This window comes from Apium graveolens, chromosome 5, assembly GCF_009905375.1.
Source record: "Apium graveolens cultivar Ventura chromosome 5, ASM990537v1, whole genome shotgun sequence".
Taxonomy (NCBI): domain Eukaryota; kingdom Viridiplantae; phylum Streptophyta; class Magnoliopsida; order Apiales; family Apiaceae; genus Apium; species Apium graveolens.
This window is the reverse complement of record NC_133651.1, coordinates 295,572,900-295,644,988: the sequence shown is the minus strand read 5'-3', so window position 1 is coordinate 295,644,988 and position 72,089 is coordinate 295,572,900. Positions and strand designations below refer to the sequence as shown.

Sequence of the window (72,089 nt, the reverse complement as noted above, 5' to 3'; positions counted from 1 at the left end):
CGTTCTCCGGCCACACTCCGGCGAAGTCGACGGCAACCTGTACAAATTGCAAACAGGTCCCTGAAGTTTAGAGAACGATACAGTTTAGTCCCCGAACTTTCCAGACTTTGCAAAAATATGATTCCTGTTTTAAAAATATTTAAAAATCATATTTTCTATTTATTTTAATTACAGAAATTATTTTTTAATTAATAAAAATTCTAAAAATTATTATTTTAATTCTAAAAATTAGTTTTAATTCAAAAATAAATCTGAATTAATTAGTTAATAATTTTAGTTAATAATTATTTAGTTAATTGGTCAATTAATTTAAAAATTAATTGATTAATTGATTTAATTAATTATTAATTGATTTTAATTAATTATTTAATTAGATTTAATTATTTATTTTGATTCATAAATTTCAAAAAATAGTTTCGAGCCTTAAAATATTATTTTAAATTATTTTTAAGGCTCGATAATTATTATAAAATTATTTTAAAGCCAGATTCAGCTAATTGAACCATGTTTATTGTTTTAAAATGATTCAACGGCCCGTTTAAATTCCGATAACTATTTAAAAATTCGTATTAAATATCCAAAAAATCATTTTAACATCAAATCTTCTCTGAAAAAGTATTCTCATCGAATATTTTATGTGTTATGTGTTATATGTGAACTGATTGATGTGCTATATGCGGTTGTATGTATTATTTGATTATTTTAATCGTAACTTTCAATCCGTAAATCGGATTTAGGTGAAACGAAGGGTAGATAGAAGCTTATATCGAATAGAATCAAGCGAGATAAGTATTGATAGATACTTGTGATATTTGAGCAGAAGAGGCAAGGCTTAGGAAAGGGAAGCAAGTAGTCAAAGAATAAGAGATAGTGATCGAAAACAAGTGAGGTGTTAACGAATAAAGACAAGGCAAGTGTTCTGAACCTTCTCAAGATATATTGCGAGTGATTGATAGTTCTGTTTTATATTGCAAATGCTTTGAAACGCTGAACCCTAAACCTTGATTCCAGTTATTGATCTTTGAGCCGTAAGCCTTATTCTTTCGGAACCATTGATTGTTAAATACCCAGATACGAACCACATATATACGATACTACCCCACAAATACATACAAACTAAATACCAATTACTGGACAGAAATTATTTAACGCTCAAACCCTTATACCTTATACATTGAAAGACCAAATCCTCATAACCACAAGACTTTGATTCTTTTGTTATCCAATTCTTGTATCGGCTGATAACCAGTCCTTGTATTTGTTATACTGTTCCCCTGTGAAGATTATAGATCATCTTATGCTTGAAAAGCCAATGTTGTTTATGATTTTGTTTATTGTATTACATTGTTTATTCTGTTATTATTATAGAATTGGATTGTTTTATAGAATTGTGGACCAGATTCGTGGTCAGACCAGATTGGTGGTCAAGTTAGGCCAATGTGTGCCTTGGATCCAGTAATTAGAGCAGAGTTGTGTGCCTTACTCGGGGTTAGTGCATGACTGATCAGCAGCCTAACCTTGGTTTTTAAAATGAAACCTTAATATCCAATTCTAATTCATTGCTTAACCATGAACTTGATAGCTTAAATCATTTCACTTGATCAATTTTTAATCTCAGTATTGTCAATGTGACTTGCTGAGCTAGTTAACTCATTTGTGCGATTCTGTTTATGTTCTTTTCCAGTCAAGAAGGAACCTGTCGATAGCGAGGATCCCCAATTCAGTGCGCGAGCTAGGATTCCAGGTTAAGAGGAATAAGCTAGCTGAAGAATTTTGGAATAGTTTAAGTTTAAGAAGTTATACGAATGTTTAATATTCAGTTGTAAGTTTGAATAGATGGGATTGGATGTTTATAATATAAGTATGTGTGTGGCTTGTGTGCATACTTTAATCTGTTGCGATCCGTGGAAGTTGGTAAGTAGGGTCACTGCATATTATTATCTTTATTATTGTTATAAGCAGGTTTATATATAAGGGGTGTGTGTGTGTGTGTGGACCCCAAATTTCTGACCAGGGTTTGGAGGGCGCCACATTAGCAATTCTTCTCTTTAGCACTGAGTCAGTTGGATCTTTGAAGAATGCAATGGACCTTGCCAACAGCTTCTTTTCATCTGGCCTTAGAGTCTCAAACATAAGATCCAAGGGATTCTTGTCAGATTACTTTGGATAATTTCTTTTGGGCTTAAAAACCAAGTTGGCTTTTAGAGACTTTAAACATGATGGTTGGCCCTTTTCCAAATTACCTAGTCTCATGTCATTCATAAAAATTTGCTTGGCTTGAGAAAAGTGATAAAATTTCTTGTTAGGTTTCTCAATTGGGCCAAATTTCTTTATGATTTCTTCATCAATCTTCCTCCATTTGTCATCCAATTCCTTCTCAACTGCTGCAACATCAAGCTTCTTGAAATTTATCTTTGAATCCAACTTAGCAGCTGCTATATGGATCAGATCAATGCTATCCAAGACTAGTATCTTAGGAAAAGTAATTTCTGGAACAATTACTTGACTGACTTGTATGTTTAGCACATCCCCCCCAATGATTGGCTCTCCTTGACTAACTGAGACAATTGAATATTTCTCCCCCTTTTTATTAGCATCAAGTTTGGTGGAGGTAGAAGTTTATGCAACCACTGACTTTTGAAGCAACTGAGTTTATTGAGCTTGATGTAAGTGAATTGCAGTGATGGAAGCTTCCAATGTCTTGAGTCTTGAGTCAATAGAATCCGCTTTGCTAGTTAGATCAGAATTTTTCCTGAGTTGTCTGTTAATGTCAAGCAAGGTTGTGTTGGGAAATTTAGCTTCTAGCCTGTCAGTAACATCCTTCTTGACTTGATCAATTTCTGTCTTCTGCTCAGTGACATTCATAGACTGTTTGAGAGACTGTATTTGATATAGTTGGATAGAATTGAGGTGTTCTTGTAGAAGTTTCTTTGTGCTGGCATTTGTGGTAGTTTGAAGAGCTGTCTGAGTTTGTTGATTTGAAGTGATGTTCATCACATTTCTTGGAAAATACCCAAGATGGCATGCTTAAGCTTGAGCTAGGACCTACTTCTCCCCCTATATCCATTAGCTCGTCCTTATCATTATCTTCATCTCCAAATAAGTCCTCAGAACCACCAGTTCCAATCAATGTCATTATCAGCTGTGGGAGGCATAACTGTGATGACATTCTTAGCCCTTTGCATTGAAGCAATAGTATGCACCAAGTTTAGTAGCTTCTCAGCCTCCTCATTGTCCTCTCCATCCAAAATTTGATATGCTGTAACATGATGAGTAAATGTCTCAGCATCCAAAGAGATGAAATCTATGACAGCTCGATATTTTTGCTGAAATAGTTTCTCTTTGTCTGCATCACTGACATTCATTGACTCACTAGAAATGGTTTCCATCCTTATCTCTCCTGTACCTGCTTTTCTCTCATTATTTCTTTATTTATGCATCAAGGGCTCCCCTTGGCTCACCACCCTCACACCCTCACCTTCACCTACTAAGGTGGAACCCCCCTCACTCACTTTTACCAGGATGGAAGAAATAGCCTACATATTTTCTCTCTTATCCTCTCCTTTTGCCCGAGTGCAACTCAGCCTCTCACTATGTTCACTCCCTTCCCTCAATCCCAGGAGTGATTGTACAACTACTAGCTTATCTACACTTGTAACAGTTGTTGAAAATTCAACTTGTGTAGTGAGTATCGACGGATGAGGAACATCCATCGGGGTAGTAGTTAGGATAACCGACGGATGACTGCTGTTAGGCACATCCATCGGGATACAATCACTAGCCGACGGATGAACAATATTCACCGGAATAGAGGAAATGATATAGTTTGGAGTTGAAACTATTGTGGACTCTGTGCAGATTGATGATAATTTAGGCATAGAAGTCTCAAAAGTTCCTGAAAGAATTGACAAGTGAGCCAACAAATAATCTAAAAGATGATGCTCACTTGCACTGAATTTCGGCTTCTTCAACAGAGTTAAAGAAGGAGAATCAGGGATTGATATGTGAAACATATCCATATCCAGAGAATTGATGGGAGAGTTTTGTGTGTTTGGTACTTCTATTATGGCTGTGGCTCCACATTTATTGGAGCCACATCAAACTGAATTTGAGAAGGTGCAGTGACTGAGTCTTTAGCTGCAGTTTGTACTGTGTGTGATCCCTATGCATCCCCAAGTTTTCTAGATTTTTTTCTTTCTTATATAAGTATGGGGTGAATCTGTGTCCCTAACCCTTTTGGCATGTGCTCCTAGTTGGGAGCTTTCTTCAATAGTAGCATCCTTTTGGGAGGATGAAACTAGAGATGTGCTAATTTCCTTATTAAGCACCACAGTTTGTTGGGAAACTGTAGTGTGGCTAAGTTTGGGTACACTCACTTCACCATCCTTATCCTTAGGGTTTCTTTTATATTCACCCTGTCCCTCACCAACCTTAGTACCCTTCACACTCCCCTCTTTGGTTTTGGTAGATTTTGAAATTGGCATCTTTTGGGAAACACCAGAGTGTGGTTTCTTTGATTTAGATTTTGAAATTTTGGATTTTGTGGCTTGGGTATGCATCTGTTGGGTCATTGACACAGATGCCATAGCCACAGTCAATGGCAAAGAAATTTGAGAGGTAGAAGGAGTAGAGACAGGTCTATTTACCTCACTTACCTGAGGACCCTCCATGATGGGAAAATAAACAAGGGGCACTTCCTTGTGATGATCAGCCCTGTTTAAATCTGCAATCACTCTTCTTTCTTGAACCCAACAATCAAGTTTGTTGGTTGGGTTCTCAATCACAAGATCCTCACAAATATGGTTAGCAATAATCATTAGAAATCTAGCATAATAAACATGCCTAGACCTCTTTTTAATCTCCCTTAACTTGAAACCCAACTCAAACATGATAGCATCACTAAAATTATAGTAATTATCAGTAAGCAACATGTAGAGCATGTCAAGCATAGCAGTATTGATAGAATCAAAGTTACTTATTTTACCAGAAAATACTTTGGTAACTACATCACACAGAAAACTCCACTCTTTTCTAAGACCTAATCTTTTAATCTCACTTAATTTAGTGGTGGGAAGAGCATATCCAATAGAATTAAGCAAGTTAACTAAATTAGCATATGTGTGTGGTTTAGTAGTAGTGTTATCAGGAATTTTAAAGCATGCTTGAATAATATCACTGTTAATGCAAAATTCCTTACCTTTAATGGAGAGGGTTATAGTTTTGTCAGTTGCTTGATACACAGCAATAGTCCACATCTCCTCCACAACTTCACAGTAGATTGTGGGTGATTCCAGCATGACATAACTAAGCTTGCATCCCTTCACAAGATCCATCATTTTGTGATAATCCTCATAGGCTGGAATTTATTTGTTCACAAGAGCTACGAAATTGTTCTTCTCATAAACGAATCCTGACTGAGACATGATCTTGACTACTGATGTCATTGTTAAAGCAATGAAATTTGCAGAAAGAAAAAGGATTTTGCTTTGAGGAAAAATAGAGCAGTTAATTGTAATTAAGAAAGATAAAAGCTAAAATGAGCTTGAAATAAGGCTTTTATGTATTCTCATATAAAATAAGTTAAAAATTAAAGGTAAAAATTTAAGACCCAATGAAAATTTCCCAAAATAGCCGTTTAAAAATAAAATAAACTGTCAAAATTCTGTCAATTATCTGTTGTGGTATACTTACAGACTGTAAGTATATCCGATGGATAATATTCAGAATTTTAACGGCTAAGATGTAGACAATTCGACGGATGAGAATAAAGCAATTATCCGTTGGGTAAAAAAATAATCCAGAAAAGTAATAGATTTTTACCAAGCTATTCTATTTCGACGGATGATCAAACTCGATGGATAATGAACATCCGTCGAGATGTAAATTTTGACTTAGCCAAAATTTCATCCAAGACAAAAAAATCAATTAGGTTTCTGGCTGCATTACAACTTGTAAAATTATCAAAAATAATTTAAGAATAATTAAGCATACCTAACTCACTTACCAACCTAGTAAAGGTGGATTCATCAAGTGGCTTGATAAAGATATATGCAAGCTGTTTCTCACTTGGAACAAAATGAAGTTCCACAGTACCATTCATCACATGTTCCCTAATGAAGTGATACTTGATGTCTATGTGCTTTGTTCTTGAATGTTGTACTGGATTTTCAGTGATGGCAATTGCACTTGTGTTATCACAGAAAATAGGAACTCTATCCACTTGCAGACCATAGTCCAACAATTGTTTTTTCATCCATAAAATATGTGCACATCAACTGCCAGCAACAATATATTCAATTTCGGCTGTAGAAGTAGAAACTGAATTTTGCTTTTTACTGAACCAAGATACTAGCTTGTTTCCTAGAAATTGACAGGTTCCTATAGTGCTTTTTCTATCAATTTTGCATCTTGCATAGTCTGCATCTGAATAACCAGTTAGATCAAAGCCAGAATCTCTAGGGTACCAAATGCCAAGTTTTGGTGTTCCCTTGAGATATCTGAAAATTCTCTTTATAGCCACTAAATGAGACTCTCTAGGGTCAGCCTAAAATTTAGCACAAAGACAAGTAGCAAATATTATATCTGGCCTACTAGCTGTTAAGTACAAAAGTGAGCCAACCATGCCTCTATAGCTTGAAATATCCACAGACTTTTCAGTAGTGTTTAATTCAAGTTTAGTTGCAGTGGCCATGGGAGTTTTTGCAGATGTGCAATCCATTAGGTCAAACTTCTTTAAAAGATCATAAATTTATTTGATTTGACTGATGAATATTCCATCACTAACTTGATTAACTTGTAAACCAAGAAAGTAAGTTAGTTCTCCCATCATGCTCATTTCATACTTACTTTGCATTAGTTTGGCAAACTTTTTGCAAAGCTTTTCATCTGTAGAGCCAAATATAATATCACCTACATAAATTTAAACAAGTATACTAAAGCCATTAACAATTCTAAAGAATAAAGTTTTATCAGCAGTACCTCTTGTGAAGTGATTTTCTAAGAGAAACTTTGACAAAGTATCATACCAGGCTCTAGGTGCTTTTTTCAATCCATAAAGTGCTTTCAAAAGATAGTAGACATATTCTGGAAAATTTGGATCTTCAAAACCAGGTGGTTGACTGACATATACTTCCTCCTCCAAATCTCCATTCAGAAAAGCACTTTTGACATCCATTTGATAGACTTTGAAATTGGCATGGGTTGCATAGGCTAAGAAAATTCTGATGGCTTCAAGTCTTGCAACATGAGCAAAAGTTTCATCAAAATCTATTCCTTCTTGTTGACAGTAGCCCTTAGCAATCAATCTAGCTTTGTTCCTGACAACTATGCCGTTTTCATCCATCTTGTTTCTGAATACCCACTTTGTGTCAATTTGATTATTTCCTATAGGATTGGGTACCAGCTTCCATACCTTGTTCCTTTCAAATTGGTTTAGCTCCTCCTGCATAGCTAGAACCCAATCAGGATCCAACAGAGCTTCTTCTACCTTCTTTGGTTCTTCCTTTGAGAAAAAGCTGCTATATAGATATTTTTCTTGATTTGCTTTCCTTGTTTGAACTCTAGAAGATACATCACCAATAATGAGCTCAAAAGGGTGATCTGTAATATCACACATCGATAAGAATACGAGTATTTATGTCCTTTATATATATAAGTCAACAACTAATGTGTACCAAATTTCTAGCTTTTTCGGACTGACCTGTGGTGGGTTGTTGGGTCCGGTACACATTCGGTTGTGGGCTTGAGTGTTATAAATGGTATCAGAGCTCTGTCCGGCCGGAAGTGCAGAGGCACTGCCTGGATTCCGTATGTGTGTTTGTGAGATTGACAAGGACGTCGATCCCATAAGAGGGGGTGTTTGTAACATCCCACATCGATAAGAATAAGAGTATTTGTGTCCTTTATAGATACAAGTCAACAACTAATGTGTATCAAATTGCTAGCTTTTTCGGACTGACCTGTGGTGGGTTGTTGGGTCCGGTACACATTCAGTTGTGGGCTTGGGTGTTATATGATCTCTAGTCCATTTTCTCTATTGTGGTAGATTAGCTCTAGATGAAGAGGCCTCATTGTTGTCTTGATGATTAGAAGAGTTTTGATGATTAGAAACTCCCCCCGAGTTTATGGATCTTTGACTTGAAGATGTGGTTCTTTCTGACTGTGATCTTATTTGACTTTCACCTCCTACTGAGGGATCGACAGATGTTGTTCTTTGCCTGTCGACGGATGATGCATATTATCTTTCGACGGATAAAGCACTTGGTCTTTCGACGGATGTTGAATTATGTGCTTCATTATTTGTAGACTTTTTTGCATTGTCCTTGGATATTGATTCTTGATCACTATCATCATCACTATCTTCACACGTTATCTCCACATTGTCAAATTTGAGGCTCTCATGGAAATCTTCATCTTGCAGTCCTTCAATCTTTTTATCATTAAACAAAACATGTACAGATTCCATAACAATGTTGATTCTTAGATTGTAGACTCTATATGCTTTTCCAACAACATATCCAACAAAAATCCCTTCATCTGCTTTGGCGTCACACTTCCCATGTTGATCAGTTTGATTCCTTAGAATTTAGTATTTGCATCCAAAGACATGAAGAAAATTTAGAGTTGGCTTCCTATTCTTGAATATCTGATAGGGAGTCATGCCTTTTGCTTGATTGATCAAGGAGATATTCTCAGTATAATATGTTGTGTTCACAGCTTCTGCCCAAAAGTAAGTTGGCAACCTTGATTCTTCAAGCATAGTTCTTGCAGTTTCAATGAGTGATCTATTCTTCCTTTCCACCACACCATTTTGTTGTGGAGTTCTTGCTGCAGAAAACTCATGCATGATTCCATACTCTTCACAAAACACTCTCATCCCAGAGTTGTTGAACTCAGTTCCATTGTCACTCTTGATTCTTCTAACCTTGAAGTTAGGATGATTGTTAACTTACCTCATGTGATATATGATGATTTCACTAGCTTCATCTTTGGATTTAAGAAAATATGTCCAAGAGAACTTTGAAAAAGCATCCACAATTACTAGGCAATATTTCTTATTTGAGATAGACAACACATTGACTGGTCCAAACAAATCCATGTGAAGTAATTGTAAAGGTTCTTCAATATATGATTCAAGCTTCTTTTTGAATGATGCTTTAATATGCTTTCCTTTCTGGCAAGTATCACGCAATCCATCCTTTGAAAACTCCACTTGAGGAATACCTCTAACCAATTCTTTCTTGACTAGCTCATTAATGGTATTGAAGTTTAGATAGTATAGCTTCTTGTGCCATAGCCAATTTTCATCTTGACTTGCTTTACTGAGAATACAAGTTACAGATTCTGCATTTGTTGAGTTGAAGTCAGCTAGATACACATTACCTTTTCTCACTCCAGTGAGAACCACTTTGTTGCTCTTCTTGTCAGTCACAACACAGGTTTCTGTATTGAAAGTAACTGAGTTGCCCCTATCACAAAGCTGGCTGATACTCAATAAATTATGCTTGAGACCATCCACTAGGGCAACTTCTTCAATGATGATATTATCCTTTGAAATCAAGCCATATCCCACAGTATAACCTTTGTTGTCATCTCCAAAAGTAATACTTGGGTCAGCTCTTTCTCTAAAATCAGTGAACAGGGTAGAATCTCCAGTCATGTGCCTTGAGCAACCACTATCCAGATACCAAAGATTCTTTCTGTTTCCTGCACACATCAAAATCAAATCAAGTTGATTTTGGTACCCAAATTTCCTTGGGTCCTGCCTTGTTAGCCTTTTTCTTTGGTTTCCTAGGTTTGATCTCATTTGACTTGGGTATTTCAGATTCATCCTTTGTCATTTGAGTTGGACCTATGAGACCATTCATTGAAGCAGAATTATCATGCACATTTTGATTAACATGAAAAAGCATGCTATGTACAAATATGTTATTCCAGTAGGACATACTAAATGGCATTTGAGGCATACTGAATGCAGCATAATAAGGATTAGGTGTAAATGGCATATTAGCAAATTGTGCATTCATATTCTGTGCAGGCAAAACATTCATAGGCATTGCAGGCATGATAGTCATGTTGGGAAAAGAAGAAGGTGCAGACGTGGGTGCAGGCTTAGTAAGTTTGTAATTAATAGAAAGATGATTAATATTACCACACTTAACACAGATTTTTCTAGGAGCATATTTATCAGGTGTGCAGTTGTTATGTTTGTTAATTCCTACCTTCCTATTTCTATTATTTTTCCTTTTTGATTCTGTTTTAACCTCAATCTTTTCTAATCTCTCATTCAATTGCTTGATAGACAGATGACCAACATTGACTCTCTTTTCTTTTCTCACCTGACTTGATTCTCCTGGAACAAAGTTTTTAGAAACTGATCCATATTTTTCATTTAACTTAGCTAGCTTGGCTTTGCTAACTGGCTTTTTCTCAGCCAATGGATGTGGTTCCTTGTCTTTCGACGGATAGTCCTTTTGGTCTTTCGACGGATAACACTCATCATCCGTTGAATCCACATCCGTTGACAGTCCTTCAATCAAATTGGAATCAAGTTTCTCCTTGCTCTTTTTCCAGGCTTCATCACAAAAAGATTCTGTACCTTGAACTTTAGTAATTTGAGCATGGACATCTCTAGATGATTTCCATGCTTTGATTACTTCCGGTTCGCATTCAAGCTGCTTCCTTAAAATCTATTCTTTCTTTCAATTCTCAATTTTTCAAATGCAATAAATTGAGACTCTAGCACATTATTCCTCTTACTTAAAAACAAATTGTTTTCTTTAATTTTAGCATTTTTCTTAGTGAGGGATTTAAGAGTTACACGTAAATGATACAATTCAGTAGACATGTCATTGATAGCATCATTGCACTCAGATTTAGTTAAATGTGCTTGGTTGGTGGTGATTACCTGATTGCTAGATGAACTAACTTCTGCTTCATCTTATTTGGCCATTAGGGTTAGGTTGACATAGTTTGTTTCTTCATCTTCATCCAATCCATCAACTACCCAATCATTTTTTTGAGTAATGAATGCCCTTTCCTTTTGTTTGAGTAGCTCAAAATATTTTTGCTTGTAATCAACAGACTCTAACTTCTTTTTACCAGAATCAGGCTTTTTACACTCACTTGCAAAATCACCTGTCAAGCCACACTTGAAACACCTGAATTTAGACTTATCAACCATGTTTCTGTTTGACTTAGATGCTCCAAAATTCTTCTTGAATTTGAGCTTGGAAAATCTCCTGGATAAGAATGCTAGATGCTCATCTATATCATCCATGTCATCTTGGCTCAATTGTTCTTCATTTTCAGTTACCAGCCATTTACCCTTGCTTTCACAAACCCTTGAGTTTGATGTAGATTCAACAACTTCAACCTTCATCTCCTTCTCATTTTCTTGCTCAGCAACTAGTGCAATGGATCCTCCTTTCTTCCTTCCTTTCTCCATCTTTTCATTTTGCTCTATTTCAAGGTCATAGGTTTTTAGAATTCCATACAGTCTTTCCAAGGTGAATTCCTTGTAAACTTGAGAGTTTCTTAAAGAGACTGTCATGGGCTTCCATTCCTTTGGTAGAGATCTAAGGAATTTAAGGTTTGAGTCTTTTGTTTGATACACCCTTCCATGCAACTTGAGAGCATTCAGTAGCTTTTGCAATCTACTAAATATGTCAGTGAGTGACTCACTTTCTTCACAGTGAAAATCCTCATATTGCTGAATTAAAAGCTTCATTTTGTTCTCTCTTACTTGCTCAGTTCCATCACATATAATTTGGATTGTGTCCCAAACCTTTTTGTTGTTTTGTAGTTAATAATGTTATTAAACATATCACCATCAACACCATTAAATAGTATGTTCATGGCCTTCTTATCTTTCCTGACATGTTCAATGTCTAGATCAGACCATTCATGTCTGGGCTTTGGAACTGATGGCTCATTTCCTGTAGCAGCTCTCATAGGAACATGAGGACCTCTCTCAATGCAGTCAACATAAGCTTCATCTTGAGAAAGAAAATTTAGGTGCATCTTCACCTTCCAGTGGTGATAATTATCTTTGTACAGAAATGGATTTTTCATTCCAACATCCTTTCTGATCATCTTGTTGATTGTGGTGATCTTTATACTTTTTGTACTTCAAGAGCTTGCTCTGATACTAATTGTTAATCCCAAATAATGCAACAACAATTACAGAAGGGGGTGGGGTGAATGGACCATCCCCCGAACAACAAAAGACTTTTTATTCTGGCTTCTTTTTCTGATTTTAAGAATGTTCTAACTTAATAAATAACTGTGTTTGATTTTGCAAGAAATGCGGAATGAAAGTAAAATAAAAATCAGAACACAAAGCAATAAGACGCAAGGCTTTAAAACTTTCTGGTGGATTTGAAATTATCCACCATATATATATAGATATATATGTATATATATATATAATGATGAGAACTCTGTGATGCTTGAATAGCACACAACTGCTTACAAGTTGAACAACAAGAACAACTGAGAAATTCTTTACAGAATTTGATTTTTCTATTTCTCTAGTTTTTCTTTCTGACTTAGATAATTTTCAACTTGCTACTCTTGGTTTATATATTACCAAGTTACATGATAATAAGACAAGACAATAAGACAAACTAAATCTAATCTAATTTCATGCTGCTACATTACTCTATCCAGCATCTTTGAATATCTTCATAATGCATGAAAATGGTAATGCTTCTTTGTTCTCTAAATCCTGCAATTAGGCTTCCACATTCCATTTGCAAACACCCGATGCATGTGACTGTGTTGTCACTATCAACTGTTATTTTGAATATGATCATCCATCAGGACTATGATGGTCATCCGTCGGGAGCCTTGTTGATTATCCGTCGGTAGTCTTTGTAGATCATTCGTCTGTAGCCTTTCTGTCACTTGACTCTATTTCACTTATACAAAATTACAAAACATCTTATATTTACAATTAGCCAACCTATTCTGTATATCAATCTAGTAGTCAACATGACTTAAAGAATCCTACAGAATCTATCAATACATTGTTGTTTGCAGAAATGTGCTACAAGACTTATTGTTGCATAAGCTACACTCTCGATGGATGTTCAGTTGTCATCCGTTGGGACTATAAAGTTCATCCGTCGGGACTATTTTTAGAACATCCGTCGAGAGCTACAAAAAAACTAAGTTAAATCTACTAAGGTATTTTGTTCAACTTATCATCAAGTTCACAATATATTCTTAACAATAAACTTGTAAACTTACCAAGTCAAGACTATATCCAATAGTCTTAACTAAACTCTATATGAGTTGAAAACGCGCACTAACTTAGGAGTCTCCCTAAAATAATCTTATCCTAACTTGTTTCAGGGACCAAAACCTGTAGCTCTGATACCAACCTCTGATGCCCTCCTAATCCGAGGTCTAGATTCGGGAGTCACTTCTCATAATTAACACTATTATAACAATATAATTATTTAACCCCTTTAAACTACAAGGATCTTAAACAGGTTATGGTATGAAACAAGTTACAACTACTCACGAACAATATAAAATTATTACAGCCCTTAATAAATAGCCAAGGTCTTAACTCCGATTTGGAATTATACAATACAACCCAAAGGTACTGATAATAACAATATGATTCAAAATAGCTTACTCCCATCTATTATTCATGCATGTCCCCTACCTGAGCCGGTATAGAGATTCTAACAGTACGGTGAGGACCACTATAGATATTCTTAACAGCCGTGCCTAAGCGTGGCCATCTTCCTCATGCTTAATTGTCAGGGTTAGATAAATAACAAAGTGAGCTATAAAAGCTCAACAAGTAACTAAGTTAAACAAAAAGACTAAACTATTTAACAAAATAAGATAAGAGATAAGGTATTAGGGTTCTTAAAAGAGGTTTCAAGATCAGGTTCATTCCAAGGTAGTCATTCTACGATTATTATTTTATAAAAAACATTTCCTTTCTCAAGACTTTCATAAACTTTTCCTTTATCAAAACAATTCTTTTTAAAATAGTTCTTTTCATCAGAACTTTTCTTCCATTCATGAAATCATCTCATTTTCAAGAAAATAGTCCAATCATCTGGACATTACTTTACATAAAACATTTTTACTCAATTGGAGTGTATGACGCTCTGGACTGCACGTGTGATCAGCCACGTACAATCCCCATACAGGACTTTACATCCCTTCTGGATGTGAATAGGTACCCAAAATGCTATATATTCAGGCTTTGAAATGTCAACCCTCACTGGTCTTCATAGTGTGCCAGCCCTCACTGGTCTTCATAATGGACCGGCGTCACCCGACCACTTACACTTCCAATTAATGGAAATCTATAAAACGTAAATGGATATAAATCCTTCACTTTCAAAATGCTTTTCATTTTAAAATCTTTACCATACCTTTGAAATTATAGAGACTCTTTCAAGTCTGAAATCATTATTAGTTTCAATTCAATAAGCTTTGTCATATTGCAAGGGTATGTTATACCAAAACAATCAGTATTCAGAAAATCAAAGGTATTATCAACCTGAAAGAATTTGCAATGGAAATAAGGAATAATAATCCAAAAGGAAGGAAAGAAACAGGCTACATCATTGTACAAGGCTAATCAAAGGGTGATAGTATGTATTCAATCATAACATCAAATCACAACATAGGAGGTAAGGGTTGAAATGTTACTTGCCTTGTTCGTTTCCTTTCTTGTCCACAAAACCTACTTTGATGTCACCTAGTGGGGCCTTTCCTTTCCTAAACTGAGCGTTCTCACTTTCCGAATCTACACGCATAAAGACACTATTTTAGTATCTTTATAATCAATTGTCGTTCACCTTGAACGTTTAAAACTATTCTACCCATACGATATCAAATCCTGACTTGTATTTGTACATATTATCCCAACATACACAACATATATGGCTCACATACTTTGAAATTCAGTTCGGTAATTATTTTCAGAAACACGTATAACCGTCGTTACAAAAAATAGGGTTATCAGACTTTTTTTGCAAAATATTTCACCACAATTCGAAAATTTATTTTCATAAGTATTATAAACATATAATTATATTTTTGATTGGTATTCTCGATAATTACATGATACGTTCCCGTATTTCCGAAATTAATTTCCCAAAAATCGGGCAGCGTCTCCTTTGTTTATCGGCCTACCCGTCGAAACATAATCGACGTCATAATCCCAACCACAATCAATTAACTACCAAATACGATACTTAACTAAATACTGTTAATTTTCATTAGATTTAGGACTCAGAAACATCACTGTCCACCGTCGACTCGCCGAGGCTCATCGTCGACGACGGTAAAATTTGCGGGTACCCGATTAATTTCAGGTTTCCAACGCAAATTCCACCGATCACAACAATTTCCCGCATGAATAATTTATTTCATGAAAATCAGTCAATTATTCCCTGCAAAGATTAAAAAATTCCAGATCATAACACACCAACAACAATCGAAACCACAGAAGCAACAACACCGCAAGCTAACAGTCACCACCCACGCACATCACGCGCAAAAATACACACACATACACATAGTACACACATACAATACACATATATACGGACACATATATACATACAAAGCAACAGGGACGAGATAATCACCGGAAATAACCAGAGAAACAGAAGGCAAGGCGGCGACCCGAACGCCGGGAAATCGGCCGAAAAACAGAGAAAATGAGCAAGGGAAACTGGCGAAAAGAGGGTGGGGGAAAGATGAAGGAGGGGGTGAGAACAGAGGAAGGAGTAATCGAGAGATTAAGAGAGTGAAGGGAAGAGATTAAGAGAGGAGAGACAGGGAGAGAGATGTGAGACAAGAGAGAGTCGAGACCGTGATGTTTATCCCCTAAAAGACAAAGAAATGACTCACTCTTATGTTAAGCAAACACAATCACGTGTCCCTGCATCTCTTTTATACAATTTCTGGTTCGTTTTATGATAATTTAACGAACCAACCGTGCTTCAAAATTATCGAAAAATTGAAATTTTAATACCAAAAATCTCGAAATATTCAAGAGTTAATAAAATAAAAAATTCATAATTTAATATGAATTTTTCAAACGCGTAATATACCCGGATTTAACGAATAAACATGCGGGTGAATTTAATCCGAAAATTTTCCAAAATAATTTTAAAACTCTCGAAATATTAAAAACTTGATAATATATGAGTTTCATAATTTTTTAAACATTCTGGGATTTAATACTGAATTTACACTTAAATACAATCAGAAAATCATTTAGGAATAAATAATTGACGAAATATTGCTTTCCAAATTTTATAAATTCCCATAAATATTTATGGAAATTATAAAGTCACCAAAATAATTTTAGCAATAACTCCAATATTTATGAAATAAATCTTCCATAAAATCATTTCTAAAATACAAACAAACAATACGACTTAGCAATTAATAGTACAAATAATTCTTGAACAAACTGAGTCAAACTTCACATAATCACACCTTCCTAAATAGAAGCTTCATGCTTCCATTTAATTTCCATATTAAATCGTAAACATTCTCAATTTCCCATTCTCGTTATATATACAAAAACCCGATATCTTTATCGGTCATATCTTCACTTTATTCATTTATCGTATCAACATATACGGTTCACTTAATCATGTACTCTCACACACACATATATATATTTATTTTCTAATCCATACAAAATCACACATTCATATATAATATTCATAAATACAAGTCGCAAAATCCCCGGATATTACAACTAAAATAAAAAAATATAGCATTTTTGAAAAACAAACTAAAAATTTAAAATAAAATTTTATGAAAAGTATTTATAAATCATCCAGTATATTTATACTTAGGCAGTTCACAAACGGAACTGTTCGCGAACAAGTTCGAACTCGGCCCATTAGGAGTTCATTCGGCTCGGCTCGCTCATAAACTCGAGCTCGAGCTCGAACACATGAATGTGTTCGTTAAGTAAAACGAGCTCGAGCCAACTTTTACTATCTTCGGCTCGAGATCGCCTCGAGCTCGCTCGGCGCGAGCTCGCTCATTAAAAATCTAACAGTTTCTCCAAAAATTTATAAATACTTACACGTTTAGTTAGATATAGATATACAGAGAAATAGAAAGATTAAATGAGGATAAGGGTTATTGATTGAGCAGGATAAAAATGAAAACTACAGGATTTTTGCAGATGCGAAGAATGAAGACACATCACTCTACTTTAAACACTCATTATCTCTTGAGCATGTTTTTCACATCAGCGACAGCTTAATTCAAGTTCAATAAATTACAGCAACTTACATTTGTGTAGTTAGTAAACTATTTATCACTCAACTATTTATTTTGTATTGAAATCTACCCAATTCCGTTAAGTTTAACTTCATTCCGTTAAAACAACCGGAAAATGTGCTGCCGGAATTTGGGCAATCCAGAAACCGGAACCGTTCCGGTGACCTATCATTTTTCCGGCAAAGTCAATTCAAGGTCAAATCGGCTCTGTTTTCTATAATTTTTGTCCAAATCACTTTATACAAACTCAACAAACAACAATTACAACCAAAGTGCTTCTCGATGATTCCGACGAGTTATAATAAAAAATTCCGATGAGTTTAAAATCCGGTAATAGCAAAATTGATTCAAAACTCAATAAAACTTAATGCATATGAACCAATACACTCCTATAAGACTATTACACCAACTTATACTAGCAAATAATTATTTAATCAGTCAAAAAAAGAATAACACAAGTGCCGTCTACTTTTTCGGCGAACACAAAATTATAGCCCAAAAAATCACAAAATAAACACATGCGAACTCAAAATCGAACGATCTATACATTCATAACTTCAAAATTAATGAACGATTAACCAAAATAAAACCCTAAAATTAACTTTTTTTAGACAAAATTAACGAAATGGTTTAAAATGAAAATAAAATGTAACGTTAGTGACAAAAAAATAAAAAAATAAATTAAGTGGTAGATTTCTAAAGAAATAAATAGTTGAGTGATAAAAAAATCGATTTTCCCATTATATATTGATAAAAAATTTCAAAAATATTTGATAGACTGTTTTAAAACTACCGTTCATTATATCAATCCCTTTGCACAAATTTGATTTTTCAATTACACTTTATATTCCCGCCCACACACTCAAAAACAAAAAACATCTCTCTCTCTCTCTCTCACAGTACAATCCACATTTACATACCTATAGACACATATCTGTATGTATCTATCTCTACTTATAACAACTTCTCTAATCCATATCTCGATCTCTCCGATCTGTGAATCTGCATTTTTAATTTTGTTATTCACAATTTGAAACCCTAGATTATGAATCACTTTCACATCTACGAAGCAATCGGCCATGGAAAATACTCGGTATCGCTTTCGATTTCTTCTTATTGCTTTTAATTTGTTCTTATTTCAATCAATTTAGTATACATATAAGTATTTTATGTGTTTTTTGTGTTTTTTTAAATTAGACTGTGTACAAGGGGAGGAAGAAGAAGAGCATTGAGTATTTCGCGATAAAGAGTGTCGATAAATTGCATAAAAGCAAGATTCTACAGGAAGTAAGTTTTTAATTGAGCTAATCGATTCAGTTTATTTTGCAATTTGAAACTGAGTTTAAGTATATGTAGTGTAATTTTTGAGAAGTTTATCTGTTGGTAGATTTTGATACTGTTACCGTAACGTATGTGCTTGAAGCAGATCATAAGCTAATATTGCTAGTTTTTGTTTATTTATTTATGTACTAATTTGGAGTAGTTTGAGAGTTGGTTGTTTGTATGCTATGTGTTTGTGTAATTGATGTAGATAATTAAATTGCGGATTTTAGTGTTTTACTTCTAGTAACTTTAAAACATGACTCTGAATGCATTCTTGATATAAAGGAATAAATCAATTGAAAGTCAGCTGATATACGATTAATGATAATGTGCAAATGTAGAAATAACACCAGTTTCAAGACTATATGGATACAAAATATTAATAAAGTTTTTCTCGAATTTTAACTTTCTTTATTAATATACTCAAGTTGAATTAGAGTTGTATACTTGTATGTGTTTCCAGATATTGGTTTTGAGTTTAAATCCTGTTTACACTTTTCATCAGAGTTTCCTAATATTATATAATGAGATATTCAAGTAGAAAGTGCTTACTTCAAGTGTTACTGTTATATGTAAGTTGGCAGGAAAATAATTTATTTATTGATATTTTTTTTACAAGTTACAACACACTATTAGTCTATCACTATAAAACGTATGCTTTATATTCACAGTGATGTTATTTCTGGTTTATCTAATTAGTTTTGAGAAAAAATGCTTGATCAGATGGATGGCTCAAAATTCCAGGGAAGATGTTCACTGGTGTAAGTAAATAAAATAAAGATATGTAGATTTTTAGATCCTCGCTTTTTACTAAAAAAATATATTAAATTTAGTGATGCTGCCTAAATGGAATCTAGTCCTCTTAAGAAGATTATCACCAAATACTGCATTTGTTTTTTGAAGATATTCTGTTCTAATCATGGTTGCATTGAAAACCAAAGAGTTGATTGGCAAAAATACTTCGATGTATCATTTACTTGTAGTTGCATTTGAACGCTATGACCTGCCAAGAGTTATGACGTGGCTTGCTATATCTTTAGGTTGTTAAATAGAGTTTCTTATAATTCCATGGCACTATCCATATCAAGTATGGAAATATATCTAATGTACAGATATCGAATGAGGTCTTTATGAATCTGAACAAGTTACTAATTATGTTGTACAACAGTACAGGTTTTGAGGCGCATGGTCTTACACCGTAGACTATTTAAACATGTTACAATAATATTCATAATTCCTGTCACTTTACTCTTTGACTAAAATTCTTATATTTTGACTCTCAATGCAGGTAAAAATTCTTCACTCTCTAGATCATCCAAATGTTTTGAAATTCAATTCCTGGTAAGCCTGCTAAATAACTGGACAGAAATATGTTGGCATTTCTGAAAATATTTGATATTACATGTGACTGCATGTTGTCTGTTTGGTTAGTTATCAATATCAAAGCATGTCCAATAAGAGTTAGAGTTTGAGCTAATAAAATATGTGGTCTTGCTTGATTTACATATTAGGTATGAAACTACTGCTCACTTGTGGTTGGTGTTGGAATATTGTGTTGGAGGAGATCTCATGACCTTACTAAAGCAGGTATCTACGTGTACACATATCTAATTGCAAGTGATTATATATTAGTAGTCTATAATTTCTAGAAGAACCAGTGGCCATATCCGTTGATTTTGTGCCCTTACAGGCCGATTTGTTCTGCACAGCAAGCTTATAATATGTGCATGTCCAATATTGTATGCATAATTTTGGCAAATGAACCTGCAATACATTATGTATTATTTCATCTCAAATAAAATTAGGATAGGATAACTTTCGGTTTTAGTCATATTTTCTTGTGTACGTACTGTAATATTTGGATTTGAAGTGGCTTTAATTTATGCATATGTCAGAGTTGCAAGCTACTTACAACTTATTCCTCTGTTTCCCCATACCACCAGAGCAAGTACAAGGGAATAAGAAAATATAACATAATTACTTAGAGCAAGTCCAATGCTAGATGTAAAATGACTATAGTCATTGTTATAATTTGGCATCAAAAAATGTTTTTTGGTGCTACAATAGAACTTCAACTCCAATGCTAGTTGCATTTTGAAACCAAATAATTCCAAATTTAACTCATTTTTGTCTTTCCCTCCTATATCTTAATTAAAGTTTACCAATAAGCATGTCATTTATGGTTACTTGATGATGTGGCACGGATGCAGAAATGCATCCTTGGTTTCAAATTTAGAACCAAAGATGCATATATGCATATTTGCATCCAAGGATAGAACTCCTTTGGAGTTGAAATTTTTAGCATTTGGTTTCAAATTATAGAAATGACACCACTTATAGCATTGCATTGGACTTGCTCTTATAAGAAATGATGCACAAAAAGAAAAAAAATGACTAAATTTGTTTAAAACAGTCCATCTTTGCCAAGCCTTCCAAGGGTTAGTTTGTGTACATTGAAAATACACTTTAACCTTACTTATGGAGCATCTATTGTTTTCTGCTGGTTTATCTTTAATCGTACTTTGTAATAAAACTACTGCACATTTGATTCTGATCACAACAGAATTCTATAGCGTTATCTTTAAATTATTATATCTGAACATATAAATGTTTTTAGAAAAAATAAAATGAAGTACTCACTTTTCTTTTTCTGTAGCTAGAAAAGGAGTACATGCTTTGTTCTCTGTTTTGCTACATGTATTTTTAAAAATCAATGTATGTTTCTTTTGTTAGGTTATCAGCTATCTTATGAACTTAAGGTGTTAAGAAGAGGGATCAATCAATTGAATCAAAAGCCCATTTTTAACCCTCAAAATATATATAACACTTCCCCTCAAAAAGCCCATTTTTGGGTTGAAGAGGGGATTACGAATAATATATACCAATTTTTGGGGCAATATCTGCTCTAGTGTCCAAATTAACTAATTGAGAATAGTGGGGGTTGGAGGGAATCATACTCGAGACTCCCCATGTGATCTCATACCATGTTAAGTTACTGTCTCTCCTAAGAGCTGGCAACTTTAAATTTTTTACCTTACAAAAAAAAAGATTAAGCACATACTTTGTTCTTTTTAAAAACTTATATTTATACAATCATAATTAAAAATAGAACTTCAGAAATCGGTTAGGATCAAAATCAAATGTGTACTAGCTTTATGATAAAATTTGATGAAAAAACCTGTGAACAATGATAAATGTCCCCTCAAGTTAAAGTACCTGGCTCTTGCATTTTAATAGAGGAAATAGAAATCTAGAAGTATCATCTGATTGCTACTTTTTCTTATTTGTCCTTTTATTGACCTGATAATGGTTGTATAACATTGCCAAGTACCTAGAACATATAATTCTTTGTATGCAGTTGTACTGCTAAAAATAAATTTATCACTTTTCATAATTTATTGAGTACCTTCCAGTTTAAATGAAACTGTGTAAGCACTCACAAACTGATTAAACATTGAGTTGTTTGTAATTACAAAGATGCAAAAAGATTCATACAGCTAACAGTACAGATTCAAGGGCAATGTTACTATTTAGCCTTTTTTTATCTGACTGTTCTTTGTTCAATTAAATTTCTTTATTTTATTATTTATTTTTATATAATGATATTGCAGTTGTTTGTTTGAATTTGCATATTTCGTGGAAATTAACATCAGTAACCTTAATCTTTCTGTCAATTATTTGACATGTGCTCATGGCTTTCACATTAATGGCTGGGTTGTAGGACACTAAGCTCCCAGAAGACTCGATACATGATCTTGCCCGCGACCTTCTCAAAGCTTTGCAGTAAGAATCACTTTTTACTTATTAAACTTCATTTCAAATTTTACTAGTTATCGTGTGACTAGTTTAGTAATTTATATTAGTGTATGATTTAATTTTGATTCCTTTTTGTCAATATCCACTAACAGGTTCTTACATTCAAAGGGAATTATATACTGTGACCTAAAACCATCAAACATATTATTGGATGAAAATGGACGTACAAAGGTTTTCTGCTACTGTTTCATCATCAATTATGATTGGAGTTGTTAGATTGTATACCTTTTGCGCTTCACAGAAAGAAGTCTAATTTTATTTTTATGCCTCACAGCTGTGTGATTTTGGTTTATCGAGAAGGTTAAGTGATATATCCAAAACACCTTCTTCTCAGGTGTGCTTTTAAATACCTTAAATAAACCTGCGCAGTTGCACCATGTAGTCATCTTCGAATAGTACTATCTGCCATCTTTTCATGTTGTTTATTTTTGTATCTGCCGCCGTCAAACTTTAACTTATTTTTAATATTGTTTTCTGTTCTTTTGTTTCAGTTACCACAAGCAAAACGTGGAACTCCGTGTTACATGGCTCCTGAGTTGTTTCAAGATGGAGGAGTTCATTCGTTTGCCTCCGACTTCTGGGCCCTTGGTTGTGTGCTCTATGAGTGCTATGTAGGGCAACCACCATTTGTTGGAAAAGAGTTTACTCAGCTGGTCAATTCCGTTCTGTCAGATCCAACACCATCCTTACCTGGTACTCCAAGCCGTCCTTTTGTTAATCTAATTAATTCTCTACTAATAAAAGATCCCGCAGAAAGAATACAATGGACTGAGATCTGCGGGCATGCCTTTTGGAGAACAAAATTTACTATGCTGCAATTACCACCTCAGCCTGCTTTCACAAATATGTTGGAGTTTTTTACTAAGCCATATCTTTCAGAACAAAATAGTGACAAGCCGCTTCAAAATAAAACCCCACCGAGAAATCGGGAAAGAGATTCAAAAGGTCATTGCAGACAAGATGGAGGAAATGATACCCCAAGTAAAGGTATATCTAGTGCGAGAAAACCTCTTGCAAAAGCTTCTGCCAGAGTAGTTGATGAGAAGCATAGAGATCTTTCAAGTAACACTAGAAGGGTCAACCTTTTGAGACTCTCAAGAATAGCAAAATCAAATTTGCAAAGGGAAAATGAAAAAGAGAACTATAGAAGGCCATTGCCTAATAACTCTGATCATGACTCTGAAGTCAAGATTGAGAACACAGATATGGAACTTGATTTTGATGAAAACACCGAGGATGAAATACATGATGAGCCTGATGGGTCTGATAATTGTACTAGTAATCCTGAAGAAAGTACCCCAACCCCGAATTATGGCGAGGGTACTGTTGAAGAGATGGACATATCACCTGCTTCCAGCACACCTGTGCCCGATGACTCTAAAACACTTGACCAAGAATCCATGTTGGAACATATTGATGTGCCTGCTACTCCACCAAGCATCAGTCCTCAGCTCAAGACTCCAAGGATTAAGGAAGGTTCGAATTATGCTCCTGACTCTGATAATTCAAGATCACCCCCCGTCCTATCACAGGTGCTTTGGCATCCATCAGATCTTTCAGTTAGACCTGTTATGCCTAGCAGAAAGGCTGATAAAGGATCAGAGACAACACCTTCTCTTCCCTTTGAAGCACCTTCAGCATCTGATTTTGTTAAATTTTCCAAACAGCAGTTGGATGCATTCAGCAATAAGGTCATAACAATCATTAGTGGAAACACTGCTACTAGTGAGAAGCAAAACGTGATTAGATACCTGGAGATGCTAAGTAGCAACCCTGATGCTGCCAACATGTTAACTAATGGGTCAGTGATGCTTGTTATTGTCAAAATGCTGCGACAGTCAAAGGCTTCAGCTTTACGTGTACAACTTGCTTCGCTTATAGGCTTGTTGATCCGCCATTCTACTTATATTGACGATGATTTGTCCAATTCTGGAATATTAGGTTCGCTAACCGACGGTCTAAGAGACCGCCAAGAGAAGGTGCGGAGGTTCTCTATGGCTGCTCTGGGTGAGTTGCTCTTTTATATTTCTACTCAAAATGAGCATTCGAAAGACAATACTCAACCAGAATCTCCGTCGAAGGAGGTTCGACCGTCATCTGGCTGGCAGGTAAGCTTAATTTTTACAACTTAAGCTGATTGGTCTTATAATAAGTTTGTTATCTTTTCTGATTCTATAAACCATTTTAATGTATCAAGATGGTGCTGGGTGCATAATTTTTCAGTAATTATTTGCAGTTTTGTTCTGTGCACTTCAAGCAAAGCCGTAATTTTTTTTGTATTTTTTTACATAAGCCGTCCGTACTTTCATATATTGACTTCATTTCCTATATATTTGGTTTCCTGATCAGGTGTCAAGTGCTTTGATTTCATTGGTGTCATCACTGTTACGGAAGGGAGAGGATGATATTACCCAGCTTTATGCTTTGAGAACAATAGAAAATATTTCTAGTCAAGGAGCGCACTGGGCAACTCGTTTTACCAGCCAAGACGTTATTAATAACCTTAGTTATATATGCAAGGCCCCAGGTAAACAGGAGAGCATTAGGCTCACGGCAGGCTCTTGTTTAGTACGTCTTGTGCGTTTCAGCCCTCTAAGCATTCAGCAGGTTATCGAGAAACTTTCATTCAAGGATACAGCAGCAGCACTTATCAAGGGCAGTCCACGTGAACAGCAAATTTGCTTAAATTTGCTGAACATGGCTATGCTTGGGAGCCATATGTTTACAAACATTGGTCGTTATCTTCATCCAATGATAGAAGATAAGAATCTCGTCCCGAATCTCATGACCCTTATTGAGCAGGGAAGTAATGTCTTGAAAGGCAAGGTAGTGGTCTTTGTGGCTCTACTTTGTAAAAATTCAAGGAGGTTATTGACACATTTTTTCTGCAATCCAAAGTTCTTGTCGACTGTTGATAGACTGGTCAAGGAGAAGGACAACTATGTGCAGCAGTGTTCTGATGCATTTTTTAATGTTGTGGCATCAGTTATTCCTGGCTTACTGGACACTATAACCGGAGATATTCAGCTACTGATGGGAGGGAGACGACAAGGGCATGTCAATACCCCAACTAGTAGAGCTGCTCCAAGAAGTAGTATTCACTTGTTTCCAGTTGTTGTTAATCTTGTTGCAAGCAACTCTTTTAGGCGCAAGGTCATCAATTATCAGGTTCTGCAGCAGTTGGCAAACCTAATCAAATTGGCAGAGTCACCATTCCAGGTATAAATCTTTAGTTAAATTTGGGATTACCGTTTCTTCTAATTTGTCAACTTTACCCCTGCAATTAACTACTACACTAAATATTGGTGAACATGGTTAAATAACTTATTATCAGCCCTCAAAAGTCAAAACTCGTGTTTGAGTACATTCTGCTACCCCTTATCGATATTGCATGACCGTTTTTCTGGTTAACGCACTTCTTTCACTTTCAGGGGCGTGATGAGTTCCAAGCAAACCTTTTACGCACAATTGAGTCCATTACCGAGGAGACATACATAATTAGTGAAAATCCAAAAATCTTTATTTGCAACATTCTTCCCACTTTATCTGTAACTTACAAGGGGCAGAAAGATGGAGATGCCAGATTTTTATGCTTGAAGATTTGGTTTGATGTGATAGATGTAGTTCTTTGCGAATTGTCAAGAGATCATCAAAGTATAGAGGATTTGAAGTCAACATGTAGCAAATTTTTTATCCCTCTATACCCAAGCTTGAAGGAGGATGAAGATCCAATTCCTATATATGCAGAGAAACTTTTTGAGAAGCTTGTTCAATTTGATCTTCACCATGCATGAAATCATTGTTTGTTTTCCTTGTAAAATACACTGTAATTTATTATTACACTTCGTTTCATGGACAGGATGCATCCTTTATATAATAGGAGGACATTGTTCCTGGATATTTTGGCAGACCTCTGAATAGTGAGGATAGTCATTGCAAAATTCAATTTTGTCTGAGCTGTTCTATTTCCCACTCTCCAGTCAAAAGTTGTTACTACTTCCCTTTATCTTCCAGTTCGTTATACGAACTATATAGTTATATTATATTCCCTCGTATGGATAATCCCTAATGTGAAATTTATATCTATACTATCTATCTATCTATACTATATTATTATAAACAGAATAGCCTCTATTTGGTAGTTACTCGGTACAGTTGTTTGGTAGTTGCTCGGTACAGTTGTTTGGTAGTTAGTCGGTACAGTTGTTTGGTACGACAAATAACAACCGTTAGATCTAAAGTCAAAAAAATGAGAACCATTGGATACAATAATAAAATATTATTATATTAATATTTAAACTGCTCTCATTGATTCAAGTTCGAACCTCGTCAACAGCTTATTATATTTAAACTTTTATATTCTTTATTTAAACAATATATTATATTATATTATTTATTTTCAGTCAAGTCTCAAATTATTATAAAACATATATTGTTATAATTTATTATATTTTTCGATTTATTTTTCAACTATTGAAAATTATATTATAAAATATATTATTAAAAACTATCGAATGTTAAAAACAATCGGTGCATCGCACGGGTTATAGGCTAGTAGTTATATTATATACCTTTCACAAAAATGAATTTCACAAAAAGAATGATTTCAGTTGAAAGATTATAGTAATAAATTCGATTATAGTAATAAATCCGTCTTCAGTACACAATTTTAATTTAGCTACGTACTTTATCCTTTTGAAAATAAATTCTTCTCGCGAATCCTTTTTTTGTAACTTTCACTTTTGTTACCATATTTCTATTACATCTGGAACTTAATAACTAATTGTAATTTAAGCAATGATTGCAAAAGAGATCCAACACTTATTAAGCAGTGTTTTGTTTTCGAATCAGATTTTGAACAAATTATATTTGCACAATGTAATGTTTAGGAATCTGGACGCACCTTGATCACTAATATGATTTTTTAACTTGTTAAACTTTTGAATTTAGTTCGATGAAGTTTTTGTTTAACTCAAGTTGCTGAAGTTGGGGACCTATTTGTGAAGAATGTTGGTTATTAAACTCTTAGAGGTTTATAATTACAAGTAAAAAAAATGGATTAAATAGTGATTAACTACGTCTAAGAAATTCAATTAGGCCAATTATTAAAAATTTGATGTGAAATGATCATCAATTAATTAAATTTATTAATTTGTTAAAATTGAAATTACCTTAAATTGAAAAATGATAACATACAGGGATTGAGCCCGTTTTGCACTCAATATGATTACTAAAATTTGCCATTTAGCTCACTTAATAACGATAAAAAATCTGATTTTGATTATTCGCAATCCCATAAATAATTTAAGCAGGGAAAATTAAAATTTAATTTTATCATTATTATGTGAGACAAATAGTACGTCACCTACGGGGATTGTTTTAGTTTACTGGATGCTATACGTACATTAGCTCTTCGCGAAATTATTTTAGTTTATTAGGTGTTCTTAGCATATTAGCTATTTGAGAGATTGATTTAGTTTATTTGATACTTTAGACATATTTATCCTTCACGAGATTGGTATAGTTTATTTGGTTCTCTAGACATATTGGCCCTATAAGATATTAATTTAATTTATTTGGTACTCTAACCACATTGGTTCTTCGCGGAATTAGTTCATTTTATTTGATATCTTAGACACATTGGTTTAGTTTATCTAGTGCTCTAGGAACACTAACCCTTCACGAGATTTTATTAGATTTGAATATAGTTTGAGTTTCAGTTTTTATTCAATTGAAGATTGAATATAGTTTGTTAACTTGGATTGAGTTATTTGGAATTGTTTAGATTGGTTATTAGGTTTGGACTCGATTTTGATAATTGCTATTTTGTTTTATTTTTGATATTGTTTTGGTTGATTATTTGATGATATAAATAATTTATCTAATGTTAGGCTCTACGAAAGATTGTGTATGAGTCGAGTTTTAATTTTGAATTAAAAATTTTGTTGAATTCGAACTCGAACTTTTATTAATCGAATTTGAGCCGAAAGCTCAGTGACATTCCCGTCAATTTTCATGTGAAGATATTAGGTGTACGCTTATTCAGTTAAAGTTTATATAGTATTTTATACACCATCTTATCCCGGTCATACTTTAGTATCACATCGTAGACCCCCACCCCGACTCTATCTTTCTTATCAGTAAACCGGAACATAGATGATGTACAAAAGTGCTGCCCTTCGGCTCGGTAATCAAGAGTATTGGAAACTCAGTTTACACCCCTCAAATTCAACCTGCCAATTCAGAAAACACCCCTTATTAAAAAAGTAAGGGGTAGATTGAGAATTTCAGTAAAATATTATCTAAACTATTTTTTTTATTTTTCAGATTATATTAAAAACTGAATTTATTATTATAGCTATAAAATAATAACTTTAATTTTTTTGAATAATATTATATAGTTGAGTTTTGAATTTTAGTTATATTATTAATGCCAAAAATTATATAATTCTACCAAAATTAAATTCAAAATAATTATATATATATTATATATTTAATTTAATGTAATTATTTCATTTTAAATTCTTTGACGTCGTTATGATTTTAAAGTGCATTTAATGAAAATATTCTGATCAATATTAATATTTAATATACAAGAAATCATTTTTATAAATATTTTAACTTATTTTTGAAATTCTAACTAAAATTTATTTACATTTTAAAATAAAGTTCCTGTTTTACCCCTTATTATTTTAATTATAATCTGCAAATGGTGCATACTGAATTAGTATGTTGAAGTCGAAGGGTGCAAGTTGTATTTCCGAAAGTTCTGGTACAAAATTGGTTTTTCAATTTTGTTTGAGGGTGCCAAGACTCTATTTTATATAGTATTTTTATGCATGTTGAAATCAAGTCTTTTAATATTGTTATTCGACCTTGCTGAAATATTTTGAATGGTTTTAAGGGTTTTTTTTGAAAAATAATCAAGTCTAAAAATATTTTTGTAAAAATATTATCATATTTTTTTTTGTAAAAATGTTATTTTATTTGCAAAAATACCATTTTTCAATTATTTTTTTTTATAAAAATACGATTTTTTGCAACTGAATATGCAACTTTCGACGAGTTTCTGCAACTATATCCAACCTCAAATAAAACCAAAAAAACTCGATTCAAATAGTTGTATATCTGCTTTATTTTGGTTGATTCCGTATTTTTGTAAAAAAAAATCAGAAAATATTAAAATTGCAAAAAAAAAAATTAGAAAAATTAATTTAGTAATTTCCCTTTTAAAATGGTCATTTAATTCAAAAAAATAAATATTTGCTAGAATTAAAATTTGTTAGTCTGTGTAGTCTAAAACTAGGAAGGCTGAACAAAATTAGCTACATGAATAGAAGGCCAAGAAGTTAATGAATTCATCTAACTAATACATTTGGCTTCCTCCAATACCTTACTCTATATATCCTGAGATCAAATTTTATTTACAAATTGTAACAAGATCATCATTGTTTTTAACGACTCGTAACTTAAAAAGTGATTTTCTCTCCAACTTTAAAACTTAAAGCATCACTGAGATTAAGTGACTTTCAAGGAATAATGCGGATAATGTGAAACATGAATTTGTTATTATGCTCAATATAAATTATTTTGTAATGAATTATTTTGTTATGAATTTGTTGTAATTTAAGCAATGATTGCAAAAGAGATCCAACTCTTATTATGCAGTGTTTTCTTTTCAAATCAGATTTGAACAAATTATTTTTTCACAATGCAATGTTTAGGGATCTGGACGAACTCACCTTGATCAATAATATGATTTTTGAATTTGTAAACTTTTGAATTTAGCTCGATTAAATTTTTGTTTAACTTGAGTTGCTCAAATTGGGACCTATTTGCGAAGGATGTATGTTATTAAACAATTATATATCACTATCATTCTTTTTCGGTCTTCTTCCCTATTATCATTTTTATTTTTCATGCATGTTGTGACATTTCCCATCTCTTACGCCCAAGTATGGTTAGTCGAGAGGACAATTTCCATCTCTTACGTACAAGTACGGTAAGTCGAGAGTATTCTACCGGGGCAAAATTGCCACCAAGGACAGAAAATTGTCTGCACCCCTGATTCTCAAAGAAGGGTTTAGGTATCAATAGAAAACAATTTCTGGCCAAAGCCATACAATTGAAGTTCTGACTTTGAAGTGAATCCTAGTTCTAACGATTGCAGTAACCTTCTATTCCCTTGCTACCTGGCTTTGTTGAGCTGTGGAAAGGGTTCAGATTACGTGACTCGGGGGAAATATTTTCTTGCAGTGTGTAGGTGCTTTTAGCCGGAAGATGCCTTTGTGCCTACAAAAATAAGCGGGTAGGATTATAGGATCACTACTTTCTTCTCTGTGGGGATTAATCCTTAAGCAGGGAGTTGGAGACATCTTAGACAGAGCATTCAGAACCTTGTTGGATAGTCTAGATGGCTACCTCGCTTAGTAAGCTCAACCTCTGATTACAGATCATGAAAAAATAATTAACATGTCTATAGGAGGAGCAACAGGTTGCCCAACTTTGCTGTTTTGCAGACGTATCCTGGTTTATATTGATTTCCTCAACAATACAATTTCGCTCTCCCCACCCTTAATTTTTCATAATAATAGAAAAAGCTAAGACCGCATATACAAAGAAATAACAACCAATCACAACAGCACTTAATACCCTTTTTGTTAAAGTCCGACTCCATTTATATTGATGAACTCCAACAACAAAAAACAGATAAAAAACACAACAGACCAAACGATATCACAAAGCCTCACGTTCCCTAACCAAGTCAAAGACTTAGGGTACAGTTGATAACAGCTACTCTTAAACAGTTCCAAACACATGTTGAACAATCCTAAAAAGGTAATTTCAATACTTAAAAACCTACTACCCAGAATTTTCTTCAAATTATTTTAAGCACCATGTTTTACTCCTTTTTCTCGCAAAGCTTCTCAATCAGATCCGCTGCATCTTGAACGGTGGCAATGGTCTGAGCACTTTCTTCCTCAACGCTGATTCCAAACTCCTCCTCTAGTCCCATCACAATCTCAACCTGCGAAGAAGTAATTTATTGTAAATTATCAGTAACAGAAATAAGTGTAAGGATCAAGAAAGTCAAGGATTTTTAATGGAAGTCCTCAATACCGTATCAAGTGAATCAGCTCCAAGTGCTGCAAATTTTGAGTCTCCCGAAACTTCAGTAGTAGCAGGGAGTGCGAGTTGTTTCTTCACAATCTCACACACCTTCTCCACTGTCTCAGGCTTAGCCTGCTCAAAGACATGTGACATATGTTAGCTTAGTCCTTCCTCACAAGATATAAAGCATTCATTGTAACATTAAAGTAGCTAAACTGATAAGTGCCTTTAAAATAAAGATGTCCTGAATACATTAGGATGTAGGCAGTAAGACTAAAACATTTACTCCATTTGCCACTTGTTTAAACACACTAAATAAGATGATTTCAAAATGTGAACAAACTTTTAAAATTGAACTTAACAATTATGTTTTTTAACAATGAGGTGTGTTAAGTCAAACCATAAGACACGTAATTAAAATAAAGCAAGACACATAATGGTTGCAGGAACATACAGCACATGACACCCTGAAGCGAAGGGGTGCATTACGCAGCTTAAGTGCACCAAAGGACTTTGCCTTAGCAGGAAGGGAAACTGAACCACGGGCAAACCCCTGCAACAATTCAACAGATAGAAGTTGAGTGAATCATAACACTGGAATACAAAATGAGAAATAAAAAGCTAGTGAAATTCACAAACATAAAACACATAATAAAAGAAATAAACCAAACATATGTAATAAATACACTTAATAAAACAATCAAATTTATCAATAGAAGTTACCAAATCATAGCATTTCATTTAACTATCGATCCTAATCACATTATCAAGCAACTATATAACATATGTGATAATGCATTTTATATTGAACAATAAAAATTACTAAATCAGAGCATTTCATTTAACTATCTATCCTAATCACATGATCAATCAACTATATAACACATGTGATTAATGACAGTATAATCAAATTGATCAATAAAAAAATACTAAATCATAGCATTTCATATTAATTATCAGTCTAATTACATGATCAATTAACAATCATAATTCAAACCATCAACTTACAACAATCAATATCAAGAACATAGAAAATATTAGATTTTGACTATATAAATACACAAAAAAATCTTCACACACAGAGAGAGAGAGAGAGGATTAAACCAAAATGAATAAACCCCACATCAAGATTTATCAGAAACAATCCAAAAACAAATTCAAACACATTAAAACAACAAAAACATCCAAATAAAATCAACCCCAGATGAAGAAAATGAAAAAGCAAGGATCTTTAACCAAAAAAATAAAGAAATGATACCTTGGTTTGGTTAAGGGAGATTGAAAGAGAGGTGAAAGAAGCAGAAGAAGCAGTGAAAGCAGCCATTTGAGATGATAGACACAGAGAGTTTAGATCTGAGAAAAGTTTGATGATCAAGAACAAGGGGCGGAGAACACAAAGAGTGTGACTATATTGCTCAATACTCTGTGTGTGTGATTGTGTGTGAAATGTGATGTGTTAATATATAGGACAAGGTTTATTGTTGTTGGTTGCATAGTTTGTATCGATGACTTGGAGCACAGCTAGGAAATTATTGTACATTTTTTGTTTTTTAGAAATTTTGGTTTAAATTCGCATGCAAAAGTAGACAAAATTTGTTAATTGTATATGATGTGTGCATAAAGAAAATAGAATGGACAGTTGTAGAACGTAACGTATGTTATAATTTTGTAATATACTATTATTGAAACAAAAATATGGTGCATTTTTTGTAAAATAAAAAATAAAATTATTGTGCCTCGAGAATGTTCAGTGTCTAATTTTTTATCGAACAGCACTATAAATTATAGCTGCGATTTTAAAATTTGATTAATCCCATATACAGATTAATTTATAATTTTGAAAATATATCCCCGTCAATGTCGAGAACACTTCTAATCAGTGTTGTAAAAATCGGGAATCGGGAAAGATCGGTGGAGTTACCGATTTAGGATTAATTGAAAATCGGGGATTAATCGGAAGAATTAATCGGAGTAAAAATCGGATGTATTATAATATTAAATTATATTTAATATATTATTATGATTATATTAGTTATTTATTAACAAATATATATTTATTATATCATAATTTCTATAATTATTCATATTTAAATTAATATAGTATTTTAATTTTAATAAATAATTATATATACTGTAATAAAGAAAAAATCGTAAAAATAAATCGGATTTCAAAGATCGAATCGATCGAATACTTTGTAGGGGGATTTTTTTTTAAATCAGGAATTTTTAAAACACCGCTCCTAATAAATCCTATTTCTTCCTCCTCAGTGACAGTGACATGTGATTAATGGAGTTGCAATATTAAGCACTTTAGTGTAATAGGAAAATTCAGTCAAGCTTGGTATGCCGGCGGCTACCGTGCTACTGCTACACGATTGTTAATATATTTCTTTTTATTATTTTAACAATATTTTTGTTATTTCATATGTATTGATTTAAGTATGGATAGTTTGTTGGATAATTTCGTGCAAAGAATATGAATGTATGTATGCAAAATATAAGATTTGTATGGGGTGAACACCCTTATTGCTACCTGCTACTCACTTGCATCGTTCCCTCGAAAGTTGTTAAACCAATATCAACAAACTAGTGACAAAATGTATTTTTAAATATATATAATTAACATCTTTCATTATACTGATATCTTCGCCTTCTGTTAAATGTTCGATTTTTGTCGAGCACCTTTCGATAATGTGACCGGAAAACAAAATGGTTGTATTAATATGTTTAACTAGCCAAAAAAATATTTTTAAACATTATATTATAAAAATATTTCTAATTTTCACACGTGGATTTAGAGTTGACGGTAAAAAGCAATACTTATGTCTAAGGCCCATTAAATTTCAACATCTTTAATTAAATATATATAAATTTGCATGATAAATATCTATTAGGGCCTCATTCGAGTGTGACCTCTAGGGGTGAGCGCGGTGCGGGCGGTGCGGTTTTTTCCTCAAACCGCAAACCAAACCGCACATGCGGTTTGATTAAATTTCCAAACCGCAACCGCACCGCGTACCCTCAAAAACCGCATAAACCACACCACACAAATGCGGTGCGGTGCGATTTATACATTACAAGTTCAAAAATTTTAAATAAATACAAAACTTAAATTAATTAAATTTCCGAATAATATAAAAAAGTCGCCAATATTCTTCAATAATACAAATTAGAAATTCCACACTGTAAAGTTTAACGTAGAAACTTGGCTCGGCAATTAAATGAAATGAGTTCACTATTAAATAAGTGATTTTGTACCATGTGTCTCATTATTTTTGAAGAAACACAAATAGGATGATCACCCCGCAACAATTGGTCTTGCAGAAACAAGATGATTACTAAGTAAGCACTCCCAGTATGTTAAATGGAATCAAACTTAATAAATGGAACCATGAAATATAAGTATTATATATATATATTAAATATTGCGGTGCGGTGCGGTTTGAACCGCATTTCAGAAATTTAAAACCACAAGCCGCACCGCACCGCGCGGTTTATTAAAAATTCAAACCGCAACCGCACCACGAAAATTAAAAACCGCGTTTTGCGGTACGGATTGGTGCGGTGCGGGCGGTTTTTGCGGTTTGTGCGGCTCACCCCTACTGACCTCTTAAATCTAAATCTCAGGATAGGCACAAACAACGCATCGTGCGGTGCGAGCAGCAAAGGGGAAATGCAAATTAACTAAAAGAAACACTTAATGTACTTGAGAAGTCTTTAGTTTGATGACCAACATTAACATATTTACAGACGCTTAGTTTAAAGACCAATTAAGAGGCAAAACTGAACCAGACCAACCAAGTAACCAACACTACAAGTCTACAATGTTAACTTTGTGACGAAAACAAGAAACATATACTATGTACTAATATTAGCGTCAGTTTTCATGTCTGTTTTCTGCTTGTTAATTCTCCTTGTAACAAAGGAAGACTTCACTTGTTGGTTACTTCTCACTGCCACTGTGGCACGCTTCGTTCAGTTGGGGAGCCAGGAACATATTGTACAAATCCCCGCCCACCAAAAACAGGACGCATGAAGGCATTATCGAATCTCCTCCAATAATGATGGACTGAGTGAGAAGGCCTTGCCAGGAGCATTTTTAAGCTTTCTGGACGACGTATACTTGGCACCACTAGTTCCAGATCAGCTTCTGATTCTTGTCCATTTAGAAGTGGTTCGGTAATAGATTTTGGAGTCACCGGTTCAGATGAGATCGAGTGTTTTGAAGAAGGCAGCAAGTGTAGCACAAGTGGTTTTGTGAGCAACCCAAAGACCTGAATAATCCAATAAATGAAAATTAGATATAGTTTGAGTTTCTATTCCAAAAATTAAAATGCAAACTACATCTTAACCCCAGTTTGGCATTCCAACAAGATCTCAGTTGCAAATCATTAAATTCCATCAGATTTGTACTCTTGAGAGCACCTGCCAATGAGTGACTAAATGCTTTTTTGGTGCTTAAAAGACCAGAACAATTTTTAGTAAAGCCTACAGTCCGAGAGGTCAATTCAGCTCCAATTAAGTTTCAAATTTGGAAAATACACTAGGCCAGGCAATGTCTTATAACATTTATTATATGCTTGGTCATTGTGAGAAGCTTTGATACAGGTCTCTGGTAACCAATGTTCATTAAGAACAAATGCTCTAGCCTGCTGTTTGGGAGATTTCGGACACAGTCCTCTTGTAAGCACAAGCATGTGGATTATGATAAAATAAAATTTAGCCCTAGGTACACACCATAACTTGCTTAATGTATAACTCGATAAACTTCACTTGGTTGACCGACGAGAAGAAATTTGCGATATCTTACCACTGTGCTGAACAGGACAACAGTGATGGTACTGGTAATCATGAATGCATTTCCACGTAGCTGTGTGACACCTGCTCTTGTGAACTGCATAAAGAAAATCAGTAGATCAGTATATGTCATACATTACATAAATCATGCACCTCATCATAATTTTACTAGTTGCATTGCTAGTGGAGTCTATAAGAATAAGAAGGGGAAAAAGAATTATTAAAAGGTACATAAATATTTAATGTTTTCGGATTGCTTTGTGCATGATAAAATATAGATCACTTCTTTAATAAAAGACTACTTGCCTGATTGTAAGAAAGGGCCATAGAGACAGCACCTCTCATAAGACCAGCCCACCATATCGTAACCTGAAAAAGTAGAAGAAACTTTCAGTTACTCTACATAAATCATGCATAACCAATGAAACCAAGAATCTGTAAGCTCGCACCTGCTGTTTTAGTTCAATTTTATCAGTGGGAGACTTCTTGGACAAGTTGGACAAGAATGATAAAGGAAAAACAAAGGCTGCTCTGCCGACCAATATTAGTCCGAGCAGAATTGAGCTCACAGAAATTGATGTTCCAGGGCTGGTCGACAGGAGGGAGAAAAAAGGGAAATGAAGTATAATCATGCAAGGCACAGTTTGATGCCCAAAAGTGGACAAGTAACTTATTTCTATATAAATATACAATACCTGTCGCTTACATATGTCCACTTTTCTATGTCCAAGGCATCCATACCAACATAAAGAAATATGAATATCTCGGCAATAAATGACAAAGTTGCAAAAGCATGCCTAAATTAATTGCAAAACAAAATGTTAAAGAGGATCATATAATAAAAGATCACTTTCCACTTCCATAAAAAAGTTATTAGAAATTACATACTTAGTAGTGACTCTTGAACTTTCAGTGACATTATGCCACGTATAGTGAGACATCACAATTCCGCAAAAGAACACAGTGAGAATAGCACTCAGATCGGACAACTGTAAGACAAATTTAATCACCGATACACAGTCAAAAATTTAATTTAAATAATCCCTTCTTGCTTAATACAAAACTGATATCATAATGGATTCAATGAAGGGGTTGGACAACTAGTGATAATTTTTTTACCTCAGCAAGCATATATGAAAGGTAAGCCATAAGTATCATTATAGCAATCTCTCTATCAGTCGAGTGCCTGAAAATTAACCATACGTATCATTATAGCAATCTCTCTATCAGTTGAGTGCCTGAAAATTGTTAGGAGACTGTGTATAAAGAGGTAGTGCTATTAAGAACTCGTTTGTCAAATCTTATCAGTTCTAGAATAACAAACTATTTTATATGCATAAAATAAACATAAACATGCAAAAGACTTCAGTCATGGCATTGCTGCAATCAATATAATAAACCAATATTAAGAACAGAAATGTAGACAGGGAAAATTACAGTCTACTACCATGATGCACTTAATTATCATGATATTTCAAAGCTTGGACTGTCGAATAAATTTTTTAGCTTAATCTACTAGAACAAAGATAGTTACTGACCGTCCGAAATAGAGCTTTTTTATGGTAAATGCACTAAGAAGTCCTGCCTGCAGAAGATGAACGAACATGTTACAAACTAATTATTGATAACCTAGGACACATTGATGCATATATTCTAGTGGTGCTATTGAGGTCAGACAGACAAACTGATACACACACATGGCATGCACCCGTGTGCTCATACACACATGTTTATATATATACTCACATGCAGAGAGAGGGGGGGGGAGAGAGAGGGAGAGAGAGAGAGAGAGAGAGAGAGAGAGAGCTCAGAGCGAGGGGGGGGAGAGAGAGAGACAGAGAGAGAGAGAGAGAGAGAGAGAGAGAGAGAGAGAGAGAGACTTACCACAATTCCCAGTAGAGTGCTCGTAATAAATAAATATATAAAATTGCCAATTAACTGGAGAACTATTATAGCGCTGAAATGAGATAAGTCAAAGTTCTGGACTGCATTGAAAAGCACCACTGATGTTGCATCATTTACAACACCTTCCCCAAAAACTAGACTGTATAGTAAAGGCGTTTCATCCTGATTAAGCACCTGAATATTACAAAAAGTGTTGGGTGAGAAAATATATCAGCTTAAGGGTTAGTAGTGTTATGTGACGAAAATATATACCTGCAGTGTGCAAACAGAATCCGTTGCTGAAAAGATTGCACCAATAGCTGAATTATGTTGAAATCACAGAATCAGAATAGAACATATATAATAAAGGTCATACCAGTGCATATCTGCATTAATAGGGTTTTGGGAAGACAGGCTGTTTCCGGGGCTTGAACCCGTGACTTAGCAGATAGCAAGTTAACACTTGACTAACGCTCCAGAAGCGATCTTTATTACATAAATAGAGTGTCAAGTATAGTAAATTTTACCTAGGAAATCTCCCATCTCAAGAGAACCAATATCCATTTTCTTGAAAATTTTGATAGCACCTAATCCAGATAATTGAAGAAACTGTTAGCTGTAACATCTCTGTGCCTGGTGTTATAAAGACGAATCCCAAGAAGGCATTTGCATAAAAATCAAATAAACATTCCTTGAAAGACAGTGTTGGACACAATAAAGGAAGAAAGGACATTTAGGGTTTGAGCCACTATCACTAAAAGTAGGAAATACATATAAATAAATAATTAACAGCATTATTCCTGCATCCAAAAGTAAGATGACTTGGAGATGTGGATCCAGCTTCTGAGTATAATAAAGAGAAGGATGATTTTTTTTTAATTGATTGCCACTCAGAGAGCAATAAACTTTGCTCCTCGGCGTAAACTACTGTCACCCGAACTACCATTTGAATCTACACAGGACAATAGAAATTGTATAATTCTGAACCTATTGCATCACATCTGCTTCTTTTGTATAATCTTTTTCCACAAACTGTTAACCAATTACCAAAGCCTAGACGCAATTGGACTGGCATATTCAAATAAAGTTACAAGCTTCATGTGTATAATCATGTGAAAAATTGGAGAATAACAGAAGTAAACTAGAAGCAGCCAAAAATACACCATACCTAATGATATGATGCTGAAGGATATGAGAGTTCCAAGAGCACCAAAAAGAGTGATGGTCATAAAGTTGCGAAAAAATTGTTTCTTTTTCACCTGAAACCTGGTAAATTCGTTTGAGAAGGAAGAAGATTAATGAGCACATGTACATGCAAGAGCAAAGATTAGTTAAAGGCTTCCATATTAAATTGGTGTTTCATTCACTTTTTAATTGTGATTTAACAATGTCTATCATCTGTGGATGTGATCCTAACAGTTTCCCCAACGTGTAATTAGTTACAAAATGTGGTGTGGCGTAATCTTATAGATGACTCTTGCCTCATAAATCTTGACAGCCACAAGAGAAGTTCAAAAGTACGCAACAGAAATAATGTTTGTTTCTATAAAATGATGCCAACGTCGATGGTTGTTATTTTTCTCTACTTGAATAATTTGTCAATTTGAGAAATCGTAGTAACTTTGCATCTATACTGGACTATTTCAAGATATCACAATTCTACGAAATTAATCTTTCAGAGGAATTAATTTTAAAATGCACATTATGTAATAATCATGTGATACGGTTAGATTAACATAAAGTCACTAATAGTCAATGTCTACTAATACGAAAACATACCCGGCATTGAAAATGATAGGCGGAAGAAGATAAATGAAGAAAAGATCTTCGCTAAAAACTAAAAGATGTGAGCTCTTTCCTTCACTTATCAATAGAATAACTATTCCAGTACAAAGCCCCTGTCAAACACAAATAAAAAATAGTCACTGATCACGAATATCACAAGATAATGTGCATATGCAAACAACACACGCAACGACAAATAGAATCTTACGATTGCAAGCGCCGTAATCGACTCATTGATCCAACGATTCTCCTCCAAAAGATGACCAACAACAATACAAGCGCAGAGAAGTGCAACAAACAAGTTGACAGACACCACTGATTTGTAATCAGAGGTAGCAAAGTTACCAACTTTAGTTGATAAAAAGGCCAAATCAAATAACCCTAACATCTTGATTTAACCCAATTCTCCTTCAAATTTTGATTGGCACAGCTACTAGACACACTCTGTCAATAAAGAAAATAGCAATATTAATTCTAAAATTAAATATAAAACAACTTCACTAAAAGGGCATGCAATTTAAGTCCCTACTTATCAAACTAGCTACAAGTTCTTGATAACATATCATTTTTCTCAACTCCACAAATATTAAGCTATACAGGATAAACAAAGCAAAGAAATAAATTAAGTAGAGAAATTACATTAAATTAGCAAGGAAATTAAGACAGACCAAAGCTTTAAATATAAGAGAGAGAGAGGGAGAGAGACCTGGTGATGATGAAGTGAAACAGAACAGTAGAGAGAAAGCAAGGAGACGGACACAAATTGAAAAGTACCAACTACTGTACAATACTTGTGTTTATTTGTCTTTTTATCATTTATTTAATCATTTCACACGCCACCTCAGTCATATAAATCTCTATATATAGAATCTGTTTGCGCCACTCCTGTCACACACGTACACACACAGCTCTCCCTCCGTGTATATCATATATTCAGAGTCTTGATAAGTGATAAAGATGAAGATCAAATATATACTCCCTCTGTCCCTCCCATTTGTTTACACTTTCCTTTTTTGGATGTCCCTTCCAATTGTTTACATTTCAAAACTTTCCAAAAATAGTAAGGTTTTTATAATTTTTAAAATAACTACATCCACTACTTCTCTCCACTATACCCACTTTATACATATAATATTAATCGGTCCCACTACTTTACTCACTTTTTTAACTTTCCTCCACTATTTTATCATTTTTCTTAAACTCCGCGCCCCACCCAAATGTAAACATTTGGGAGGGACGGAGGGAGTATTATTTTCAGAGAGAATTTTGAAGGGGGCAACGGGAGTTCACAATATTTAGAAAGAAAACATTCGGGTTACATTATCATGATCCCGTAATGTAAACTAAAAAAGAATGTCTTATATATGAAAATAAAACTTAATTTAACTAGCTTTACAAGGGATTTACAACGGTTGTGCGAATATTTTATAGATTTTTTTTATATTATTTAGAAATTTTAAAAATTAAACATAAGTAAAAAAATATTAAAATTAATTAATATATACTCACAACCTTATTACGAGAATTTTAATTTGAATGTGTATAATTTTTAATTAAGATTAAATAATGTTTGATTGATCAGATTTGAATACTTAACGTTATTAATGTGTTTATAAATAATAACATATTTGAACTTGAGAACTTCTGTAGTGCATAAATAATAATACAAATATTTTATTTTGTCGAATCTATAAGTTTGAGTAGTGTATATTTTTTAAATATTTGGATTAACGCTCCGATCTTTTGATTAAGAAGATTTGACGGTTGTGTTTGAAGATAATAAAACCAAACTAAAAAACATATATCCAATTATACTCCATTCCGTTTATTAAAGGTTTTTTTTATCAAATTTAGAGCAGATTTCAGTAATAATTTCAATCAGAATAAACCCCTAACTGATCACACAACCAGGTTGAAAAATAAATAAACGAGTTAAATAATTAGCCGCTTTATTTCCGGATTGCTTAACTAACTGAATACAATTATTCTGAAAATTAAAAATAAAGATAAATGTTTCCCGAACAATCCATGTGACACCCCCACATCCGGGGTCGGGGATCCGGGTTGTCACGAGTTCCATTTCCCTTAATAACACTCAATCTTAATAAACAATCAACTACTCCGTACTGTGACCCCCACAGTAAATACACACACCACAAGTTATAGTCTCACAGATGAATATCCAAAAATAACACAAGTCATTTTATTCCACAATTATATGCCATTACACCTCAAAAGGGTTTCTGAATAAATTTACATTTCTTTGTCATTATTACAATTCATATAGACACATAAGTCTGGTACATCAGAAGTTGAAAGCCTAGCCTATTGGTAATTTCTACCTCAGCTACAGCGGCATCAACGCCTACAGGAAACTACGGAACGTTTCCTATCCGCTCGCGAATTGGGAGCTTGGTCCTGTTCATCTTGTCTATCTGTTGTTGTGTGATGAAAGAAGAAAGTAAGGGTGAGCAACAAGCCCACCAAAATAATGTGTATAATAATTAACAATATATGAGCATTCTCATAGTACTCATGAAAGTCTTGGTCAAGAAGAAATGAACCAAGTTGATATCTTAACGCGACCAAGTCGGAAAATATTCAGTATATATATACATATATACTATTCACAATCTTTGAAATCCTCTGACATGTATAATATACACAGATTTCCAGTTTATAACTGTATAAAAATATCGTTGCAAGGTGATCTCATACATCTAACCTTGTCTCAACGTTTTTCTGAAAATCTTTGACATGCATAAGATAATCATTTACTAGATATAAGTTCAAAAGATGAAGTTACAAGATACTCCAATATACTTATATTTTTTCTGAATACTACTTGAACTACCACCGTTCATGTTATAATTAGTTTCAAAAGTTCATCACACTGATGAGACTACAAGATAAGACTTGAATAGATTCAATCTTTGAAATATCATTTGAAAGAAATGAAGTTACGAGATACTTCATTAAGTCCCGATATATATATACACCTATATATATATACATTTCATACACTCCTTGAAAACCTCTGTTATGAAAATTATAAACAGAGTTGCAATATCCAATGAATTTGGAAAAACAAAATTTTGGCATAAACCTGATATCTTGCTGATCAGGCAAAGATACCAATTAAGTCACCTTTTCTACTAGTAGATGGATGAATCTCCCACTGGTCATCACCCTGGCCACATTAGGGCCTTATGCTGGACTGCCACTCAGCCACTTTCGCATTGATGGACTCCCACTGAGCCACTTACACTTTCATGGACGCCCACTGAGCCCATGTTGCTTATGCCGACTCAAATAGATGGACTTACTTCCCGAACGTTGGGCAAGTAAACAAAATATTTTCTCAAAATAGCAACCTTGTTGCGAATATAAAATACACCACAGAGCCGGATCCCTCAGGTTTTGAGCGAGTATTTAAATCCCCTTCGAAAGGAAGATCTTAAATTTGAAAATGAGTTTTGGGATCCGCTCTAACTTTTAAAAATTATTTTGAAGACTCGAAAACATTTTAAAGAATATTTAGAGTAATGCTGATTTAATGAAATAAATCAGTCCCGATATATGAGAAAATATCTGAATATTATTAATTAAATAATATTCCCATAAGGATAATCTTTATAAAAATAATTGAAGTAGAAGTTTTAAAACTCATACTTGAAATGAATAATAAATAACCAAAGATATATTTATACGAAAGTACGATCTTTATTTGAATAATCGAAAGTAAGTTTGATTATCGAAACATTATTCTTTAATAAAATAAAGAATATTATTTAATAAAAGAAGCGGAGTCATAAGCCCTCGAATGAATATTCAAAATAATATTTATTAAATAAAATAAACGGAGTCTTAAGTCCTCGAATGAATATTCACAATAATATTCATTAAATAAAATAAACGGAGTCATAAGTCGTCGAATGAATATTCACAATAATATTCATTAAATAAAATAAACGGAGTCATAAGTCCTCGAATGAATATTCAAAATAATATTCATTAATTAAAATAAAGTTATCGAATAAACCTTATTCGATTAATAGTTTTGAAAACTATATCTATATATTATAAATATATATATATAATATACTCGGGAACATCGACTCCCGGTTTAGAAAATGTTCACCTTTGGGTCCCCTATACTAAGGGTATACGCAACTACTCCTTATCTCTAGCATAGGTATTATGCAACTTATAAGCATTGAATCAATAATTAGATATCAAGATTACGAAACAAGCATGCATATAAATATCATATCACATGCTCCAATATATCGCAAGATTTGCTAATAACAATCATGCACTTATCACAAGATAATGCATATATATATATATATATATACATCACAACAACAGTATAACGGGTAGAAAACTTGCCTGAGTGCTCCGGGGTAGACTTAAGCTTAGAGTGGGTCTGGTAACCTATGAACAACAACATAAGCCGGAATTAAATCACGGTCGCTTAAGAAATTAGACTTTAACCAATTGAACCCTAACGTTTGCTTATGGTCATTTCTACGCTTAACAAATCATATAAGTCGTTCGAGTACCCTCGACTCCACCATTTTTAATAAATTAACCGTTACAAATTTTAAGGCGACGCTTTCGCGAATACCCTACCAACTGCCTAGTCCACTTTACATAATTGTTTCATACTCCAATTAGTCATTTTAAGGGCCTTAACCAAGGTTTCAAAGTAAGGCGAGGGGTAATGGTTCGTTCGCGAAACACCGTTACTTAAAACGGTCGTTTCTCCTAAACCGTACATCGGATTCAAGAGAACCACATATCAAAACGAAACTCGTAACATGAACTATCTAAACATGGCAAAGGTTAGAATCTTTCAGTGAGTTCACGGGTCCTAAAGTTAAGAACAGAACAGTTAAGGAAAATCGGACATTATAACATTTATGTTTACGCGATTTCCAATTTAATTAACACTCTAAATTATCATCAATTCACTCACAACCACCAATACAACAATATTCAACCATCATACTACAAACTCAGTCCCCAACTCCAAGTTTTACCAATTTATCCAACCAATCAAAGACCCAATATTCAAAACCAATACAAATCCACCAAAACTACTTATAATCAAAGATCAAGCCTTAATACTAACAATGCTTCAATAAAACTTAATGGAATCATAAAATCAAAGCTATGGTTTGAAGTTGATTCCTTCCTTGGTCGGTGTTAAGTTTCTAGGAAGCCTTAGGGAGCCATAATCTAACCTCCTACAAACTTGATCTTTCCAAAGAAATCAAGAACACAAAGTTAGGTTTTGAAGTTTCTAAAAGTCCGATTTAAAGAACTGTAAAAATGAGGGTCTTACCATGCTTATTTGGACGAGACTTGTGAACAAGAGTTGTAGGCCATCTCAATACCTTTCCAACGAGCTATAGAACACAACATTTGAGTGAGTATTGAAGGAGATATGGTAGTTTTAAGTTACTGCTCTGGTTTTGGCCGAGAGCAAGGGAAGAAAAAGTGAAGTAAAAATGTTTCTAGTTTGATTAAATGATTTGTGTGGTGTTTAGCTTGGTTACTTCCTTTTGTTGTTAATTAGATTGTTAAAAATTGTGTGGCTCACAATCAACCAACCAATCCCTCCATTTGTCATGCTTATGTCACCATGCCTATGTCATCTTTCTCATGTCATCCTCTTACACTTGTCTTCTTCTTGTTGGTGTGATGACATCATCATCCACTAACCTCTTTGATTAACCCCTAATTACTTGGCTAATGACCGCTTATCTGTTATACGGTTCACTTAACTTTCGTTCTCGTTTATCGTTTGAGGGATCATACCTGGGATCTTATTACTTAGGTTCCCCTAAACCTTTCTCAATATTTTATATTACTTTTATGATCCTCTCTAAAAATCCGTGAATTTAAATCCTTTTTATCATGTTACCTTATACTCAATTCTTTTGGTATCTGGTGGGTTTTCGGGAAAAATCAAAGTGTTCGGATTTGGATTCTGACGATCTCTACATACACTTATATACCTGTTAGGGCGAAAACACGCGCTAATATTCACGCAAGTATACGCGTTCGCAAGTAATATATAATACTTTCTAGTTCATTCCCACAGAGACTCAGACTAATTATGTTCAATTAAACTCACTCACCAATGTATGATTACTTCTCAATGTTAAGACAATAACACTTAGATTTGATTAACTAATTATGAACTATAATTAACTACTAGAATTAAACACTTAATTAATACTTAGAATTAACAATATTAAAACACTCATGAGATCACAACTTCATTACTACTTCCTTCAGTAGTCATTATAATTACCCTTAGCATGCAACATCGATGATATTAATCGAATAACACGAAACTGATAAAAGCCAACTTTCATTGTACTAATACCATTCTACCAAACATCCACAATTAAGATAGAAGTTGAATATGCATCAATTATGTTGAGTCCCTATATGTCTACAGAAATTGACAACATAATGATTTAAGAACAAGTTATTCCTTTTGATTACACAGGGCGAATAAAACGTTTAGAGTTACCCACTAATCATGCAGACTTGTACATGAACCTATGCTAGCATGGCAAGTTCTAAATCTCGAGATCCACCATCGCTTCACAAGAGATTAACACCCTATCTTATATGTTCGCGACGCACATAAGACGAATACACACAACCAATACTAGATATCATACAATCATCACACACTAAGGTATTAAACAACTAACTAAAGAAGTACATAGTAAATCCGTTACGACCCCATGATCACGATTAGCCCATGTTAGCACTCATCGTCATCATGGGTTCATATGAAAACATGATAAATAAACACAAAAGAATAATAACTAAACTAATTATATTAAATCAGAGTACGTCACAAGAGTAAATAGGTTCAAAACAAAGAAAACTAGCATCCAACGTTACAACGAAATAAAGAATCACAAGAAAATATGCTTCCTCTTCGTTGCGATGTGCTAAATGGTCTTCTTCCTTATCTCCTTCGCTCCTTGATTAATACAACGATCCAACACACGTGAAACGTCTCTGAAATCTACTGATATAGGAGTCCCATAAAATCCAGATTACTCAGAAGTTGGAAGCCAAACAAAATTAAAAGTCTAAAATATTAAATCTGAAATTACGACCCTGCGCGGCCGCTCAGCATAGCTGAGCGGGCGCTCAGACCCCTTCTGGAAAAATGGTCTGTTTGCTCCGTTTCTTCGCTGTAATCTGCTTCTCTCTTCCCACTTGCAATGCTAAACACATGCCAAGGCCTATTATTGATGAATTCTCCCCCGAAATGCAACTAATACCCTGAAATGCACAAACACTAGAAAAACGCATCAAATACATAAAATACTTGATTTCAAGACACCAATTTAAGCTATTATAAGACGTTTTAAGTGGTATAAAATGCCACTTATCACACCCCCAAACTTAAATCGATGCTTGTCCTCAAGCGTCACAGACTCAAAAACAAACTAAAAATATGCATGAATGCAATCTATATAAAATGCAGCGATCCCCCTTACTACGACCAAACCAACCAACTCACGACATCTGAACAAATACAATTAGGCGAATAAAGATCAATCGAATCATACAAACTAACATACAGCCAGAAATGTGGTGTGTGCAGATGCTTAACAGATATGCTTCGCAACTAGATTAATTATCATGACTCAACTATCATCCAGGAAATCACATGATTATACAAAGAATAAAAATTCTAGGCACAAAGTGACTTATAACACTTCGAGAATCCTGGAGCTTATTACGGAATCATGCTTTTTATTTATAACAACAAATACTTATTTGACCGTGCAATGAGTGAGGTCCACAAAAGACTTATACAATGGTATCCATGTAGCGAGCGTTAGGTTAGCGGATCCCATACTATAAAAGCCTTAGGTCACTAGGCACAAGTCCCCTAAGAACTTAATAACTCGAATACCAAAGAGCCCACTCGTGATCAATTATGCATTACTCTTTATTATTTTTTTTCTTTTTTTTTCTATATATATATATTTTTTTCAACAATTTCTGAGCAATTGCGTTTCGCTCTATCCTGCTCAACCCTAGACTACTCGAATACACATATGAGCTAGCTATTAGCCAATTGACGCCTAGCCACAATTAGCAACGAATTTCATTTTTTACTCCATATTTTTTTTCCTTTTCATGCCTTTTATCACTAAGAACCTATTATAAAATTCTAAGCATAATAAATAGATTAACCTCGAAAACTGTCGAACCATAACAATAATCTAGTCCTTAAGCATTCTCTGAGACTTAGTGAAATTACAAGTGTTTCTAGCATGCATATCAACCTACACGATTCAACATTACTTTAATGCTATCACTACACTCGCATCAACATCACAAATCAGTCGGCAAATCAGCGCAAAAGGGATCATGGCAAATGCATGAGCTACATGACATGATAAACAAAAAAAGCTATAAATAATAAAAAAAACTCTATATGGCAAAAATTATGCAATTATATGAACTAACTATCATGAATATGCAACTATATGACACACACACAAAATATTCCTTAACTACCACCCCCAAACTTAAAATCTTCACTGTCCCCAGTGAAGGTAGTAGAAAGGAACACAGGGTATACCTACTCGGAGAGATCATCATCATCATCATCACCCTCAGTGGGTGGTGTATCAGGAGGCGGATATGCAGAGTCCTCACCAAAAACTGGCCACTGGATGTCAGCTCCAAGGCCTCGAAAAGCGGTCCCTAACGCAAGGGTGAGCTCCTGAGCAAACCTGCTCTGCGTCTCGTACATAGCATCCATCCTCCGTGACAGCCTCCTATACTGGGCATCAGCCATCCCAGCACCCTCCCGAGCTCTAGAAGAACCAGCCTCATCACGCCTTGGCGTCGTCATAGTAGCACCTCGTGCTGGACGCCCTCCTGGAAGACGATAACCCAGCCCATGCTCCTCGGGCTCACCACCGGTCCACTCCTGCATCGCATTCAGAGTCCCAGAATCAATAGGAGTGGCCGGCAACTGCAACTGCTTATGAGACGGCCACTGAACTCCCATAGCTCGGCAAAGCTTAGTAATCGTGGATGAATAAGGGATGTTCATGTGCTTAGCTCCCCTCAAAAACTTCAGAATTCCTTGGTAGATGAACTCACCAAGGTCCACATAGTACTCCTCATTCAAAATTCCCCACAACAACTGTGCTCTCTCAACTGTGACCTCATGTGCATGCGAAGAAGGCAAAATATTAGCACAAATAAACGCATTCCATGCACAGGCATACCTGTTCATCGCGATCGCCGAAAAGTGATGATACTCATTAGTTCCAGTCTTGAAAGTCCATACTGTGCCCGGCCTACAGAGAGTAGCACAAATAAAATCCAAGTCAAAATCCTCAGCAGTCTTCTCGTTTCAGCTCTCCTCCGTGGGCTTCCTCTGTCTCTGCCCAATCACACGGCGAATCGCCGCTGGGTGATAATCAACCGTCATCCCCCGGACCACAGAATACCCATTCTTCTCGGCCTTCGCGTTCGCATAGAACTCGCGAACCACGCTCATCGGCACTACTTCAGGCGACTCACAAAAAGCTATCCACCCCTTCTCATCAATCATAGGCAACAACTCACCATCTCTCCCCGATGGTAAAAAGCCCCTCTCCTTCAGAATAAGCTTCCCCAGAAGCCTAGTGTACTCCTCCTCAGCAGCCCTATCAATCAAACGAGGCCTCGTAGCAGTACCCCTCAAAGAATCAACAGTCGGGACAGTGCTGCTGCTATCAATAGTCCTTGCTCTCTTGGGTGCCATCGAATCTGAATAAAAGTGCTTGAGATTTATGTTTTTGTGTTTGGGAGAGAGTTGAAGTGTAGAAAGAGTATGGGAGATATATGGGATAGGTGTATGTATATATAGGGTATGGATTAGGGTAGAATTTGATTAGGAGTAGGTTTAAGGGTTAAAATCATGGGATAATGGGGAAATAGGTCGTGGGTTTATGGGCTGTATTTTGTTTTTTTTTCTGACTTTTTTGGATTTTTATGGGACTAAAAATTTTTCTCCCAGCCAACCCCTGAGCGGTCGCTCAGCAGAGCTGAGCGGGCGCTCAGGAGGCTACTGGAATTTTTTTTTCTGGCCCAGTTTTTCTGATTTTTTTGTGGTTTTGGATAGGTTATTAACTTCTAAGGGTTCATGTAACAAAAAAACATGGGTTGCCTCCCACGAAGCGCTTCTTTTTCGTCATTACCTTGACGTTGCGTACCTTCCTCAAGTTGACAATAAAACGGCACTAACCACTTCTCGATTTACCGTGTCCCCATAGTAGTGCTTCAAACACTGACCATTAACCTTGAATGCTTGGTCCGGATCATTCTCAAAAATCTCCACCGCTCCATGTGGAAACACAATTTTGACAATAAAAGGTCCATACCACCTTGATTTCAACTTCCCAGGAAAAAGTCGGAGACGAGAGTTGAATAAGAGAACTTGTTGCCCCGGCACGAATAACTTAGGATGTAGCTTCCTATCGTGCCACCTTTTCACCTTTTCCTCGTACATTTTGTTATTCTCGTATGCTTGGAGTCGAAATTCATCAAGTTCATTAAGCTGAAGCATTCGCTTCTTTCTAGCTGCATCTAGATCCAGTTTCAACATTTTTAACGCCCAATAGGCCTTATGCTCAAGCTCCGCAGGTAAATGACATCCCTTACCATACACCAGTTGAAACGGGGACATACCAAGTGGAGTTTTGTATGCTGTTCTGTAAGCCCAAACAGCTTCATCGAGCTTTAAAGACCAATCCTACCTTGACGGACAAACAACCTTCTCTAGATAGCGCTTAATCTCTCTGTTAGATACTTCTGCTTGACCATTTATTTGCGGATGATAGGCAGTAGCAACTCGATGATTCCCGTTATAACGCTGCATCATAGAAGTGAACTTACGGTTGCAGAAATGCGACCCTTCATCACTTATGATTACTCGAGGCGTTCCAAACCTTGTGAAAATCTGCTTATGAAGAAAATTCAACACTGCCTTTGTATCATTTGTCGGTAGAGCTTTGACTTCTACCCATTTTGAGACATAATCGACTGCCAGCAAGATGTACTGATTGTTGCAGGACGAGACAAAAGGCCCCATGAAATCGATTCTCCAAACATCAAAGACCTCGACTTCAAGCATCACATTTAACGGCATCTCATCCTTTCTCGTCAAATTTCCCACTCTTTTGCAACGATCACACCTTAAAATAAATTGATGAGCATCCTTAAACAAGGTAGGCTAGAAAAAACCTGCTTGTAGAATACGAGCTGCCGTCTTCTCACCACCATAGTGTCCTCCATAAACTGTGGTGTGGCAGTCTCGTAATATCCCCTCCGTCTCACAGAATGGGATACATCTCCTGCTGATCTGGTCAGCTCCCTGTCTAAACAAATACGGTTCATCCCACATATACCACTTCACCTCATGCAGAAACTTCTTCTTTTGAGCTGTGGTCAAATTAGGAGGCATTATATTGCTGACAAGATAATTCACAATATCTGCAAACCAGGGCTCTTCCTCCTGAACTGCGAACAACTGCTCATCCGGAAAAGATTCGTTGATCAATGTTTTATCATGTGAAGTAGACTCGGGATTCTCCAATCTAGAGAGATGGTCAGCTACTTGATTCTCAGTACCTTTTCGATCCTTGATGTAATAACCCCAATTTTTGGGAAATTTTGAAACCCTTATGAATAGTGTTTTTGCTGAATGAGAAAACTTTTCATGCCACACTATATAGGGGTTCTGATATGGATATTCTGAGATTTTATTAGTACTTTATATGGGATATAAGTGTATGTAAAGATCGTCAGAATCCAAATCCGAACACTTTGATTTTTCCCGGAAATCCAATAGATACGGAAAGAATTGAGTATAAGGTAACAGGATAAAAGGATTTAAATTAAAGGATTATAATAGAGGATCACAAAAAGGAATATAATGTATTGAGAAAGGTTAAGGGAACCTAAGTAATAAGATCCCGGGTATGATCCCTCAAACGATAAACGAAAACGAAAGTTAAGCGAACAGTATAACAGATCAGCGGTCATTAGGCAAACAATTAGGAAGTTAATCAAAGGGATTAGAGAGGATAATGTCACCCAACCAATGAGAAGAGGACAAGGAGGGGAGGATGACATCATGAGGATGACACACGCATGACATGAGAAGGAAGGAGATGTGGTGGCTTTTTAACCACACAAAATCAAGGGCAACTAGGTAATTTACTAAAACAAACACAAAAATCAAACCAACCAAGCCAAGCAAATCATTTTTCATCAAAATCAAAAAGAAACCAAGGCATTGTTCTTCATGCTCTCGGCCAAAACAGAACCAGCACACTAAAACTGCTGTATCTCCTTCATTTCTCACTCAAATATTATGTTCTATAGCTCATTGGAAAGGTATTGAGATGACCTACAACTCTTGTTCACAAGTCTCGTCCAAATAATCATGGTAAGACCCTCATTTTTATAGTTCTTTAAATCGGACTTTTAGAAACTTCAAAGCCTAACTTTGTGTTCTTGATTTCTTTGGAAAGATCAAGCTTGTAGGAGGCTCCCTAAGGCTTCCTAGCAACTTAACACCTCCTAAGGAAGGTATAAACTTCAAACCCTAGCCTTTACTTTATTTGTTAGTAAGTTTAATGGTTGGTTTTGTGAAATGAGAAGCATGGATTGTGATTATTAGTAGTTTGGTTTGATTTGGAAGTGTTTTGGTAATTGAAGCTTGATTATAGTTCATAGGTCTTGATTGTGGTTGTTTGAGTTGAAAACCTTGGAGATTATGGACTGATGTGGTATGGTTTCGGTGAAGTTTTGTTGTATTGATGGTTATGAGTTGGTTGGTGGTTAATTGGAGTAGTTTAAACATTGGTAATCGCGTAAACATAGCCGTCGTAATGTCCGATTTACTTTAGACTGCTTTTGTTCATAACATTTGGACCCGAGAACTCCCTTCTAGATTATGACCATTGCCATGTTTAGATAGTTCATGTTACGAGCTTCGTTTTGATATATAGTTCGTTTGATTCCGATGTACGGTTTAGGAGAAACAACCGTTTCAAGTAACGGCGTTTCGCGAACGAATCATTTCCCCTCGCCTTACTTTGAAACATAGGTTAAAGACCAAAAAGGGTTAATTAATGTATGAAACAATTATGGTAAGAGTGTTAGGCAGTTGGTAAGACACTCGCGAAGGAATCGCTTTAAAACTCGTAATGGTTAATTTATTCAAAATGGTGGAGCCGAGGGTACTCGAGTGACCTAAGAGAATCAATAAGCGCAAAACAAGCGTTAGAGTCTAAGTTAGTTAAAGTATAGATTTACAAGTGACTTTGGTTTAATTCCAACTTACTTATTGTTTATAGGTTACCAGACTCGTCCCGAGCCTTTTATCACTCCAAGTCGCTCAGGCAAGTTTTCTACCTGTTATAACTGTTGTTGTGATGAATATATGTATTTGCATTATCTTGCGATAGATGCATGTTGGTTAATTAGCAAATGATGCAATATATTGAAGCATGCTGCTATGGTATATATATATGCATGCCTGTTTCGCATTCTTTCCATATATATCTGTTGATTCAGTTGATAATACCTATGCTAGAGGATAGCGGTAATTTGCATATACCCTTAGTACATGGACCCAAAGGTGAAAATATTTTCTAAAACCGGGAGTCGAGGATCCCGAGTAGATTTTGTATATATGGATATATATATATATACTTATATATATATATATATATATATATGGTCATAGTTTTCAAAACTATTAATCGAATAAGGTTTATTCGATAACTTTAACTTTATTTTATTATTGAATATTATTTCGAATATTATTCGAAGGCGTATGACTCCTTTATATTAAATGAATATTATTTTGAATATTCATTCGAGGACTTATGACTCCTTTTATTTTATTAATGAATATTATTTTGAATATTCATTCGGGGACTTATGACTCCTCTTATTTATTTATCTGAATATTATTTGAATATTCATTCGAGGGCTTATGACTCTTTTATATTATTTATTGAATATTATTTTGAATATTCATTCGGGGACTTATGACTCCTTTTATTTATTTATCTGAATATTATTTGAATATTCATTCGAGGGCTTATGACCCTTTTATTTATTTATCTGAATATTATTTGAATATTCATTCGAGGGCTTATGACTCTTTTATATTATTTATTGAATATTATTTGAATATTCATTCGAGGGCTTATGACTCAGTTTATATTATTTAATGAATATTATTTGAATATTCATTTGAGGATCTATGACTCCGATTATTTGCTGAGATATATTCTTTATTTTATTAAAGAATAAGGTGTCAATAATCAAACTTATTTTCGATTATTCAAATAAAGATAGTACTTTCATATAAGTATATCTTTGGTTATTTAATACTCGTTTCAAGTATAAGTTTTAATACTTCTACTTCAATTATTTTTATAAAGATTATTCTTTATGGGAATATTATTTAAATAATAATATTCAGTCATTTTCTAAATATTCTGGGGACTGATTTACTTCATTAAATCAGCTTTACTCTAAACACTCTATAAAGTGTTTTCGAGTCTTCAAAATGATTTTTAAAAGTTAGAGCGGATCCCAAAACTCATTTTTATATTTAAGATCTTCCTTTTTAAGGGGATTTAAATACTCGCTCAAAACCTGAGGGATCCGGCTCTATGGTGTATTTTATATTCGCAACAAGGTTGCGGTTTTGGTAAATGAATTGATTACTTACCCAATGTTCGGGAAGTAAGTCCATCTATTGAGTCGGCATAAGCAACATGGGCTCAGTGGGCGTCCATGATAGTGTAAGTGGCTCAGTGGGAGTCCATCAAATGCATAAGTGGCTGAGTGGCAGTCCAGCATAAGGTCCTATTACGACCAGGGTGATGACCAGTGGGGAATTCGTCCATCTACTAGTAGAAAAGGTTACTTATGGGTATCTTTGCCTGATCAGCAAGATATCTGGTTTATGCCAAATTCTTTTCCTTTCCAAATTTATTGGATATTGCAATTCTGTTCATACTTTACATGACAGAGGTTTTCAGGAAATGTATAAAGAAGATGTATATGTGGATATATATATATATATATATCAGAACTAAATGAAGTATATCATAACTTCATTTCCTTTAATAATATTTCAAAGATTTAATCTATTCAAATCTTGTCTGGTAGTCTCATCTATGTGATGAACTGTTGAAAGCTCATTATACTTTGAACAGTGGTAGTTCAAGTAGCTTTATAAATGATATAAGTATAGTGAAGTATTTGGTAACTTCATCCCTTATTTTTACTTATATCTAGTAAGTAATTATCTTACTCATGATAAAAGATTCTAGTAAGTATCCATTTAGATACTTATATTATTGTTATCACTATATATTATCTTGCGAGCTGTAAGGCTCACTCTTGCTTTATTTTTTCATCACACAACAACAGTTAGGAAAGATGGCCAGACTCCAGCAGACCCAGCGCAAGCGCGTGGGAAGCGTCCCGCGTCTTCCCGATGATGTTGTGGCTGCTATAGCTGCAGAGGTAGATCTATTGGTAGATCAGGCATTCTATTTTTGAGAATCAAATTATGTATAATTATAACTTGTGGCAGATAATGGCAATTAACTGTAAATTTATCAAGTAATCATTTTGGGTTGTAATAACTTTTAAATTGTGGATTCAAAGACTTGTACTTATTTAAATTTCATCTCTGAGACTATAACGGGTTGTGGTGTGTGTTAGTGTGGGGTCACAGCATAAGGTTATTATTATTAATTAAGTGAAGTGATATTGTGGAAAGAAAGACCGTGACGACCCGGATCCCCGACCCCGGATCTGGGGGTGTTACAGAAGTGGTATCAGAGCTAAGCGTTATAAACCTCAGAGATGATGTGACGTTAAGATAATAAGTTCACAAAGATAATAAGAACTCTTGCCAAGTTCATAGTCGGGCTACCTAACGTAGTACTGACAGTTAAAACCCTTATGGGAACCCTTATAAATATCGTGATAGGAGCGTAGTTCGTTATCGTATATGGTAGCGGGACTCCGAACCCTGAGGTTGAGGAGTAACAGCGCGATAATGTTTTATTACTAATTGGAGATCGGATTGTGGATCCGATAGAGTGTCCTAATGCAGGACCGGATGATGTTGATATTGAGGATGTAGCGGTTGAGGATGTTGTCCTAGAAGGGATAGTTATTGAGGAGGATCCCATGGAGGATCCTGACAAGATTGGATAAAGGACCACTGATGAATTGATGACCATGGTTAGGTCGACTACCAGAGGTAGGATTGGCCGGTCACTACCGGAGGTTCGTTCAAGTTTGTAAAGATAGTAACCCCTTTAACGCGGCTTACTCGTAAGACTGAGAAGTTCGAATGGACAGAGAAATGCGAGAACAGCTTTCAAGAACTGAAGCAGAGGTTGGTGATGGCCCCTATGCTGGCATTTCCGGATGGAAAAGGAGATTTTGTGAAGTGTAGTGACGCTTCGCACAAGGGCTTAGGGTGCGTGCTTATGCAGCACGGTAAGGTAATCGCGTACATGTCAAGACAATTAAGGTAATATGAAATTTGATATCCCCGCCCATGAGCTTAGGCTCGTGGCAATAGTTTTACCCTAAAGATTGGAGGCACTACTTGTATGGAGAGAAGTGCGAGAATTACCTAAGCCATAAGTGCTCTAGTACATTTTCACGTAGAAAGAGCTCAACATATGCCAGAGGAGGCAGTTAGAGCTAATCAAGAATAATGATTGGGAGATTCTTTATCATTCGGGGAAAGCCAATGTGGTGGCTGATGCCCTTAGTAAAAAGGAGAGACTCAAGATGATAATGTCTTTGGGAGAGTTTATAAGAGATTTTGGAAATTGTAGTAAAGGTAACCGGAGCCGGTACCGAAAAGCTGTTTGAGATTGCAATAGAGACCGAATTATTGGAAAAGAGCATACGGTGCCAGAGAAAGATGATAAGGGAATAATGAGGTATTCCTATAGAATTTGGGTTCCGAAAGTTCAAGAGCATAAGGATGAGAACTTAGATGAGAGCCATAGTTTGAGGAATAAGATTTAGAGCAAACCCTGAACGTGATAGTCAGGGAGGTCGCCATCAAGATAGAAGGAACCCATGACATAATGGAGTGGAAAATGAGGATTTTAAATTAAAAGATGACCCCAATTATGGGGAGTAGGATGAAACATTTCATACTAAGGAAACAGAAAGTCGAGTAAGGAAAGGAGACCCGAGACGGTACTCCTATACGGCAATTCATGGACCTGTCTAGACAGAACTTAGACTATTATCCCCAACCACCACCTTGAGGAAACAATGCGATAGGAAATTCTTTCAGGACCTTTAAGTCTCTAAGCTCTCAGAGTTCCAAGGAACAGGTTGACCTAGTCGAGGCAAGAGCCTGGCTAAAGGAAATAGAGGAATCATTTGAGATTCTGAATGATTGACGAACCATAAAAGACTGTTTTTGTCACTTACCCTCCTAAGAGAGAGACCACCCGCTGGTGAAAGACCAAGAAAGGCATGGAGCCAGAGGTTAGAATAAACTAATTTAAGTTCAGTCAATTGTTTTCGGGAAAGTAATTCCCAAAGATAAGGAGATAGTGTAAAAGCTTTGGAGCTAGAACAAAAGTGGATGAGTATGATGAATTATGAATCTAAGTTGTAAAAGTTATCAAGATTCGTTCTGAGGACACGAATCCAGAATGACGGGATGTTTGGAATCAATACTTATGTTGTGTTAGTTCATGAAATAATGATAAGAGAAAGGAAAATAAAAAGAAACTGAAGTGGAAAGGAATATAAAGGCAATAGAGTTTGAGGTATGATAAGGGAGTTGGGTATGAGGAAACCCTAAAGACTCGTAGCAATAGACATAGAAAAGTATGTAATCGTCAGGATGAGGGTGATTCACCATGAGTTAAAGTTGATGGTTGAAGGCATACGAGTTATGTACATTTTATCCCCTTTAAGTTGGGAGGATTCAAGGAAACCTTTAGATAGTTCGAAGGATAAATAATAAGACGCGGATAGACTAAGGAGACAAGAAAGTAAGAAAGTAGGAAAATTTGGATGAAGGAAGTGACCTTCAATAATGTGAAATGTAAGACCGGTGGCTCGATACTCAGAAAGGGAGACGCCAGGTATGAGAGGTATCCCAACATTGAGGTGACTGTTGAGATAAACAACAAAAGTAAATAAGGAATTATTAAGAAGAAGTTCACGTTGAACATGACCAATATCTTCCAGAACATCCATGTTATCATTACCAAATCAGGAAAGAAAAGCGGATGACCATTGTTATCTTTTGGAGGCCATATGGATTGACCTCAATTTGAATAAGGATGCTATTATGAAGTTAGGTATAGACTATCAAGGTGGGAATGATGAAGAAGATAATCTATCAAGGATATATGACTTGGTTTATCCATGGATGGATGAATGTACCTTTTCAAAGGTGGAAGTAAGGATAGAACATCGGTAACTTAAAATGAATCCTAGGGGAATGCATAAAGGTTGGCATTTCACCCTTAATAGGGATAGTATGAAATTTGACAGTATGAATTGGAAAGGATTAAGGTAATAACAACCTTTAAAGAATCAGTGGAGAATTTTTTTTTCAAAAGTATATAGACAATGATTCTAGTATTAGTATATGGTATTTTGATATGCCCTGTATCTAGGGAATACAGGAGGAACGATTCAAGGATAACCTTAGAGGTTTTACAAGGAGAAAGGTAATATTCAAAATTCTCAAGAATAGAAATGTGGATAAAGGAAATATGACGTAATTATAGTGTTGCCAAGTGGGGCACGTGTTAAACCACGAGAAAGTATGGATCGAACCAGTAATGGTCGAAATTATTCAGGGCAATTAGGACTTAAGATAAAAGATGTTCTAATTATGATTGAGAGTCAGTCATGACAGTGATTAACCTCTAAAGACTGAGGCAATAACTTATGGAAAAATGGTGATTTTTTTTTTACTTATCAGATTTTAAGGAAAACATCTTCACTCAAGCAGTGATCGAAAATAGGGTAGAAAATTTGTGAAAGTGGTTAAAATGAAATTGACTGTAAGGAAATTTTACTATCAGGAAAGGCCAAAGAGGTGGCCGACACTTTAAAGGTAAGAGGATAATTATAGGCGCTTGTGCCAAAGGAATACAGTGATGATGGTTAAAGCTATGCAGGTTGTATTATGGTTTGGAAGATTGACATTCCTTCTGATGACTGTGCAATACCCAACCGTAATAGTAGTTGGTAAAGGTTTAATTCGTGTAATCGCCATGAGCGGGCTATCTATCTTAGGAGGTCCTATCTTGAGATAAGCCAGGACCATGTTTCAAAAAGGACTAGACGAACCTTTGAGTTAAGTCTTCTATTTAAGGCATATGATTAAGAATGGTATTAACCTGCTATCGTTGCTTTGATTGAAACTCTTCTGCAATTTTATCTACTTCATGTCATGAAAGTACGTCAGAGTTTGAAGTGTTCTTCATGAATTGTGATTGGTGGTTATGTTAACTCCTTAGGAGAATTAGATACGAGATGTATGGACTCCGTATGGTTAGCTATTAAGACTTCATGGAAAATGAATGACTACAGTAGGTCAGTGGTGGACCATAGTAAGGCAGCAATGATTCTACGAGTAATGAGCTGATTACAACCGTGAGAGTTGTATTGGAATGGGTGTTGAGATTGAGTACCACTAATCGGGTCGTGGTAGTGTATAAGTTATCATTGATAGACTAATTAAGTAGAGTATCTACCTAGTGAATTATTATTCTTTCTTATCAATAGAGAGTCGTATTATTATACGAGGAAGGTTACGGTGCAAGCATAGAATTCTAGTAACGATGATGTATAGAATGAGATCCCAGATTCGATTTTCGATGTCGAGGGAGTTTCAAAGGTGATTGTGTATAAGCTCGAGAAAGAGCATGGGTCCATAGAATGATGGACGAAATAGCAAAAATATTTAGGCATGTGAAATAGGATGCTATAATACTTGATGTTGATATAAATACATATATGTTTTGTTCTCCTATGACAAACCTCTATAGTTCAGAGGTAGGTTCCAAGCCAGATATTTTGTGGCAGTATATTTTTTTTTTATATATACAATTCTCTTCAGTTCGTTCTTTTCTCTTCTTTTCATTTCATGTAAGTTGAGAAGAACAACCCTTCCAGAAGGGGAGGTATTGCCGAATGACTGTCTATCTGTGTGATAGAAGCCTAGCAGGATACCAACTATTGTTTAATTGCTTGTCAAGTACTAAAGGCTGGCCACCTTCTGTACTAACTATGCGAGATAACAAGTGTTCATGATCATAGTGATCTCTAAACAAATTCCTTTACTTCTATATGATTGATCAAACTTTGGGAAATAGAAACAGCTGAAAAAGGAGTAATAAAGTTGTGGTAGTATTCGGAATGGAAACACATTCGTGATACTAAGGTTGACGTGGTTATTAAAAGGTTATAGAACGCTAACGAGCAAAAGTATAACTAGTATAATATTAGGAACGGAAGATAGTAGCGACTACGAACTGGGAAAAAGGATGGGTAGTGAGAAGCAAAAGCTCTAATGCTAAAAGCTATAATGAGAGTCTGTGCAATAGACTTGAAAGAAATTGGAATGATCACTTAACACGGGTTGAGTTTTCTTACGACAATAGATCATATGTCAGTATTGAGGTATCGCCTTATGAGATCCTTGAGGGAAGACAATGTCGATCTCCCTTATGTTAGGATGAAGTTGTAGAGCGCAAGATGCTCGGACCCGCAGTAGTCCAAAGGACCAAGGATATGATAGATCTAATCAGAGGACGACTGGTAGTAGCCCAAGATGGACATGATAAGTATGTTGATTTGACACGAAAGGAAAAAAAGTATGAAATAGGGGACCTAGTGTTGTTATAGGTATTTCCTTGGAAAGGAAGGATGAGGTTCGGAAAGAAATGAAAGCTAAGTCCACGAATTGTTGGACCCTTGGATATATTAAGACGTATTGGGAGGATAGCATAGGAGCTAGCCCTAACCCCGAACATGTAGCAGGTCGTAACGTGTCTCACGTATCAGTGTTAAGGAAGTGTAATTCAGATGCCAGATAAATAGGGGCATATGAGCGCATAGATATGCAACCCGACGTAACCTATATGGAGCAACCAGGAAGGGTTGTAGAGTGAAAAGGGAACAAGTGCTTAGGAGAAGGGTTATCAAACTATTCAGAGTTTGATGGAAGAACCACAATGTGGGAAAATTTATTTGAGAGTTAGAAAGTGTAATGCTAAGAAAGTATCCCAATTCATTTTCTATCTGATTCCGGGACGGAATCCTTTTAAGGAGGGGAGACTGTAATAACCCCAATTTTTGGGAAATTTTGAAACCCTTATGAATAGTGTTTTTGCTGAATGAGAAAACTTTTCATGCCACACTATATAGGGGTTCTGATATGGATATTCTGAGATTTTATTAGTACTTTATATGGGATATAAGTGTATGTAAAGATCGTCAGAATCCAAATCCGAACACTTTGATTTTTCCCGGAAATCCAATAGATACGGAAAGAATTGAGTATAAGGTAACAGGATAAAAGGATTTAAATTAAAAGATTATAATAGAGGATCATAAAAAGGAATATAATGTATTGAGAAAGGTTAAGGGAACCTAAGTAATAAGATCCCGGGTATGATCCCTCAAACGATAAACGAAAACGAAAGTTAAGCGAACAGTATAACAGATCAACGGTCATTAGGCAAACAATTAGGAAGTTAATCAAAAGGATTAGAGAGGATGATGTCACCCAACCAATGAGAAGAGGACAAGGAGGGGAGGATGACATCATGAGGATGATACAAGCATGACATGGGAAGGAAGGAGATGTGGTGGCTTTTTAACCACACAAAATCAAGGGCAACTAGGTAATTTACTAAAACAAACACAAAAATCAAACCAACCAAGCCAAGCAAATCATTTTTCATCAAAATCAAAAAGAAACCAAGGCATTGTTCTTCATGCTCTCGGCCAAAACAGAACCAGCACACTAAAACTGCTGTATCTCCTTCATTTCTCACTCAAATATTGTGTTCTATAGCTCATTGGAAAGGTATTGAGATGACCTACAACTCTTGTTCACAAGTCTCGTCCAAATAATCATGGTAAGACCCTCATTTTTACAGTTCTTTAAATCGGACTTTTAGAAACTTCAAAGCCTAACTTTGTGTTCTTGATTTCTTTGGAAAGATCAAGCTTGTAGGAGGCTCCCTAAGGCTTCCTAGCAACTTAACACCTCCCAAGGAAGGTATAAACTTCAAACTCTAGCCTTTACTTTATTTGTTAGTAAGTTTAATGGTTGGTTTTGTGAAATGAGAAGCATGGATTGTGATTATTAGTAGTTTGGTTTGATTTGGAAGTGTTTTGGTAATTGAAGCTTGATTATAGTTCATAGGTCTTGATTGTGGTTGTTTGAGTTGAAAACCTTGGAGATTATGGACTGATGTGGTATGGTTTCGGTGAAGTTTTATTGTATTGATGGTTATGAGTTGGTTGGTGGTTAATTGGAGTAGTTTAAACATTGGTAATCGCGTAAACATAGCCGTCGTAATGTCCGATTTACTTTAGACTGCTTTTGTTCATAACATTTGGACCCGAGAACTCCTGCTAGATTATGACCATTTCCATGTTTAGATAGTTCATGTTACGAGCTTCGTTTTGATATGTAGTTCGTTTGATTCCGATGTACGGTTTAGGAGAAACAACCGTTTCAAGTAACGGCATTTCGCGAACGAATCATTTCCCCTCGCCAAAAGGGTTAATTAATGTATGAAACAATTATGGTAAGAGTGTTAGGCAGTTGGTAAGACACTCGCGAAGGAATCGCTTTAAAACTCGTAATGGTTAATTTATTAAAAATGGTGGAGCCGAGGGTACTCGAGTGACTTAAGAGAATCAATAAGCGCAAAACAAGCGTTAGAGTCTAAGTTAGTTAAAGTATAGATTTACAAGTGACTTTGGTTTAATTCCAACTTACTTATTGTTTATAGGTTACCAGACTCGTCCCGAGCCTTTTATCACCCCAAGTCGCTCAGGCAAGTTTTCTACCTGTTATAACTGTTGTTGTGATGAATATATGTATTTGCATTATCTTGCGATAGATGCATGTTGGTTAATTAGCAAATGATGCAATATATTGAAGCATGCTGCTATGGTATATATATATGCATGCCTGTTTCGCATTCTTTCCATATATATCTGTTGATTCAGTTGATAATACCTATGCTAGAGGATAGCGGTAATTTGCATATACCCTTAGTACAGGGACCCAAAGGTGAAAATATTTTCTAAAACCGGGAGTCGAGGATCCCGAGTAGATTTTGTATATATGGATATATATATATATACTTATATATATATATATATATGGTCATAGTTTTCAAAACTATTAATCGAATAAGGTTTATTCGATAACTTTAACTTTATTTTATTATTGAATATTATTTCGAATATTATTCGAAGGCGTATGACTCCTTTATATTAAATGAATATTATTTTGAATATTCATTCGAGGACTTATGACTCCTTTTATTTTATTAATGAATATTATTTTGAATATTCATTCGGGGACTTATGACTCCTTTTATTTATTTATCTGAATATTATTTGAATATTCATTCGAGGGCTTATGACTCTTTTATATTATTTATTGAATATTATTTTGAATATTCATTGGGGGACTTATGACTCCTTTTATTTATTTATCTAAATATTATTTGAATATTCATTCGAGGGCTTATGACCCTTTTATTTATTTATCTGAATATTATTTGAATATTCATTCGAGGGCTTATGACTCTTTTATATTATTTATTGAATATTATTTGAATATTCATTCGAGGGCTTATGACTCAGTTTATATTATTTAATGAATATTATTTGAATATTCATTTGAGGATCTATGACTCCGATTATTTGCTGAGGTATATTCTTTATTTTATTAAAGAATAAGGTGTCAATAATCAAACTTATTTTCGATTATTCAAATAAAGATAGTACTTTCATATAAGTATATCTTTGGTTATTTAATACTCGTTTCAAGTATAAGTTTTAATACTTCTACTTCAATTATTTTTATAAAGATTATTCTTTATGGGAATATTATTTAAATAATAATATTCAGTCATTTTCTAAATATTCTGGGGACTGATTTACTTCATTAAATCAGCTTTACTCCAAACACTCTATAAAGTGTTTTCGAGTCTTCAAAATGATTTTTAAAAGTTAGAGCGGATCCCAAAACTCATTTTTATATTTAAGATCTTCCTTTTTAAGGGGATTTAAATACTCGCTCAAAACCTGAGGGATCCGGCTCTATGGTGTATTTTATATTCGCAACAAGGTTGCAGTTTTGGTAAATGAATTGATTACTTACCCAATGTTCGGGAAGTAAGTCCATCTATTGAGTCGGCATAAGCAACATGGGCTCAGTGGGCGTCCATGATAGTGTAAGTGGCTCAGTGGGAGTCCATCAAATGCATAAGTGGCTGAGTGGCAGTCCAGCATAAGGTCCTATTGCGACCAGGGTGATGACCAGTGGGGAATTCGTCCATCTACTAGTAGAAAAGGTTACTTATGGGTATCTTTGCCTGATCAGCAAGATATCTGGTTTATGCCAAATTCTTTTCCTTTCCAAATTTATTGGATATTGCAATTCTGTTCATACTTTACATGACAGAGGTTTTCAGGAAATGTATAAAGAAGATGTATATGTGGATATATATATATATATATATATATATATATCAGAACTAAATGAAGTATATCATAACTTCATTTCCTTTAATAATATTTCAAAGATTTAATCTATTCAAATCTTGTCTGGTAGTCTCATCTATGTGATGAACTGTTGAAAGCTCATTATACTTTGAACAGTGGTAGTTCAAGTAGCTTTATAAATGATATAAGTATAGTGAAGTATTTGGTAACTTCATCCCTTATTTTTACTTATATCTAGTAAGTAATTATCTTACTCATGATAAAAGATTCTAGTAAGTATCCATTTAGATACTTATATTATTGTTATCACTATATATTATCTTGCGAGCTGTAAGGCTCACTCTTGCTTTATTTTTTCATCACACAACAACAGTTAGGAAAGATGGCCAGACTCCAGCAGACCCAGCGCAAGCGCGTGGGAAGCGTCCCGCGTCTTCCCGATGATGTTGTGGCTGCTATAGCTGCAGAGGTAGATCTATTGGTAGATCAGGCATTCTATTTTTGAGAATCAAATTATGTATAATTATAACTTGTGGCAGATAATGGCAATTAACTGTAAATTTATCAAGTAATCATTTTGGGTTGTAATAACTTTTAAATTGTGGATTCAAAGACTTGTACTTATTTAAATTTCATCTCTGAGACTATAACGGGTTGTGGTGTGTGTTAGTGTGGGGTCACAGCATAAGGTTATTATTATTAATTAAGTGAAGTGATATTGTGGAAAGAAAGACCGTGACGACCCGGATCCCCGACCCCGGATCTGGGGGTGTTACACTTGATCTCTAACTCAAATTCCTGTAGTAAGAGCACCCAACGAATGAGTCTCAGCTTCGAATCCTTCTTGGAAACCAAATAGCGAATGGCCGCATGATCAGTGAATACTGTCACTTTTATCACAAACAGATAAGATCGAAATTTTTCGAAACCAAAGACTATAGCCAAGAGTGCCTTCTCAGTAGTGGTGTAGTTCATTTGGGCCCCATTTAAGGTCTTGCTAGCATAGTAGACCACATGAAAGAGATTATTCTTGCGCTGCCCTAGAACTGCGCCTACCGCATTATCACTCGCATCACACATCATCTCAAAAGGCTCTATCCAATCCGGTGCTGTAATAACTGGTGCAGTGATCAAACTCTTCTTAAGAGTCTCGAATGCTGTCAAACATTCACCATCAAATTTGAAAGACACATCCTTCTCAAGCAAGTTGCACATCGACTTAGATATCTTCGAAAAGTCCTTGATGAAATGCCAATAAAAACCCGCATGACCAAGAAAACTACGGATTCATTTCACAGAAATAGGTGGTGGAAGATTTTCAATGACTCCCACCTTGGCTTTGTCCACCTCAAGACCCTTGTTAGAGACCTTATGCCCAAGAATAATGCCTTCACGCACCATAAAATGACATTTTTCCCAATTGAGCACCAAATTAGTTTCCACACACCTTTTGAGCACGGCACGAAGATTATTCAAACATTCATCATACGAATGTTCAAAGACGGAGAAGACGTCCATGAACACCTCGATATTATTGCCAATCATGTCAGAGAATATAGCCATCATACATCTCTGAAAAGTGGCCGGTGCGCCACATAACCCAAATAAAACTCTGCGAAAAGCAAACGTGCCAAATGGACAAGTAAAGGTAGTCTTTTCTTGATCCTCTGATGCAATACAAATCTGATTATACCCCGAGTAGCCATCTAGAAGACAATAATACTCATGACCAGCCAACCTGTCAAGCATCTGATCAATAAATGGAAGAGGGAAGTGATCCTTCCTCGTGGCCTTGTTCAACTTTCGGTAGTCCATGCATACTCTCCATCCTGTGACTGTTCGAGTGGGGATGAGCTCGTTCTTCTCATTTGCTACCACAGTAATACCTCCTTTCTTAGGCACACATTGCACGGGGCTCACCCAAGAACTGTCAGAGATAGTATAAATGATTCTTGCATCCAGCCACTTCATAATTTCTTTCTTCACCACCTCTTTCATGATAGGATTAAGTCTGCGCTGTTGCTCAACAGTTGGCTTACTACCCTCCTCGAGTAGAATCTTATGCATGCAATATGAAGGACTGATCCCCTTGATATCTGCTATGGTCCATCCAATAGCCGATTTGAATTCTCTCAAAATCCTTAAGAGTTTGTCCTCCTCACTACCTGAAAGGTCAGATGTAATAATAACAGGTAATGTAGATGCATCACCTAAAAAAGCATACCTCAAGTATTTAGGCAATGGCTTAATCTCCCAGGTGGGTGCTTCCTCAATTGATGGTTTGAGCTTTCCTTCAGCATTTTTGAGATCAGAAGTACCAAGAGATTCAAACGGCATGTCCAGCTTTCGCCTCCAGGGAGAAGCATTAAGATATTGTAATTGCTCATTGCCATCCTCATTATCACTGTCAAAATCCCCCACTAAGGCCTTTTCTAATGCATCAGACATTAGCATATGATCGAGTTCTGAAGTAACCGCAGAATCAATCAAATCCACTTTTAAGCACTCCTCATCTTCTGTAGGGAATTTCATTGCTTTGAATACATTGAAGGTCACATCCTGATCCTGCACCCTCATTATAAGTTCACCTTTCTGCACATCTATCAAGGTACGACCAGTAGCCAAGAAAGGTCTTCCCAAGATTATGGGAATCTTCTTATCTTCCTCGAAATCCAGAATAACAAAGTCTGCAGGAAAGAAGAGCTTATCCACCTTGACTAGCACATCCTCCACTATGCCTCTTGGGTAAGTAATAGAACGATTAGCCAATTGTAGAGACATGTAGGTGGGCTTTGGATCAGACAAATCCAACTTTTTAAAGATCGACAACAGTATCAGATTGATGCTTGCTCCCAAATCGCAAAGGCATTTGTCAAAAGACAACTTGCCAATGGTGCAAGGAATGGTGAAGTTACCTGGATCTTTAAGCTTTGGAGGTAACTTTTGCTGCAACACAGCACTGCATTCTTCCGTTAGAGCAACGGTCTCAAGGTCATCCAGTTTCACCTTCCTTGAAAGAATACTCTTCATAAACTTCACATAACTAGGCATTTGCTCCAGAGCCTCAGCGAAAGGTATATTGATCTGAAGTTTCTTGAACACCTCCAGAAACTTACCGAACTGCTTTTCCAGCTTTTGTTGTTGCAATCTCTTAGGGAAAGGTGGTGGAGGATAGAGCTGTTTCTCCCCTGTATTACCCTCAGACAGAGTGTGTTCAACAGTAGTCTTCCTTGGTTCCGCCACTTTCTCCTTTTGCTTAACTTCTTCATCTCCAACTTCAGCTTCTCCTTCTTTTGCCTTTTCAGCATCAACAACTTTCCCAGACCTTAAGGTAATAGCCTTGACTTGCTCTTTAGCTTCCTTCCTGCCTGGCACTTCCGTATCACTGGGAAGTGTGCCAGGTTGGCGATTGAGCACTGCATTGGCTATTTGACCAATTTGATTTTCTAAGGGCTTGATCGACACCGCCTGACTCTTGCATAACATTTTAAGTTCCTCAAAATCAGCACTAGTGGGTGCAACTGCACCTCCCTGTTGAGGATATGATTGCCTTTGAGCATACTGCTGTGGTTGCTGGAATCCAGGTGGATTGAACTATTTACTCACACCTTGCTGATATGGTGGCTGAATAGCATTCTGATTATTACCCCAGCTGAAATTTGGATGATTTTTGTTATTAGGATGATAAGTAGCTGGCACAGGCTGCTGTTGTTGCTGATAATTGTTCACATACTGAACAGATTCATTAACAAAAGAACATTGATTCGTAGCATGAGAACCTGCACAAAGCTCACAGACCATAGCTATTTGATTGACTCCATAAGTAGCTAGAGAATCGACCTTCATAGACAACGCTTGGAGTTGTGTTGTAATAGCGATGGCTGCATCGACTTCCAGAATACCTGCTACCTTCCCAGGCATCATCCTTTGAGTTGGGTTTTGATGCTCATTTGCAGCCATAGTCTCAATAAGATTATAGGCCTCAGTATAGCTTTTGGCCCACAAGGCGCCTCCAGCTGCTGCATCGAGCATGGGCCGAGATTGGACCCCTAAACCATTATAGAAACCAGTGATCACCATCCAATCGGGCATTCCATGATGCGGACATTTTCTCAACATTTCCTTGTAGCGTTCCTAAGCTTCGCACATAGATTCTGTAGGTTGCTGCGCAAATTGAGTAAGAGCACTCCTCATAGCAGCAGTCTTGGCCATTGGATAAAACTTCACCAGAAACTTTTGCACAAGATCTTGCCAAGTAGTGATGGACCCAGCTGGTTCAGAATGTAACCAATCCTTAGCTTTATCCTTCAGTGAGAATGGGAAAAGCCTCAGCTTGATAGCCTCATCGGTCACACCATTATATTTGAAAGTACTGCAGATCTCGACAAAATTCCTTATGTGCATGTTGGGGTCTTCAGTCGCAGCTCCTCCGAAAGAAACAGAGTTCTGCACCATCTGAATAGTGCCCGGCTTGATTTCAAAGGTGTTAGCTTGGATAGCCGGATGAAGAATGCTTGACTGAATGTCATCAATTTTAGGTCGAGAAAAGTCCATAAGAGCTGGATCTTCCGGAACAATACGATCACCTATGATTACTGGCTCTTTCTGCTCACTTCCTGAATCCGAATCTTCAAATTCTATCTTCTCCGGAATATCAAGAACTTCGTCTGTCTCCTCAGCTGTATCTAAAGTCCTCTCGCGAGTACGAGAACGAGTTTGCATAAACGCTCGCTAAAGTACCTGAAACACAACCGGAAACAATAAGTAACACTTCGTAATCACTGAGTCCTAACGACCAATGATGGTCAGTACATAAACTAAACAAATACACCGAGTCCCCGGCAGCGGCGCCAAAAACTTGTTAGGGCGAAAACACGCGCTAATATTCACGCAAGTATACGCATTCACAAGTAATATAGAATACTTTCTAGTTCGTTCCCACAGAGACTCAGACTAATTATGTTCAATTAAACTCACTCATCAATGTATGATTACTTCTCAATGTTAAGACAATAACACTTAGATTTGATTAACTAATTATGAACTATAATTAACTACTAGAATTAAACACTTAATTAACACTTAGAATTAACAATATTAAAACACTCATGAGATCACAACTTCATTACTACTTCCTTCAGTAGTCATTGTTATTACCCTTAGCATGTAACAGTGATGATATTAATCGAATAACACGAAACTGATAAAAGCCAACTTTCATTGTACTAATACCATTCTACCAAACATCCATAATTAAGATAGAAGTTGAATAGGCATCAATTATGTTGAGTCCCTATATGTCTACAGAAATTGACAACATAATGATTTAAGAACAAGTTATTCCTTTTGATTACACAGGGCGAATAAAATGTTTAGAGTTACCCACTAATCATGCAGACTTGTACATGAACCTATGCTAGCATGGCAAGTTCTAAATCTCGAGATCCACCGTCGCTTCACAAGAGATTAACACCCTATCTTATATATTCGCGATGCACATAAGACGAATACGCACAACCAATACTAGATATCATACAATCATCACGCACTAAGGTATTAAACAACTAACTAAAGAAGTACATAGTAAATCCGTTACGACCCCATGATCACGATTAGCCCATGTTAGCACTCATCGTCATCATGGGTTCATATGAAAACATGATAAATAAACACAAAAGAATAATAACTAAACTAATTATTTCACGTGTCTGAATATTTACTATTCCGTCCATCATTCTATGGACCCATGCTCTTGCTCGAGCTTATAAACAATCACCTTTGAAACTCCCTCGACATCGAAAATCGAATCTGGGATTTCATTCTAGATGTCATCGTTATTAGAATTTTATGCTTGCATCGCAACCTTCCTCGTATAGTAATACGACTCTCTATTGATAAGAAGGAATAAGTATTCAATAGGTAGATAATCGACTTAATTAGCCTATCAATGATAACTTATACACCACCACGACCCGATTAGTGGTACTCACTCTCAACATCCATTCCAATACAATTTTCACGGTTATAAGTAATCGACTCATTACTCACAGAATCATTCCTGCATTACTATGGCCCACCGTTGACCTACTGTAGTCATTCATTTTCCATGAAGTTTTAATAGCTAACCATACGGAGTCCATTCATATCATATCGAATCTTTCGAAGGAGGTAACATAATCACCATTCATGATTCGTGAAGAACATTCCTGATCCTGACGTACATACATGACATGAAGCAGATAAAATTGCAGAAGAGTTTAAATCAAAGCAACGATAGCAGGCTAATACCATTATTAACCATATTTCTTTACTGGGAGACATGAAGCTCAAAGGTTCATTTAGTCCTTTCGTAACATGCTCATGGCTTATCTCAAGATAGGACCTTCTAAGATAGAAAGCCCGCTCACGGCGATTACATGAATTAAATATTTACCAAACTACTATTACGGTTGAGTACCGCACAGTCATCAGAAGGAATGTCAATCTTTTACACCATAATACAACCTTCACAGAATTAATCATTATCATTATATTCCTCTGTCATGAGCGCCGATAATTGTCCTCTTATACTTAAAGTGTTGGCCACCTCTTTGGCCTTTCCTGATAGTAAAATTTCCTTACAATCAATGTCATTTTAACCACCTTCAACTAAATTTTCTACCTCATTTCAATCCCTGCTTATGTGAAAATGCTTCTCTTAAGTCCTGGTGAGAAAAAAATTACCATTTTTCCATAAGTCATTGCCTTAGTCTTTAGATGTGAACATTGCCATGACTGACTCTCGATCATACTTAGGACGTCTCTTATCTTGGGTCCTTCTTGTTTTCACCAATATCGACCCTCATTGGATCGATCTATACTTTCTTATGGTTCAACACGTGCCCCACCTGGCATTATTATAATTACGTCATATTTCCTTCATCAAAATTTCTATTCTTGAGAACTTTGAATATTACCTTTCTCCTTGTAAAACCTCTAAGGTTATCCTTAAATCCTTCATCAGGTACACCCTAGGCACATGGCATATCAAGATACCATTTACTAATACCAGAATCATTATCCATATACTTCTGAAAAATTTCTCCACTGATCCTTAAAGGTTGTTGTTACCTTAATCCTTTCCAATTCATACTGTCGAAACTCATGCTGTCCCTATTAAGGGTGAAATGCCAACCTTTATGCATTCCCCTAGGATTCATTTCAAGTTATCGGGGTTTTATCCT

General features: G+C 35.4%; 3 protein-coding genes and 1 non-coding gene across 4 annotated transcripts; 2 read left to right on the top strand and 2 right to left on the bottom strand.

Moving 5' to 3' along the window:
- Nucleotides 1–18,129: 18,129 nt before the first annotated feature.
- LOC141659180 (serine/threonine-protein kinase RUNKEL) lies at nt 18,130–26,326 on the top strand. Its single transcript, XM_074465950.1, has 10 exons — nt 18,130–18,382; nt 18,487–18,576; nt 19,901–19,953; nt 20,124–20,199; nt 22,334–22,395; nt 22,521–22,599; nt 22,703–22,762; nt 22,920–24,536; nt 24,778–25,647; nt 25,860–26,326. The coding sequence occupies exons 1-10, from the start codon at nt 18,335–18,337 to the stop codon at nt 26,220–26,222; spliced, it is 3,318 nt and encodes a 1,105-aa protein (XP_074322051.1). The 5' UTR covers nt 18,130–18,334; the 3' UTR covers nt 26,223–26,326.
- A 4,812-nt stretch (nt 26,327–31,138) lies between these two features.
- On the bottom strand, nt 31,139–32,988 carry LOC141659179 (acyl carrier protein 1, chloroplastic-like). Its single transcript, XM_074465949.1, has 4 exons — nt 32,798–32,988; nt 31,994–32,092; nt 31,549–31,671; nt 31,139–31,456 (listed from the first exon to the last, which is right to left on the bottom strand). Exons 1-4 carry the CDS (start codon nt 32,861–32,863, stop codon nt 31,331–31,333), a joined length of 414 nt encoding a protein of 137 aa, XP_074322050.1. The 5' UTR covers nt 32,864–32,988; the 3' UTR covers nt 31,139–31,330.
- A 2,236-nt stretch (nt 32,989–35,224) lies between these two features.
- Nucleotides 35,225–40,959, bottom strand: LOC141659181 (sodium/hydrogen exchanger 1-like). The gene is made up of 15 exons (XM_074465951.1): nt 40,712–40,959; nt 40,214–40,449; nt 40,000–40,118; nt 39,389–39,486; nt 38,748–38,807; nt 38,494–38,540; nt 38,221–38,415; nt 37,875–37,921; nt 37,456–37,522; nt 37,225–37,325; nt 37,032–37,133; nt 36,786–36,924; nt 36,643–36,705; nt 36,350–36,433; nt 35,225–35,813 (listed from the first exon to the last, which is right to left on the bottom strand). Exons 2-15 carry the CDS (start codon nt 40,391–40,393, stop codon nt 35,490–35,492), a joined length of 1,626 nt encoding a protein of 541 aa, XP_074322052.1. The 5' UTR covers nt 40,394–40,449; nt 40,712–40,959; the 3' UTR covers nt 35,225–35,489.
- A 27,997-nt stretch (nt 40,960–68,956) lies between these two features.
- LOC141662683 (small nucleolar RNA R71) lies at nt 68,957–69,063 on the top strand. The gene has a single exon (XR_012550784.1). It is a non-coding gene; the product is annotated as a small nucleolar RNA R71 (small nucleolar RNA).
- Nucleotides 69,064–72,089: the final 3,026 nt, after the last annotated feature.

Bases quoted from the DNA above. Each gene is read 5' to 3' on its own strand.
- LOC141659179 (XM_074465949.1), bottom strand. From the start codon at position 32,863: ATGGCTGCTTTCACTGCTTCTTCTGCTTCTTTCACCTCTCTTTCAATC. The intron at 31,672-31,993 runs GTATGTTCCTGC...GTCTTTGAGCAG, and splicing joins GCTTCAGGGTGTCATGTGCT to GCTAAGCCTGAGACAGTGGA. The intron at 31,457-31,548 runs GTATTGAGGACT...ACTTCTTCGCAG, and splicing joins GAGCTGATTCACTTGATACG to GTTGAGATTGTGATGGGACT.
- LOC141659180 (XM_074465950.1), top strand. From the start codon at position 18,335: ATGAATCACTTTCACATCTACGAAGCAATCGGCCATGGAAAATACTCG. The intron at 22,763-22,919 runs GTGTGCTTTTAA...CTTTTGTTTCAG, and splicing joins CCAAAACACCTTCTTCTCAG to TTACCACAAGCAAAACGTGG. The intron at 24,537-24,777 runs GTAAGCTTAATT...TTTCCTGATCAG, and splicing joins GACCGTCATCTGGCTGGCAG to GTGTCAAGTGCTTTGATTTC.
- LOC141659181 (XM_074465951.1), bottom strand. From the start codon at position 40,393: ATGTTAGGGTTATTTGATTTGGCCTTTTTATCAACTAAAGTTGGTAAC. The intron at 39,487-39,999 runs GTATGTTTTCGT...CGAATTTACCAG, and splicing joins CCTATCATTTTCAATGCCGG to GTTTCAGGTGAAAAAGAAAC. The intron at 38,541-38,747 runs GTAAAATTTACT...AACATAATTCAG, and splicing joins TGAGATGGGAGATTTCCTAG to CTATTGGTGCAATCTTTTCA.